Source organism: Gadus morhua, chromosome 2 (assembly GCF_902167405.1).
Source record: "Gadus morhua chromosome 2, gadMor3.0, whole genome shotgun sequence".
In the NCBI taxonomy this organism is placed as follows: Eukaryota; Metazoa; Chordata; class Actinopteri; order Gadiformes; family Gadidae; genus Gadus; species Gadus morhua.
Genome location: NC_044049.1, coordinates 10,594,341 through 10,658,602, shown reverse-complemented (window position 1 = coordinate 10,658,602; position 64,262 = coordinate 10,594,341). Strand labels below are relative to the sequence as shown.

Genomic DNA, 64,262 nt, shown 5'->3' with positions numbered 1-64,262 from the left:
TGAAGTCTGTCTGCTTCTGCACATTCTCTCTCTTTCTCTCTGTCTGTATCTGTCTCTCCCTGCAACAGTCTCTACTGCCCCTTTTCCACCGGCGGGTAAACTTCGGACCCAGCACTCCTCAGCCCAGTAGTGAGGGTGCGGTATAGCCCAGCTCAGTTACGGCTCGTGTGTCCACCGCCGACCAGTACCCTTATGGCAGGGCGGGGTTTAAAGGGGACATATTATGCCAGGTGTGAGTGTGATTAGCCTTACAAGCCGTTTCGAAAATCTGCCCCATATGACATCACTAGTGGGCGTGTCCACCTAGATCTGTGATGGATAGATCAGTCTACCAGCCTTCCCAGTGGACTGAAGTAAACGTTGCTCATCTATCCAGCACAGATCTAGGTGGACCCACCCACTAGTGATGTCATATGGGGCAGATTTTCAAAACGGCTTGTAAGGCTAATTACACTCACACCTGGTGGAATATGTCCCCTTTAAGCCGTATGGCGATAGCCGCGGCAGCTACGTAGAAATACCCAGAAATACCTTGCGGGTAATGTGTTTGTTTGTTATTATCCCCGTCGCACAGAAGTGCGATTCTGTCGACCAATCAACGGACGGTGTGTGTAGCTCAAACTTCGCCTGAGCCCATTCAGGCGTCTCAGTAACCCAACTGAGGAGTACTGCGAGACAAGTACGGCTCAATACGGCTCAGTCCGGATCACACCCACTTTTGGCGATGGAAACGCGACCCGTGCCGCACCTTTGCAGACTGAACCTACCCGCACCCTCCAGTGGAAATGCGCCCTAAGTCATCAGGGTAAGGCTCCTCATGCGGCAGACCATGGCTTTTCTCTAGCCTTCCTGCCTATTAAATCTGTATTCACCTAAGATTAACAGACCCATCAATATCTAAGATCGGTGTCCTTTGTGATAGAGACCTGGGCCAGCGGAGAGGGTCAAGGTACAGGCAGAGACAACATTAGACACGGCAAACACAGAACACATGAAGAAAATTCTTGAATCACGTTTAATAGGAAACTGACATAAAGACCAAAAATACATCTAAAAGTACTTTCAAAACCGACGTCACCGTCGTTTTTTTTAGGATTATATTGCCAGCAATGTTTGACCGCGACGTGATAGGGCAGCCGGACCATTGTTCCAGTCGACCTTGGGATAACAAGACCCAGGTGTCAAAGGAAAGATTACAGTGCCCCTGAAGCAGCCATGCTTACAGTCCTGACCACCACCACCTTCCCCTCTAGTCTTCGCAACAGTTTTTGACTCAAAGTCAAGAACAACAATGCAGCCAGGCAGTAAAAAAAATAAAGTGTGTCAGACATTTGAGGACCAGAAAGGCTTTGTGAGGACATTTTCATTACAGGTGGAGGGGGGGCTCTCATCGCAACAAGCTGGGCAGTACATTTTCAGGGGAGACTTATTGCCTCATCTACCACCATTAATATACTGGCTAATGAAAACAGCAGGTGCAATGGGTCCTCGGCGCCAGCACTCTTCGCTAATTCTGCTTTGTTCGCCGGGGCATAACTCGGTGGCGAAAAAAAAGTCCGCAAAAATAAGTTAAGAAAAAGGTAATAGACTTACAGTGCACTCAAACATTAGGCAATACCAAGAAGATGCATGGGAAACACGTCTTTTGGAACATTCAATATGTGGACAATTTCACGTGTCTAGCAGCAATATAGATTAGCATTTTGATCGGTCCACAGAACCAACCAATGCACAAACACACAGAAACCCATACTTAGCTTGAATTCAGCCTTCAACCTCTGCTGGGCCTGTAGCTATGCTTCCTAAAAGGGGGAAGATAAGATGATCCGTCCAAACCATGGTCACCAACCTGACGTTCCGAAAGCAGAATGAAACAAAACACTTGGGAGATAATTGTACTTGAGAAAAAATTCCCACAGAATTCCACGTTTCCATGCCTGTCTGGTCACCCCGCTTAGAGTATGTGAAAGAATGCAAGCAAGACACTGGGGGCCTTTTGGGGCCCCTATTTCTCATATTAATCCCCTTCATGGGCCCCTGGTGAATAGAAATACTGATGATTATGACATTACTACGATAAGAGTTGTCAACAAAAATAGAAAGTTGATCACATTGTATCACAACACATGCCAACAGAATTATCCCCCAGAGATAACAATCCTCAAACCATCCCAAGAGCCTCAGGATCAGCGGGAATGAGTTGTGCGTGTTTAAAGTGTGTGCCAAGTGATGTATGACACACCCATTTAGCAATGAGACCACACCGTTATAGGGATCATCTCAAAAATCCCCCCACGACCCGGCCAATTGTTCTGGACGCAAGAGCTCCGTGTGAGCCAGAAACCTCCTTCCAGAAGCTGTTGGAACGGGACCAGCAAACTTTTTTCCCACCAATGCGCTTCAATCTGCCAGGGTCGTCCAGCGCTGACCTCTGCTGGCCGGTTGTATATTAGAAGTGACCAAGTAATACTATCTCCCATTAGAGTAGGTACAGTGGTAGGCATGTGATTAGGGACCCATGCTAAAGTTGAATAAAAAGAGGAAAAACAATTAATCTTTTGGAAATTGATCTTAATGCCTAATTAAACAAATGAGGACAAATCCAACCTTTAAGGACACTGATTTGCTTTGTGAATGATTAATGTATCGGACATAAATAAATGTGCTCCATTTAAATACAGGGTGCATAGGTATAGACACCCCTAGGTATAGACACCCCTATGCCAGCCTCTTATAGAGGCTGGCATTTAACTTTTTTTAAAGGCCAGTTATTTCATGGGTCCAGGATACTATGCATCCTGATTAATTTCCCTTAGCCTTTAAATTAAATTAGGAATTAAAATAGCCCCACATCATCACATACCATTCATCATACCTAGAGATTGGCATGGTCCTTTTCAGTTAGCCTAATTGCTGTTAGTTAACCTAATGATTTCTCAATGCAAATCATCAATGCAAATGAGCTAATAGTTGATTTTTGATTCCTCTTTTTAGTCAACTTTAGCATGGGTGCCTAAACGTATCCCTACCACTGTATGAGAATAAAAGGCAGAATCCCCCACTCCTCTCTCTCTCTCTCTCTCTCTCTCTCTCTCTCTCTCTCTCTCTCTCTCTCTCTCTCTCTCTCTCTCTCTCTCTCTCTCTCTCTCTCTCTCTCTCTCTCTCTCTCGCTCTCTCTCTCTCTCTCTCTATATATATATATATATATATATTTTACTCTGATACAAGCTGACAGGTGGGGAGAGAGAGTGGCAGACAAAGAACAGACTTTTCCTGGTATTCATTGGAGGGTTGTTTTCATGTGTTTGTGTGCGTGTGTGCGTGCATGTGTGTGTGTGTGTGTGTGTGTGTGTGTGTGTGTGTGTGTGTGTGTGTGTGTGTGTGTGTGTGTGTGTGTGTGTGTGTGTGTGTGTGTGTGTGTGTGTGTGTGTGTGAGTTTGTACTGTACTGACCGATAAGAAACAATCCATTACCCTGATGAAGTGATGCATGCTAAGGAATTCAAAATAGTGTGCCTTAATTGCAGGTTCACTGCTTTGAATTATGAAATTATTGTTATTAAGAAAAATGTTGTTGGAATGGAATCACAACATTCTCATGGTTCAAACCTAAGGAATTTCAGGATTGCATTGAATATTCTTATAATCCAATTGATATGTTTCATAATTGGACATTTAATTTAGCTAATTACGAAATTATAGCAAAGAATGCATAATCATAAATCATCCAAGCACTAATTTCAGATGTGAAGAAAGATGCGGCAACTTTCTCAACAGCAATCCTGAGATTATAACGCAATGTCAGATTGTTCCATTGCTCTATCACACTCAAGGTCGTGCTTTGTTCCGGAGTATCAGTAGGGGTGTAATTCAGTTGAAGGTACAAAGACCGAAGATAACCATCAAGGTTGTATAATATTGCATTTTTACAACAGTTAAACAAGCGCCATTTATTAGTTAACAGACAACCAATGAGGATTTTCCCGGGCTGTTTTCCGGCAACTTTATTATCATGTACATGTATCTGTAGGATTCTAAGCAATGGGCATTCAGTGAAATAAAATATAGCAGTTGTATTTGGCAAGTAAAAAAGTAAAAAAATAAATAAACTTACTTTTTACAAAATGTTAGGTTTTCTCCTTTGTCTTTATATCATTATGTATTGGTGTGCTGGTTATAATTTTTTATGTATTCACTTATTACCTATTTTTTTGGCCCTTAATAACTTCTGCAGCTTCTTCCCCTCAAAACTCCTTTACATTTTTAATCTTCAGCTTGTATTGGAAACAACGGCTACTTCTTGTCAGATTCAAATATGATATACTCATATTTATTTCGAAAGGCTGAGCTTGAGGCTGTCGATTTGTTTGAAGTCGACAGCCAAGAGGCCAAACTGACAGAAAAACAGCGTCACCACGAGGCCCTCGCACGCAACCGCACCGGGGATGTGGTCCACACCGAAAAGCACCATCGCTGGTAAGGCAAACAGTCAAGGATATGATGGCCGTCACGATTGAGCATTTGTCTTTTATTTATTTACAAGGCCTTATGTGGAGAGCTCCCTATGTACTTATATTCACTGCTAAATTCCCCTAATACAACCTATCAAACTCATTCTCGGGTCACACTTTAGATTTGTCATTCCACGCACCAATAGCAACTCAGGAAAGATTGCTTTTATAACTTTTATGCTCCTGACAGATGGAATAGACTTCAGGAGTAACTAAAACTGGAGCGATTGGTCTCAATTGAGACGAACAAGGTGATGATTGAAGTTGCATTAAATAAGGCTCGCACTGGTTTTAGATAGCTTTCTTAATTGCCCCATTGTACTATTTATATGGAATTATATGTGGCTCTGGATGTTTGAACTACTGTTCATATTGTATTGTACATTAGAATTTATTTTATTGTGTGTTGTAATCAGGGCATTATTGAAAAAGAGAGCCTGCTCCCATGGCCTTCCCTAAATAAATAATACCTGACCTGATACAGTGGCAGATGCAATCCCTATAATGTGTTTGAATGCTAAATAAATAAATTGATCAATCTGCTGAAAATACGTTTTGCGTTACATTTTAAGGCTGCATGGTGACATAAGCCTATAGTCGACACAATGTTTTCACATGTGCCTCACCGGTTTCCTGTTACTGTGTGTTGATGTCATCTAAAGTCAAAGCAAACAAACGCATACACATTACTTCAAAAATTACTTAAAAATTACTCAAACTGTAGTTAAGTACAAAGAAAACACTACTCTACACTACATTAGTAAGTATGATACCGGTATACTTCTACTCTATAAATCTGTATTTCTATCAAACGGAATAGAATACTATTGCGCCACTCATTCTCTACTCAGAGGATTTCTACAAAACAGACTATATTATCCGTCCATCCTCATTACGTATGATAAAGCTCTATCAACCAGAGGCGGTAGGATACCAGTGAAGAGCAGGACGGTGCAGGCCGAGCAGCATGCCACCCGGAGCGGCCCCAGCCAGTGCTTGTGGTGGCAGGGAGCGCTGTGGTACATCTGCCACAGCTGGAGCGCGAAGTAGACCAGGCCTGGGATGAACGCCAGGAACATCCCGAAGAAGTGCAGCACCATCAAAGCCGAATGCTGATGGGACGGGGGCAAAACATGACTCGACACACCTTTTTTTTAATTGCTTTTTGGCAAACCGCCTTCCCCTCTCTGCGATATTTGATTTGTTAGCATTTAAATATTTGAATGGGACTTTTTCATTGTAAAGCGCTTCATGAATAAAATGTGTTACCTGGAAGTTGCCCATGAGGGAGATCCCTGACGAGGAGGTTAGCCCCAGAGCCAGGCAGGCCATGTTGGTTTTAGGATGGCAGTCCAAGTCCTGGATTTGCTGATAGCGGATCACCACAATCAACATGCCTAGGGTCCAGAGAGGGGAGGAGGGGGTCGATGCAGAAGATGGGTTGGAATCAGTCAAGACAGATTATAACCAGATATGGTCAGCAACCCCAGTTATACAAAAAAATGCATACAAATATCATTATATTATATATATTTAAGTAATAATGATATCATAATAATATCTGTAATTATTGCCAATAATATATATTTATTATTATTATTAGATCATATTAAATAGTATTAAGTCCTATTCTTTATTAGAATATATATCATTGTAATAATCTAAGAATTATTATATAAAAACATATACACAACAATATGAATTGCATAATAATATTTTGAGTTAACAACTAATAATTTATAAATGAGTAATTCCTTATTATATTCAACAGTTAAGAAGATTTTAATGCCGTAACCTAAAAGCGAGCAGATGTTGCATATCTGGGAGAAGATGCAACTCTCGGGCTGGTAGCTGCCGCAATAGCTTTAACAACGGGAGAAAAAATGTCATGTTAGGTGCAACACCATGTATTAAGCAATGCAACACAATGTAACAGCATGATATTCATAAGTAACAACGATACGGAACCGCTTAACACTACCCTAGTGTGTAACCTTTTTGCCTAATCCTAACCTCAACCTCAACCTCAACCTCAACCCCTAACCATAACCCGACTTTATTTGCTGTTCCACAATGTTATAACATTAAGTACATGCTGTTACATTTTTACATTGCTTATTGAATAGCTTGATGTAATTTTGTAGTTTGTTTGGTCTGTCCTTTCTGAAATCCCTGATATGTTAATATGTATGTAGTATGTATGTAATATAAGTGTATTATTTAATTTAAGTGCAGTCTTGTCCTACTTACCTGATGAGCGGAAAGCTCTCTGTTATGTTGACGGACCCATGGGAAACAGCCACAACACACCTAACAGATATTAATGACTTTATTACTAATTAATATTCATATAAAAGTTCTGGGTTTTCTGCATGTAATAGTCCACTGTGATCCGCTTTTCCATGTTGTCTGTGTGGTAACCACTCAGTTTTCTACTTCAGTGCATTAAGATCACTTGTTGGATTTATTCCTAATATTTGGCTGATCAATATGTGTTAGTAGTGCTTACACTGCCGCTATGCCGACCAGCCCAATGGCAGTGAAGCAGATTGGAAGCAACAGCCATAACAACATGATGTCATCCGACTGCTTCTCTTATCCAAACTCTGGCTCAGAACCTGCTACAGAAAGACACTCAATCACGTTAGAGAACCACTAAATACCCATGAAAAGGTTACAGATAAGAAGGCATATGTGGAACACACATAAAGAAAGTAGGTCCAAGTTGATCACATCATTGAGGAAATAAGTTAAAGGCGCATGTGTTTCAAGGTTCATACAAATATATGAATAATTATCAAACAAAAGCTTAGCTATGCAATATAGGCTATACTCACTCAGGCTTTGAACAGCTACTTACTGTAATAGCTAAGTGCAACTTCAATAAGATCCAAACTTCATACTTATTAACACCTCTTATCAAGCCCTAATAAAACCAGCTGTGGGTGTGCCAACACCTGACTTTAAGCATAGGATTGGTTTTGGTGGAAATATGACTATTAATAGGTCACAAGCTTTGATTGGGTCCTTAATGTATGAATACATATCCACACACATACATATGCACAAATAGGGCTGGGCAATCATTAATAAGGAAAGATCTATCAAAATATGAGGTTCAAAAATTCATAGAAAGGAAAACTAGTTTTAGTCCGATCCCATGCTTTATAGTTCCATATACTTCGATCTAATGAGCAGTGAGGCTTAATAAAATTTAGGTTTGAATCATTAGCCGTGATATACAATATTGTGCAACTGTTAATGTCACCGTTTGCAGTATGAAAGAACAGTCACTTATACACACACAATTGTATGGCCTGTATGTAAGATTTGTGAAGATAAATACACATAGAAAATTTAAGACAGAAAGACAAACATGCGGCCATACACAAACTAAATCTAATACACTTAAAGTGTATATTTGAAGTATGAGTGCACTTCAAGTACAATAATAATTGTCTCTTGAACTGAAATAAAGCCTATGATTATAAAGAGGCAGGGACACAACGGCCGCCGATAAAAGTATTTAGAACCCTGAACTCATATCTATATCAATATTCATAGCTTGCCCGAAAACAGAATAGGTTTCTTAAGGCAATCATCTACAACATTCTCTAAGCTCTTCCAGTAATAAATTAACTGGAGATTTCATCTGTGCCACACAGAAGCTGAATTGTAAATGCATTTATATACACTGTAACACTTGACCTTCATAGTATTAGTTTTGGTTGAGAATGTATCAGACAAATGTTTATGAATATATTAAATTCAACAACAGACTGCATGAAGTAAAACAAAAAATAAAAAAGGCACAAGACACCGTTTCAATATTCATTAAAAACACAGAAGGAAAGATGAAATACAACCAATTTTAGCTGAAATATATCTTATTTTATTCAGTGTAACAGTCACCAATGTCAACACAGCTTTCAATGTCTCAGAGCTCAAGTTCAATCTTGACATCCATTTTGGTTTTGTACGGCTCCAGCATTGGGCGAACCTCCTCAGAGAGGAATCTGGCAACCTAGAAAATAAGTCAATGGAGAAGAAGAAGAGTTCATACATTTAATGTTTATACATTTCTCTAAAATTCTTTCTACTACTGTTCTGCACGTTCTGCTGTGACACCCAGATTTCCCATCTGGCTTAATAACTTATAATAATTTTCAAGCACAAATATGTTTGGCCTGATGTTTTCCCTGGACTACCTCTAAAATGTTTTGCTTTTTTAGCCTTCAACACATGTCGCATAGTGTGTGGAATTGGCCACACCAGCATTTCACTGCCCACACATGTATGAAACTGCATCCTACACTATGTCCACTAACTGTCTGTGCAACTGTGTGACGCCAAGTAGCGTAGCTCGGCTTTGGGGGATGAAGAGGGAGAGGGGTTTTGAGAGTGTCGATATTAATACTAAAAAGGGTTAAATCGATTAGTTATAAGATGTTATTTATTTTGATAACATGGAAAACACAATTGAATCCACATTGAATACAGATATGTACAGCTATTTGAGCTACTAGCCAGTTGAAGTGTTGCGTGTTGCAACTTCAACCAGCATCTTTGGATTGTTTATTTTTTTTGATAAAGTTTGATGTAGTTCTTGTCGGTTTGGAGATGGCCAGGACAACGAGGAGCTACCTGCTGGGGCGCTCGGCCGATGAAGGTCTTGGGGTCCAAGATGGTGTCCAGGTGAGAGAGGATGGGGCTGAAGTAGGGGTCTGCCTGGACCCGGGTCAGCAGGTCATTGTCTCCGCCTTCCTGCTTCACCACCGCGGCAGCCTGCTGGGACAGCACGCGGATCTTCTCGTGGCAGTCCTTGCGCACGGCAGGAAGTAGTAATAGTTAGAAGGCAGTAGCAATTTACTTTTACATTGTGTATACTTCTTTGAATAATTAACATTTCAAACAAAGGCTTTTGAATAGATTCCGGAAACTGCAACACAGACGAAACAACAACAACAACAACAACAACAACAACAACAACAGAGCTGGAGGTTCAGCTGCAATCTCGACTCCCTCCGCCGCCCACCTGTCTGTTCCCTCCGGCCTTCACCATGGCCATGATGATGTTCTCCGTGGCCATGAAGGGCAGCTCGTGGCGGATGTGTCTCTCGATGACCTTGGGGTAGACCACCAGCCCCTCGGTCACATTCTGCAACGTGCTGAGGATGATGTCGGCCGTCAGGAACGACTCCGGCAGAGAGATCCTCCTGAGGCGACCGCAACGGAGGGACGAGTTCAGGAGGAGACCGCGACAAAGTAAAAAACACATGGGAGGCAACCGAGACCTTTAATATATTCAATTGTCTACGGCGTCCCGAAAAGATTGCTTTAGTGAGCTCCTCGTTGTGCTATTTATGTAGGACCCGAGATAGACACAGACAAAATGGCAGACATTCAGTGTTTTTTTTTGTGCTTGGGCTGGGCGACCTGTTTGCGCTGTCGTCCAGCGTCCTCTCCAGCCACTGGACGGAGGCCGTCTGCATGGGGTTGCTCAGCAGCGCCATCAGGTGGCGAGCCAGGCTGCAGCAGCGCTCCGCCCGCATGGGGTTCCTCTTGTAGGGCATGGCACTGGAACCTGGACGCACGACGCACACGTGTCAAACATATCGGATCAAAATGGAAAGTGGGTGTGTCCTTTGAGTTACCTTGGAAACAGAGTTATGACTAAGGGCGGAATATCGATATGGCAATATATCGCCGCCTTTTTATGTGCAATACGAGAATCGATACACTGGCACCGAATATCGATATTTTCATTGAATTATTTATTCATATATATATTTTTAAGACAAGTAACTGATTTCACAGAATCGCTGTATTGTGGTATTATCGTATGTAACATGGGCCATGTATTGCATATCGTATAATGAGGTACCCTGTGATTCCCAACCATAGTTATCACAATTTTTTTTGTTGAGCGATTCTCCGGAAAGCTGCAAACAGCAATACCGGAGGCAAAGAAGTCATCCTGTATATTATTTAGAAAACAATTTTTTACTGTTATAATATTAATATAATATAGATTTATGTTCTTGTTATCTATTCATTGATACTTATGTATTGATATTATTTATTCATTATTAAGTAATTTTTAGTAACATTTGATAATTTAGTAAATGCTTTCATCAGATTACCATCAATGAATTAAAAAAAAGTTTTTAAGGAGCCTATCAGCCACACACTCTCCTGCTAGTTTTGAGATACATTGACTTGTCGAATAAAATTTCAAAAGCAGATAAATACCTATCTGTTCTTTCTCAAAGGGCTCCTCAATCTCCTTCAGGTTAGCCAGCAAACGGATATCAGTACAGATCTGTGAGTGATAGAATTAAAAACCAGGTTAAAATAGAAAGAAATTGTTATGAAAGTACACAGGATAGTCAATATAAAAAATATATATTTTAATCACAATACGATTGTTGACATCTAAATGTATTTTCATTTTTGAATAATCTCTGCAGGCTTCGTTTATATGTGTAGTGTTGATAGTCAGGCACTAGGGGACGACATTCTTCATGCGATTCCCAGTCAGTTTTCTCTCACCTTATGAATGGTGGCTCCTAGACTGGCCAGGCTTGACAAAGAGTCGATGTCAACCTTGCGACTGTACGTCTGCCCTGTCACCAGGTAGGACCTGGGAAAGGAGGGAGGAGGAAGGAAGCAAGGAAGGGGAGGAAAGAGGAAGTCATCTTAAAAAATAGATTCCCATGGCAATAGTTTAAGCAATACTGGCCTCTGCCCCATTGAAATAAAGAATTTGTAAGTTTAATTTCTATTTCATCATTACATAGAACAGTTGAGCTCTTCCTTTGTCTATTGTCCAATCAAGGTCTAGTGAAGATTCAAAGGGATCACGGGGGATTGAGTTTTCATCCTAAATATGAGTGGGTATGGAACTCACTTTTTGAAGCCAGCCATCTCGGTCACCATTCTGTCCAGATCCTCCACCTGTCAGTAACCAAGCCGCAACGTAAGCATGGTGACATTATACACTTTTGAGGTGTTTAAGTGGGCATCGAGTGTCAAAAGGTCTAGAACCGCTGTCAAAATGACTGTAAATGCATCGACCACTGTGGATGTCTACGGGCGCGCACCTTGTCGTGGTCCCCCTGGAACAGCTGCAGGAAGCTGGCCTGTGTGCCCGTGGTGCCCTTCACCCCCCGGAAGCGCAGGTCGTCTCGGGCACGCTGGAGGTTCCTCATGTCCATGGCCAGGTCCTGCAGCCACAGGCAGGCCCGCTTCCCCACCGTGGTCAACTGGGCCGGTCTGGGGGTGGGGGAGACAGCCAGGTAGGACGGGAGGAAGGAGAGGGGGGTAGGAGGAAGGGATGGAGGTAGGAAGGAAAGGAGGATGGAGAGAAGGAAGGAGGAGACAATGAGAATAATAATGAGAGACACGGCCAGGGAAGAAGAATAGGACCATGCAAGGAAAGAAGGAGTTTGAGAGAGAAAGATAGGAAGGAAACATTGATAGAATGAAGGACAGGAGGATAAAAGCAAGGAATACATGAGGGAAAGAATGGATCAGATACATGTACAGGTCAGATAGCAGTGTCACACATACACACACACTAAATAATTTGAAATAAATAACAGCACAGCAAGAAAAATAGCAAATGCCTTAACAAAAACAACTGTGGCTATCTCCTGAGACAGCCTTGTGCGTCTTTAAGTGAAACTCACTGGTAGTGTGTGTAGCCCAGCGTGGGGAGGTCAGCGTATTTCTCTGCAAAGTTAGCCAGTCTATCCAGAACCCTAGCCAGCTGGGGGGAGGAGGAGGGGGGGGGGTCAGCATGATTTCATGTGCACACACTTTAACACATGACCAAAAATTAGATCAGTCACACACAGAACCACAAACGCTAGCCCCACGTAAAGATGGAAGATGAAATACCGACGAAGGCGACCGACCTCGGTTCTGCAAACCACTGTGTTCTAGTGTCCGAGACACATCGCCTTGCAAGCAGAATATGGCTAGAGTTCTCGAAAGGCTTGGATCTTCATGCTCCTATACTTGTATTACTAGTAATGGTTAAGGTCAATGTTGCAAAAATGATTACCCATTATATCCTTACCTAATCTTCTAAGGTAGCCTTAGCCTAACTATACATTAAAGTATAGGCCATTCCTTTTATAAACACTCATTATATACAGACATGAAAACATACCATTCGGTCTGGGGATTAATACTAGGGGTGTGCCAAAAAATTGATTCATAAGAGAATCGCGATTCTCATTTACTACGATTCAGAATCGATATAAAATGGCCCAAAATCGATTTTTTCTTTTTTATTATTTCATAACTTTTTTTTTTTATACAGAAGCACATTATTTTTTTTCCAACTTATTTTATAGCTAGCTTCTTAGAGCAGCAGTTGTGGTCCACAAAGTGGAAAAGGCACTTTCCTTAGAATTTAAAAGGAAGCATGTTTAACTTTTATGCAACAGTTGCAACAATTCCATCTAAGCATGGATTAATGTTTAAAACTTAATAAATGTGAAAAAGACACTTTAATGTCTCCATTTTTCGTTCTGTCGTGCAAAGCAGACTGGAGCAGATCATGAGGATCCTTTGCACACCTATAGATTGAAGCATAAATCATTATGAATCAAATCGTTTTGAATCAAAAATCGATTTTGAATCGAATCGTAGCCCCAAAAATCGGAATCGAATCGTGAGATGGTAAAAGATTCCCATCCCTAATTAATACCTACCAAAACTTGGTAGGCATTACAGGCGACATCTTGTGACTTATAGTTGTAATTGATACATAAATACATAGATACATCCTTAAATGCAAGGCAAAGCTTGAAAATGTAGCCATCATTCTAAAATTAGCCCTCCTTTCTCAAAACGATATAAATTTGCCACGGAAATAAAGAGCGATGTACATTTTTTATTTCAGCACACCCTTTTGCGAATAAAATAAAATAAAGAAATAAAGATAATATATCAGCACATCACACACTTGTACCATCGAGGCATTGGTAGTCACACTCTGGCACGTCTATAGCCTTCGCTTGAGTTGATGATAACGTTAGATACACATACACACATGCACACAAAAACAGATACACCTAACCCAACACACACAAAACAGCACGCATTTCAAACACAAACATAACACACTTACATAACACCCGCACAAACCCATCACAGATATGCATAACCCAACACGCACACATGAACTCTTCCAGGATTTCATCATCCATAACATCTGTTTATCTGATCATTATGTCCCTGTAGTAATAAAGTACTGCTGCTTGCTTCACCAAAGCCACTCTGACATGATCAAATTACATCCAGATTGTTGACACAAACAGCTGAGGATTCGACAGAAAACACACGCGCACACACACACACACACACACACACACACACACACACACACACACACACACACACACACACACACACACACACACACACACACACACACACACACACACACACACACACACACACACACACACCTGAGCCTCACCTTCGGCAGCAGGATGTCAAATCCGTCCCGGAGCATGATCAAGTCCTGGGGGAAAAAAAAATAAAAAAACGAGTTGGCAAAGAAGGGAAAGTGTTACTGTACTCTAGTTATCATTTGTGCACCTGCCAACATCTACAAAGGGTTAACGGTAACCATCTGTACTTTGCAAGGCAGATCTTTTCCGCATGGACCAAGGCTTTTCTTAGGCGAGAAAGGACAGCTGTGCTTGCCTGATATGAATCTATTTTAAAAAGGTCAGGACAGGTCTATGGTACACCTGGTCTGTGTACCATGGGACACGTTAACTTCTGGCTCCCACCGCTCTTCTCTGCACATAGTGTACTGTACAGAGAGAAAGACGGCTGAAAATGACCCAAATCAGCCTCAACTTTTTTTGCCAAAATGATATCAAGATCTGAATAAGCCCAATCCAATGGCCAAAGACGGTGTAACTGCATCGATAACTACTAGGGCAAATTATGATAATTTTTTAGCATTTCACTAGTCAAATCTGTCCTGAAATGAAGCGAATAAAAAATATATAAATAATTCCAAAGAAGTTAATAAGAGACACCATAGATTCCATATATGGTCCTTACGGTGTTGTCCCCCACGTAGCAGGAAGTAGCACCCAGGTGGATGATGGGCGCTGCGGCGGGGCAGCAGTGGGCGAAGGTGTGCACGTGAGCCATGACGTCGTGCCTCAGCTTGCGCTCCTCGTCCGCTGCCATGGCGAAGTCGATGTCCTCGGCGTGGCCCTCCATCTCCACCACCTGGGCCTCGCTGATGGGCAGACCCAGCGCCTGCAGGGGGAAGAGGGGGGTGGGGGAGGCGGTGAGGACGGGGGTAGTCATGGGTCGAGAGAATAAATCGGAATACAATAGAACGTGTGTGTGTGTGTGTGTGTGTGTGTGTGTGTGTGTGTGTGTGTGTGTGTGTGTGTGTGTGTGTGTGTGTGTGTGTGTGTGTGTGTTAGTGTTGTGTGTGTGTGTGTGTGTGGGGTCTTATATGCCCCAGTGGGAAGGAATGGAACCCCTTTACCCTGGCTTGTCGTCTCCATGAAAAGGGACATTCATCAGAAGGGTACGGACACTGATACTGTATCAAATATGTTCGGGTTTAAAGGGATAAACATTCCCTTAAATGCAACCCACAGTGGGAACCGAAATATGGATTGTTTGCTGCCTGGCTGCACAAAGGTAGAACGAGCTCCCCACTGACATCAGGACAGCTGAAACCCTACACATGTTCCGTCCTATAATATAAACCTTGAAGTGGTTTGCTTATTTGATGCATTTTGTGTACTGGCATTATATTTGCAATTTTTAGGTTGCATTCTCATGGTTGATAAGACGCTCTGGACAGCTAAGGAATGGAAGGGAAATAATCGAACACACTGGGTATGATGATAATATGTTTTGGGGAGTCATAAATGTAAATTCCATTCACATTAATGGACTCTTTTATCCAAAGGTTCTTACAATACTTACAGTGAATACATTGTTAGCAAGGGTAGGCCCAGTGGGAACCAAATCAACTAACCCTGGTAGTATTAATGCCAGGCTCTATCATTGAGCTAGACACAAAGTACAGATTTTGACTCAATAACTTCTAAAAATATGTTGTGAAATAGACTACAGCAGCTTAATCGATTGGTCAAATTACAGGTTGCGCCCTCCTTAAATAAGTTGAATAAAAGGTAAAAAAATGTATATATTATATTCCCAGAGTACTTTCTGGAAATGGGGCTTCTGCTCACAAGACACATCACATGCCAGGAGCAAGTGCCTCCAATTTGCACTGACTGGTCATGTGACCTTGCTAACAGTTAACACAACGAGACAGTTGATTGGCAAACAGAGTTTTTAAGCTCAATGAATGTTTGTTCTGTCCTCTTACTTTGATATTTAGCCAGGCCAGCTGATGGCCGTGTGTGTGTGTGTGTGTGTGTGTGTGTGTGTGTGTGTGTGTGTGTGTGTGTGTGTGTGTGTGTGTGTGTGTGTGTGTGTGTGTGTGTGTGTGTGCCTATGTGTATGTGTGTGTGTGTGTGCCTATGTGTATGTGTGTGTGTGTGTGTGTGGAGATGCTGCTTCCAATTAAACTACATTAACGGTGTATATGCATCATTCACACAGTATTAGGTCACTCAACGATTCAGTAACTGAAGATACTATATAGTTTCAACATTGACAGATCTGGTTTCTATTTACTCAATAGAGGGCCTGCAGGATGATATTTGTGTGCTATTTTACAGAATACGGTGGTTCCTTGGGTAGGAAAATTTGGTTTGTGTCTTGACTCTGTCGAGTTCCGTTGTATTGGCCTGAATAAGACTACAGTTGAGCCAACGACAGAGTATTCCAGTGTTGTTCATTACAGGGGTTGCCTGTAGAACTATATTTAGAACAGGGAACTTGATATGTCTGCCTAAAGGTCGCAACCTTTTCTTATAAAGTAGGTAATACAGGTTTCACGACCCGTTATGCCGGTCTACTACCTAGACTATAATGTAAAGATGCAGTGGCTGCTAACTAACTATCCTGTGTTAATGCATCAAACCTTTTCAGCCTTGGCCAGATAGATCCACAGTTTTCTCCAGGTTGTAAATTTCTTCCTGTCACTGAAGTTGTAGGCCATCTCCTTGCTGGCATATCTGGAAACCAGCGGGGAGCGATATTTCATAAACTCATCCGATCCTTCCATGACTGCAATCAAACTCTATTTGTTGACACACTTGAATGATTATTCCAGCCTATCTACTAGCAGTCTAAAGACAAGTCAGCTAGCACTGCCGCATGAACGAGCTCACATGGAAGCGTTTTCATCTTTTTACGACACTCATGGTCGACGTACGGCGTGAGGTAATCATTGTTCCGTACTGTCAATTTACGGTGAAAGGTCAATCGATATTTTGTAAAGATAAAAAAATAAACAGCGTTTACTGCTATATCCATTCTTTGCTCTTATTGAAAATATTTAGGTATTGCTAAATGCTTTTGCTTGACTTATCACGTCAACGCATTTTAATTTACAGCGCACGGTTTTTAATCCACATCATCTTCGTTGAACAGTCGTTGGATGGATCATTTAATTCAATGATGTTGGCACTTCACGTGGGTTTGAACATAGGGAATTATATTTTCATTATGGCGCCTTAGATCAATTTCTCATGCTAATGACAGCATTTGTTAATTGCAAATTATGCTTGTTATGCCTATGTTAGAGAGCGGGGGGCTTTACTCGCTCCTTCTTCATATTTCCATGTCCACGGGGTATTATAAAAATAGTAATGTGTTTTGGTGTGGGTGTGCATCAGCTGGGGAATGTTTCCAGCTGTAAACACGTCTCTCTCTGTCTCTCTTGCTCTCTCTCGTGCTCTCTCTCTCTCTGTTGCCGTGGATCTGTCTATCTGTCCCTTTACCGCAGCCTTCACGCTACAGTTGTGGGTGATGTGTACGTGTGGGAGGGTCGGCTACCTCCCAGTGTTTCTCATGAGCAAGACGAGAAGTCTACTCCTTCCCGTCTCCCGTGTTGCACAACCTCACCGCTGCTTGGACCTCCGAGTGACGACAAGAGGTAATTACACGGAAGTGGGTGGGTCGGGTGAAATACCAAAACTAAACGACAAATTAGATAAACAGCGGGTAAGAGCAGTGTGGTGTGTGTGTGTGTGTGTGTGTGTGTGTGTGTGTGTGTGTGTGTGTGTGTGTGTGTGTGTGTGTGTGTGTGTGTGTGTGTGTGTGTGTGTGTGTGTGTGTGTGTGTGTGTGTGTGGGGGGGTCCTTTAGATGGGCTATAAGGAGGAGAGGGAGGGGAGAACCGTAGGAAGGGAGGGGGTGAGTGGCACAGAGGTGGTACAGAGAGAGAGAAAGAGAGGGAGAGAGAGAGAGAGAGAGAGAGAGAGCTGGATACAAAGTAGAGAGAGAGAGAGAGAGCAGGAGAGGGAGTGAGAGCATGGATAGAGACCTGGAGAGTGTGTGTGTGTGTGTGTTATGTGCTGCAGTAGAATGAGAGTCCGCGAGCGAGGCAAGAGGAAACACTTGGACCGCCAGCACCACCGCCACTCTGCAGAACCCTGCCGACGCACCACGGCTCCGTGCCGCCTCCTCCTCCGTCGCTGATCGGCCGGGGAGAGGGGAGACGAGGAGAGACGGCAAAGTGGAGCCCAGAAGGAGAAGGCGGAGGGGGGGGGCGGCGGTCGAGGAAGACGCCAGGGGTTCTTCGCACAAGATGGCTGCTGTGCCGTCCGAGTCCGGTGAGTTCAAGACTTCCAGCATTTTTCTTCACCCTCTCATCCTCCTTCTGAACATCAACATCATCCTCGCCTGTCAGCCCTCACCCCTTCTCCCCCTCTTTCTGTCTTTCGCTGTCTCCCTCTCTCTCTCTCTCTCTCTCTCTCTCTCTCTCTCTCTCTCTCTCTCTCTCTCTCTCTCTCTCTCTCTCTCACCTCCTCATCCGTTGCCCTGGCGATCTTCTCATCAACCCATACACTCGTCCCATCATCATGGCAGCTGTGCAGAGAATGCCGTGGCATCTCTCCTTGGAGACAGGAAGCCGACACGGCGTCCACTTCCTGTGTCCCGCTGCTCACATGGACAGCCAGAACGCTAATGAGTCATTGAGAGTGATGAATCAATGAATATTTTGGCAGCTTCTCCCCCCCTCTCTCGCTCTCCCTCCTCTCTTGTTCTCTCCTGCGGCTCATTCTAAACGCAGGCTACTTGTAGACCTTGTCTCAATCTCAGGTTGCAGCATTGTGTCACTCATCATCACCACATTATGAGCACCTCACTCCCTGTGACATCACCTCTGTGGACAAAAGGGAGAGCTGGAACAAACGCAACAGAAGAAAGGCTGGAGGACAGTAAGGGGAGCCAGGGGTGGTAGAAACAGTGACGGCGTTGAAGGACAGCCGAGGGAGCAGGAGGTAAAGGAAGCCATCTAATGTTTCATGATGCGCTGGACAGTCAACCTGAACACAAATGTGATTCCATCCATTAACAACTTAGTCATATAGCTGACGCTTTAATCTAAAACGCGTGAAAGGAAATACTGAGCAGGTAGGGCGACCTGCTTCTGGGAGGTTAAAGCTGCGGATATCGTTGGATCAAATGCAGAGCCTCTTCGGTTGGCAGTGGAGCAGCTAAGCCACTACACTACCCTGCCTTCTCCCACATCTATTCCTCCATGCAGCCGTCCATCTATATCCAGCCATCCATCTTTCTGCGGTCAGTGGTTTAGATCCTGTATCCCAGCTGACTTTGGACTTAACGCAGTGGAACGATGCTAAACGGCATGCCAGTCAATGCTGGGATGGAGTTACTCACCTGCTATTCATGCTGAACGGACACACGCACACGCACACACACACACAGACACACAGACACACAGACACAGACACACACACACACACACACACACACACACACACACACACACACACACACACACACACACACACACACACACACACACACACACACACACACACACACACACAGACAAACACACACACACCAATGTTGGGTGTCCGCTTCAGCGTACCTGAAACTGGAGTATTTTGACTTAAACATACTCATATAGACATGACAAGGGTACCAATCCTGGCCTTTGGGGTTAAGCTTTTGTGTTTCCTCACACTTCAGATGTGTTGAAACCCCGGTGTTTACTGAGCACAAGACTATATTCTCTCTGCCGGGTTCCTCATGGAGAGTGTTACATGGATTGGTTACTAATAACAACAGTGCTGCTGACTGCAGTTTTTTTTTTTAGCTAGCTCATTTTAATCAATGTGGGTGTTCCTTTGGGACAGCGAGAGGACCCATCCATAAAATAGCGCAAAATCACTGACAACCGAGCATCAACAAACTAATAAAGCCAGCAGTGACATCACCGATCTCCAATGAATAAACGGAGAGCGGTTTTCAAAGGCTTCTTCTAGTCTGCACTTGACGATGTGCGACGACAAACTATGCAGTGAACAAGGTCACCGATTGAAAGGAATCACAGTGAAGGGGATCACGTTCAAGGCGGTCTTTTCTCCGTCAACGTCCTTACACAATCCAAAGACGACACTAATACATGCTCCCCTGTGTGTTTCACTGTCTCCCCCTCTCTTTGTGTTCTGCGGCGGTAGGGGACACCGGAGGCCGCCACCCCCCCGAACGACGGCTGCTGCTGCTGGGGGGCCGGCGCGCCGGAAAGACCTCCTGCGCCAACAGCGTCCTAGGGGACCAGGTGTTCCAGGCCGGCACCGAGACCACCCACAGCAACGTTGGCCAGACGGAGATCTATGGCCGCCGCGTCACGGTGGTGGACACTCCTCCCTGGGGGGTCCCGGGCCACGTGGCGGACGCCGGCGGCGGCGGTGACGACGACGACGACGACGACAGCGAGAGCGCCACCGATGGCGACTCGGGGGGCGGGCGCCATCCGAGGACGGCGCCCGCCAGCCTGGACAGCGAGGACCCGTGCATGGGGGCCGTTCTGTGCCCCCCTGGACCCCACGTGATCCTGCTGGTGGTGTCGGTCTCGCAGCCCTTCAAGGAGACCCAGCGAAGGGCCGCCGAGGACCAGCTCGGGGCCCTGGGCGGAGGGACCTGGAGGTATTCCATGGTGCTGTTCACTGGGGTGGATAAGCTGCCCAAGGGGACCTTCGTGGAGGAGCACATCGCCAACACGGGGGAGGCTTTGCAGTGGCTGGTGGAGAGGTGCGGGAGCAGGTAGGAGCTCGCCCTGATGTCTTTTACATTGCATTTCCGTTGGGTTATTTGGCGTTTATCCAAAGTGACATGGGATATGAGACTTTTAGGCCCAATCCCATTTCTACCCCTTACCCCTTCCCCTTACCCCTCCTCCTTGTTTTGAAGAAAGAAAGAAGAAATTGGATTGGGCCTTAAAAACAGTGCATGCAATCACCATTGTAGGGGCTACAAAATAGGTCAAAGTGCTGCCCAACTGTGGCTCCTTCTCTATATTGCTTCTTCTATCTCCTTGGTCTCTCTAATCTCTAAATCGGTCTCTCTCTATAACTATATCAGGCGCTCTCTTTCCATCACGCACATGTTTAATTCAGCGTGGATGGTATCGCCTGCTTCTCATCATCCGTGTTTAGTCCTAATGTACACTAGGAGGATGTTCTTCGTAGGTTGTGAAGCACAACCCGACACAAATGCTTCTTCTGGAAACCAAATCAATCAGTTAAACCATCAAACATGGATATGCAACCAGAGGGACACAGCCAAAGACATGTTAATCAATTAATCAATAGCATAATAGTAGCCTTTGATGGCCCCTTGAGACTGCAACTGTGATTAAGTGCTATACAAATACAGTTGACTTATGAAAAGCTCAATTTATTTGGATAGTGCTTGAAGGAGGGTCTGAAAACAGTAGTCAAATTCTTTGCCTGTGTCAGCCAATGAAGCTGATTCTGATTTCTGATTGGTTCTATTTACTTGTCTCCTGGCAACAACTGGAGCAAATCAGACACAGCCAATGCAGTAACAAGTGGTTAACTCAAGATGGGGCTGTTGCCGAGATTTTGGTGTTTTGGAGGAATGTCAAACATTTAAATAACCCCACATATTAATACTCCTATCCCCTAAAAACACACACAGCCTGTACAAATATATCCTGAGGCTGCAATTTATTTCACGGAGAGTAAGAGAAATGCCTGCCTTTTAGAATTAATAACCTGCACTCAGACCTTCTTTATTTTAACCTAAAAGTCGATAAAGGTCATTGTATGATAGCGACACAAGGGCCGGATAGTGTGATCATAGTGAATTTCAACCCCATTGTCCGCAGTCATTTTGTTGGTGCCCTTGAGAGAGATCGATGCATCACCCCTACCTGCTCCCTTATGACATGCATCCTTAATAAAATGCATAGTAAGTTGCTTTGGATGAAACGTCCGCTGAATAAATAAATAGAATAGTAAATAGTACAACAGCCTGCTGGCTTGGTGCCCTTACTGATCCCACCTTTTGAGCTTGAGTGATAGGTGATTACCGTTGTTCCACCGGTCTGCTCTCCAGGTACCATGCCTTTGACAACAGCAAGAAGGACGGAGACGAGAACACGCAGGTGCCTGAGCTGATGGAGAAGGTGGAGGAGATGATCACTGACAATCAAGGTCAGACCGCGATTCACTGTTTGTTTGTTGTTTTGTCATTCACATTATATTCAAATCCAATCGTTTTTTTTGTCCATTCCTATTTTTGTTTAAGTTTTGTTTGCATTCTTATAAGCTTTTTTTCTTTCTAGTTATGATAATGTAGTGTTTACTACAAAGTTACATAGCAGTAGACGTAAAGGAAAGGATTACAGGACAGGACATGCCTGTAGGATCCAAATAATTGTATGTTTGATTAACCTTTCTTTGTAAATTTGACAAACATTACCAACAGTATTACGACATTTTAGTTGGATCCATTATACATGATGGTGCTTGTCCACAGCATCTCACCCCATATTTAGTCACGGACATCACATTCATATCCCCCCCCGGCTCTGGAACCATTGCAGCTTGCTTCAGCAGTAATGAAGCCTATGCAACCGCGTTTTGCAGGCTGGTACTTTGAGGTGAACGAGCTGATTCTGCTAGAGGAGGAGCAGGCCAGGAGAGCCCTGGAGGAGGAGAGGATGAGGATGGAAGAACACGCCAGACAGAGAGACCAGATGATAGGGGGACCCCCCCGAGGTAGGGAAACACACTGGGGCTGGGGGGGGGAATATGCTGACTGCATACATTGTATAAGCTAAACAGTGAGTCTAACTCTTGTTAGACCAAATTAATTATGAGCATGTGATTATGGAAAGATGTCGTTACATTACCTTACTAATGGGACTAATTAGGACTAATGGAACACTACATGGGTATTTAAACACTTGGATGAAATGTGTAACTAACGTATGTAAAAAGGCTCAATTGGCCCAAATGACCAAGCTGGGATCAATGCAGTTCTATCTGATCTCCTTAGAATGAGCCAGCACTGCACTACCACATTTAACTCATCAAAAGTGTGCGGTTAGTCGGTTACATTTCATTCTGAACCGAATTTGTACATCTTTTCTTCCATCTTGCACGACGCTGTGTAATCCCCCCCCCCCCCCCCCCCCACCCCAGAGCTGCGACTTCTGCTGCTAGGGTGGAAGGGCGTGGGCAAGAGCTCGGTGGGGAACACCATCCTAGGCCGCCGGGACTTCGAGGTGGGCCAGGAGACGGAGATGTGCCTGCGTAGGCAAGCACTGGTCTCGGGCCGCCGGGTCACCGTGGTGGACACCCCCGGCTGGGACTGGTTTTCCGTCCGGCGCACGCCCAAGCGCATCCGCCAGGAGTCCCAGCGGGGCGCGGCCCTGCTGCGCCCGGGTCCCCACACCCTGCTGCTGGTGCTGCCCGTCGTCTCGTCCCTCACCACCCGCAAGCGCCGCACGTTGCTGGCGCACATCGAGGCACTGTTCGGCGAGCGGGCGTCCCTGCACACCATGGTGCTGTTTAGCTGCGGGGACTGGCTGGGACGCACGCCCATCGAGGACCACATCCAGCGGGGCGGGCGGGAGCTGCACCGCCTGCTGGAGTACTGCGGCAACTACTACCACGTGCTGGACAGCAAGACCCCCGGCAAGGACAGCCGCAGCGTGTCGGACCTGCTGGACAAGATCGAGGAGATGGTGCGGGAGAACGGCGATGAGGCCTTCCTCCCTGTGCAAAGCGAGTGGCGTAAGTCCGTAGAGTCTTTTTTTTTTTTATCTGTTCTAGTCTAGTCTAGTCTTTTTTATCTGTTTAACCCTTTAATGTCATTCATAGATTTGTCAGTTTTATAAACTATTGATTTTTCCGTGATACAAACATTCAAATATACCCCCCCCCCCCCCAGCTCTACAAATACACACTCCTAAGGAAAGGTAAAAGTAAAACATTTAGTTCAGTAAAATATCTCGAGTCTAGATTCTGTTGTATTTTTCGGATATTATCCACCACAAACACACATGTACACACAACTCTGACATTTTGTGTTATTTTTCAGTGAGCGAGGACAGTTCACAATCGTCAGACAACACAGAGCCCGAAGATGACTGTCGAGGGTGTCAGCTTCAGTGACGGCGTCCTTCGTAGCAAGAGTGGACTCCTGCTTTTTCAAACCCAGCTCTTAGCCTTCTACCAGGCCTAAACATAACCTCATTTATACGTAAGTAGACAAGAAAATAACCTCATCCAGTTGAACACGCCTCTTTTTCCATGCCCAAAGGCTTCAATCAAGAAGCGGACTCAAACACAACTCAAAGGGCCGTTTGACAGGAGACGAAGCAATCGCAGATGACCTACACCCTGGCTTGGTCTCATCCTCTGTAGCGCGTCACTGTGATGAGAAACCTCATCCGAGACTGAAAAATGTTTACTAACAAGCCGTGCAAACTTTCATAAATAACAAGGTCTAAGGGGGTTGTGGTACGAGGTGCCGGAGCACGATGGCGAAGATACAGGTGGAATGGGGTGCCCTGCCCCATATCAACTCTGAGCTAGAGGAGTGCAGCAGAGTGAAAACATCTGTACACCCAGGGTTTACAGTTGACATGCAGAAAAGGCTTCTGAGCGTTCTCTTTCACTTTCACTTTCACTTTCGCTTTCACTTTCGCTTTTGCTTTAAGTAAAAGACGTGAAGGAAAGTAATCATGCTGAAAGAAAGTAAAAGTTTGAAGTATTGCTGGTACCCAGAGAAGATCCTGTGGAGTTGGGGTCACTGCGTCATATTTAAATAATGTAGCTATTTAATGCTGTTTCCTGTTCTTTAGTTTTGGGGGTTTCCAATTGTAGGCAAGGAGGGAGAGCGACTGTATATTAACTCAGAAATATTTAACTAGCTAAGCATAACCATGAAGCAAAAATTATATTTTTATGTTACAGTAGAGATAATTAACAGTTTGCCTTTTGGGGAAAATATTTCTGACACCTTCTACAAAATCGCTGATTAGCACAAACTGCAGGTGTGAGCCAGAAGTTAACCAAAATGACAGTTGCTTTGAGACTTTGCTTAAGTTAGCATGATCCGCAGGATAGATGCAGCGTTTGCACATTCTGAGCCAAACTCCCCACCTCCAGGTCTCATTAGTCTATAGCAACACTACACTGCTATCACCTGCCAATCCGCCATCCTCCCCCACGAATTAAAGACACATCCTGTTTACGGCGCTTTCTAATGCCGTGTGACCCTCTAGAGATAACCTCATTCAGTCTCAGCAGGCGAACACAGCCTCACCCTACAACGCCATGCCCGCTTCTGACCCACAAGAGTGGTTTTCTTTGAATAAAGAAATAAACATACATACAAACATATATATATATGTATGTATGTATGTATGTATATGTACGACAAAAATAATTTCCCTGAAGCATGCTGAGATGATACGCATGCAATCCAAGATACACGACACAGTGCCTACGCAGTTGTTGGCCAGCTCACGGGGTGAATCTTGCAGCTGCAAGCCACGTCAATTTTTTTACAGTGACGCCATTTTCCTCACCTTTTATAACTCTATTGCTACGGGAGAAGAAAAAGAAGAAGAGGAAGCAGAATAACAAGGAGAAAAAAGCTCAAACACTTGAGCCCAGTACTGTTGAGATCAATGGTATGAACAACAAACAAAAAAAATGACCTAAATAATAAAGTGTGACCGATAGCACTGCCATGCATTTAATAAGAAGAGCAAAGCCAACAATTCTCATTCAGGAACCGTACAGCTCAAAGGGAAAAAATCCCTGAGCTAGCTTTCGTTCCAAATGCTATTTAACTCTGTGCCCCATCTCATCATGGTAGGCTGACGCAGCACTTAGTGTAAAAAAACAGCATGAATTTCCACGTGGAACGGTTCCTAAATGTTACTTTTGGGGTCTTGAGTCCACTACCTTAATAATGTTCCGCTCCACCTGTGAATACATTCTAGAAGCTGTGTATATTTACATTGTAGAAGATGTAACGTGGTAAATAAATATATATATATATATATATATATATATATATATATATATATATATATATATATATATATGTGTATATGTATGTGTATGCATATATAGAGAGATATAATTATGAAAAGAACAACATTTTGCACTGTGTTACACTATTGATTGTAGCTAAGGTTGAGTTAACTTACTGTGTGGGTGTGTGTGTGTTGTCCTTAAAAAATGTGATTTCATAATTGCTTATACAATTGTTGGATCCTTGGACAGCTACAATAAATATATAGATATATTGTTGTCTATTTTGTGGTGCTTTGGCTGTATTTATTATCATGGCAGTTTCAGATTGCTTTCATAATTCTGATTGAATATGTTGAGACCAGAAAGGCCAAATCAACAAAATTAAAGCAAGTAGATGCATCAATAATACAGAGTTGATATATATTGGGGGTACTAATAATGCAAAATAAGGAGAATAAAAAAAGACATGAATCATATAATTAATGCTACTTAATGTTAGCTGTTAGTTTCTTTAAAAGGTCCCAGATATCTTTTTTGTGTTTGCAAGATCATCACTAGAGGGCGGTTTGTCTTCTCTTTGAATGTGTTAACCTGTTTTCACACAAATGCAATTTGTCAGTAGCATACGCACAACTAGTCTTGGCAAGGTAGCGTCTAAACATTTTTAGTGCAACAAAAATGAGTGGTTTGGCCTTATGATAATATTCACCCACAAATAGTAGTTGTATTTGTAAAGTAATGATTCATTTTATTTAACTTCACTGACCTTTTTATGGCAGAGAAGTTTGGCAGCAAAGGTGTATTGGATTTGTGTACCAATTATTCACTTCTAATATAATGCATTAATGTTATTGTTTGGCCTATAGTTTTTTATATTCGCTGCCAAACCATTGGCAATCCCAGTCAAGTACTTTATATAAACAAGGAGTAGGATATACCATAAATCCTTTGTCTCCGTGTCTATAACAGGAGTAATGGCATTGATAGTTTGGAGAAAACTGAGGAGAAGACACAAGCATAGTGAACCATGATGACTCAGCACAAGACAACTGTGTGTGTGTATTTGTGTGTGTGTGTGTGTGTGTGTGTGTGTGTGTGTGTGTGTGTGTGTGTGTGTGTGTGTGTGTGTGTGTGTGTGTGTGTCTGTGCAAACTTCCACACAGAATATCTCCCTAGAGTTCTTTTCAAGGACCTTTCACTCCCAACACCATGACAACAAAGAGAGTTTGTCTGAACAATCCAGTTCTTCCTGGTCTAGTCCAGAATAGATCTACCATAACGCAATTTGAATATCAGGGGATTTTCCTGTGAAAAAGAAAGCCTCACTTTCACAACTTTGACTGCCCTGTGTGGTCAGTCAACAAGCTACTATATGATCTCATTGTATGGTGGATTTGCATTTTAATGGGTACAACTTTTATGGGTACAATATCGTCTGGATCGCCGAGACCGCTAAAGGTCATTCTTCTTCATTACCAGGGCGACAGAGGTTTCCTAGGCACAGTCCTGAGGTTGGTTCCGATCCATATGAGGATTCACTAGTGTACCTGGAGCTCCTGGGCCAGCCGCCAGGGAAAATAGTCTTGGTCTTTAGGGACCACTTTGGATGCTCACAGATTCTGTGTGCATTGTAATTAAATCAAGAAATGCCTTCCTCAGCAGTCAGCATCTCCCTCTCTCTCTCTCACTCTCTCTCTCTCTCTCTCTCTCTCTCTCTCTCTCTCTCTCTCTCTCTCTCTCTCTCTCTCTCTCTCTCTCTCTCTCTCTCTCTCTCTCTCTGTTATACACTCTTATATCTCTCTTATATATCCCTCTCTCTCATATACCCTATAGCTTGTGTGGGACATACTCACAATGTCAAAGAAATTTTGTCAGCATGAAAATAATTGCACACAGGGCTATAAAAACACCATCTTATTTATCTCTTTTTAAACTCAATAAGTTTTGAATAGGGTGTTGTTGTGCGTCCTTGCATAATGATCATTTGACTAAGCAGTTGCTTACATCACCAACCACGGGTCCAGCCGTTTCCCATAAACATTCAGACTGCAAACATGGTTTGCAGCCATGGTTTGAAGCCCATAAATACTGCTACAGTCCCCTTAACTAAACATGTACTCTGCATAGTTCTGGGAAAAGAGCTAATTCAAAATGTTTCATCGGAAAACATCATGTAGCTAGGCTTGCGTTTTCCTGTGCGGGTTTTTGACTTCCAGACGAAAGGTTTTTTGTTTAAACCCTGAGGTCCTCAGTCTTTCTGAGGGCATCCTTTAGCAAGATGCTGTAAGTTGCTTTGGATATAGTGTCTGTTCAGGGTGCTTTCTTCTTTCTATGTACTTTCTCATAACATTTTTGTTTGTTGTTTCCTGTTGTGATCACATGTCCTTCATCCTCCACTAACCAGGAGTGAGTCGTCTTTTCAACTTAACCCTTCCCTCAACCCTCAGCTTATCTTGTTTATTAGAACGTGTCTTCTTTGTTGCTCTTTGCTACCAAAAACAAATATAAAAGCTGCTCTTCAGAAGGCTGTTTCCTTTCCTCAATGTACATTTATGCACAGCAATCAATCATCCATTGATGGCATAACTTTTGCTGAACATTGGCTATTGACCATTCTCGTCCAAACATAAATAATATGTATACCATCTTGTTGGGTTGTGGACTGAAGAACTTTGAAAGCTATGGCAAAACGTTGAACAAAAAAGCATACCTAACCGTTCAAACGCACGTAGTAACTGCTTTGTCCTAATCATTTATCGTAGCATCTAGAATGCAATTCAACTGAACTCATGTCTCCCCTGGAAATGGTCATTCTATTCATTCTTCAAAGGTAGTTTCATGCCTTATCTTGTGTAACCATCGTTTCCGAAGCACCGGGTGTATTCAGACATAACTTGCATAACTTCAGCCTTTCCTCCGGCTCATGAGGCTATAAATCATTGGAATTGTAAACACAGTGAAGTGATTACATTCAACTGAAAATACATCAAATATGGTCTTCAAATAGGTTCAGCAAAAGGTGAGGGTGATAAATCCATGGTAACCATGACTCATGAAAAAGTTGCAATTTTCAGCGACTAATTTACTTAGTCGCTGAAGAACAGAATGTAACCCTCGCATGTTTATAGCCTGAAATTATGTTCGGTTAATTGTGCTCATTTATGATGGACATATGACACCAAACCAAATCAAAGTGGGTTATAATCTCTTTATTGAGACATTAGACATGTTTATTCTAATTTCAACTTAATATCATTACACATTAGTCAGGTCCAGAGAAACACACAATGAGCAACAAATGCATAAGATACTGGATAGGCAATACAGCGTCACTAACAACTACTCTTCATATTTAGGCAGAAGTTACTAAAACAAAGTTAAGAAATATAATTACACTGAAAACAAAAAGGAGACACATCAGGATAACAACTGGATAGTGGGTACCTCAGACATAGTAGGTGCGAGTTTTACAACTCAATAATAGCATTCGATTTAAAAAGTCTTGATTTCCAATACTTATATATACATACTTATGTATACAATACTATACTCAAAACTATGAAGAGAAATGGCAAGTATTCAGATCAGCTTTAGATGCATAGTTGCATTTGCTTGTCTTATGGGCCAAATATCAACATGTGTGAATTTAAAACGTAGATACGACAGAGAAAGTCATCTTGTTATAGAGTTTCGTTGTCGAGTTCAATACAGGCCCTGGTTCCGTGGAAATACTGAAACCTACAGCCCGAGACCCAGCACCCAGCGCTTAACACATACACCCGCCTTCCTCCAATCTCATCTTGCAGTCCTGTCACTTCCACTTTCCACCCACTAGAGGTCGCCACCGAGACCCTTCCGGAGCCTGGCCGTGCGGACCTCCTCCATCAGCTCTTTGAGGTACTGGATCTCGCGGGCCATGGAGTCAGCCTTCTCGTTCAGCTCGATGTTCTTCCTCTCTAGGTTTGAGTACACAGTGCTCAGTGACTCTTGCTCCACACGCTTCTTTTGGCGGTAGCGCGTGGCGGCTGTCTTGTTCTGCTCCATCTTCTTCAGTTTCTTGTCCTTGGGAGCCTTTGACGACCTACTGCTGCAACTACTACTACTACTACTACTACTACTACCACCACCACCACCACAACCCGCTTCCCCTGTCGATCCCCTGGTGGAGCGCACCTTGCCAGCTCCGCTGGTGCTGGGAGATTGGAGGCTGGGGTCGGGGTAGGGTCTGCTCCGGGAGGGCCGGGACGATGTGGGGGAGGCCCGCGGGGAGGACTGGTCCACCGCTGGCATGTTGGTCACGGTGGTGGTGACTTGGTCTTTTGGGGTCAAGAGGACGACGATGCGGGTGGGGGAGAGGGAGAGGATGATCCTGGGGACCGGGGGCACGACGGCGGTGGGCACCGCCACCAGTGCTGGCTTTGCCTCGCAGTCCACCACGTCCACCTCGGAACCCAGGTCCAGGGTGTAGGCGGGGGAGGGCGCGGGGGAGTCGGGCTCCGACTTGATCTCTAGCTCCTCCTGGGGTTCGGGGACGCATGGTAGCGGGGAGGCGGCTTCCCAAAGGTCAACTTCCAACCCGGGCTCTGAAGAAGGTGACAACACAAAGTCGGTGGGGGTAGACACGGCGATCACAGCGGGGGAAGGGGGGCTGAGGGGGGCAGGTGGAGGGGGCGGCTGGGGGAGGGCGTCGAGCACAGTCGGACTGTCGAGGGAGGCAAGGAGGCTTTCTGGTGAGCTAGGGACGTCGTCATCGGCGCTGCACGAGCCAATCAGAGAGTCCAGGTCGAACTCGCTCAGGTCCATCCTCTCCGTCATCCAGTCAAGGTCGCGGAACTCATCGCCTACAGGGGAACGTCGAAGTGTTAAAACATTAACTGGACAATTCAAGGCATCATTGGTACGACGTCTCAAATTCCGATAATCTCGATAATCAAATAAAGTGAGAGTCATTCAGTTTACAGCTGGTATGTCGTTAACGCCCAATTCAAATTGTGTAATAGATCATGAGACACTTTCAGCCCTTCTTGCGGTAGAAGATAAATTGGGGTTGTTCCCTGCTCAAGAGATGTGAGGGTCTTTACCTTTGCCACTGGCCACCTCCGTTCCAACGCGGCCCAGACTTGGGGACGGGGCAAACCAGGGGAGGGAGAGGACGTCCGGCCCAAGACCGGCCTTGTCCCCGTGGGGCAGCAGGTGGGGCGGCGAGGCGGGGGGGGAGTAGAAGGCAGGAGGGGAGGCAGAAGAGGAGGTGGAGGGGGAGGAAAATGAAGAGGGCAACGATGACGCAAAGAAGGACAGAGGGCCCTCTGGTCCGTTCGGCTCCTCTGCTGGGTCACACTGGGGGTTCAGGAACCCGGTTGGGTCAGCCGTGGGAAAGGAAGGCCCCCAGAGAAGGGCCTCCATGTCTCCCAGGCCAAACTGTGAGTCTGTCATCATCATGGTCATAATGGCTGTTGTTGGTGACGAACGGCGTACGAGGCGATTTGTATGGGCCGGAGTCTTTTTTGCTGTCGACTGCAGCAGATCGGAGGGATTCCACAAAGGACCTAAAAAAAGAAAAAAAAGATAAGCGAGACATGAGGTTAAGAATTTTAAAACATTTATTTATATTCATTTCAGTGTAAACACAAATAAAACTTATGTGAGATATTGTCATTACTTCATTTGCCACGGTGCCAAGGAACAAATGTAAGAAATCTTGGTATGCTTGAAACTCCACTGGGTGGGATTGAGGGCTCATGCTCGGAACAATTAGGTTAAACTCCGCCTCGACTCTTATGACTCTGACGTCAATCAGGGTGTCAGCTTCAACATGGCCGTTCAGCTGCACAATGGCAAGCCAAAAGAACAGCTCAAGCAGCCACACACCGTTTGGCTCAAGCCGCCATTTTGGCCAAAAAGGAGGAAACGACTTATTTTCTAAACGCCACTTTCGCAGCAAGCCCATCTCGTTGACTTATATAATATTAATAGAAATTCAATACAGTAGTTTATTTCTGGTGATTTATTCCGAGAAACGTGGATAACATTTAGAGTATAGAGAATGTATGGAAGGATGTAGGCCTCATATCGCAGCTCCAACATTGAACAATGAATATTGGGCAGGTTACTCCAAAATATTAAAATCGGACGGTTCAGTATTTTACAAACTGATTGTGGGTTACGAAATATTCATATTTCGTAGTTACAATGTATAAACTGGTAAGCGAGCGGCATTAGAAGGCCTGTAAGCAGATCATAGAAAAACGAAGAAAATTATACTCACGTCATGTTGATTAATTAAAATTGGCTCAGTGCACTGGTTGGATGCACTGTTTGTTGGCGGCTGCTTGATCGCTGCTCTACACGGCCATTTCGCCAAAAATGCGTTGGTTCTGGTGGCTAATATGTAATTTTGAGGACCGCAGCGGAGAAAATGGCGATACGCGGATGCGGCGACGGATATAGCAGCTGAAGGTATTCTTCCGCTGAACTAAGTTATATCAATGCGCCGTCCGGTCACTATGCATTCCAGGGATCAAATTTTTAGATACAAAGTAGAACTCCCAATTCATTGTGGATATAAACAAAATTATACAAAAACACTGGTATGACCATTTTAAGTCGAATCGGAAGGAGTTAAAATATATATGTAATCCGATATGAATGTTTATTGTATTATAAATTGTGGTATAAAACGAGTGTCAGAACAGACTTGGAATCGAGGCTAAATAATGAGTACCTTTACGTATGGTATTTTTTGATAAAGATTAAACAGATACACATTATTTCACAAATTTAAAGTGTAATTTAGTCCTGCTTACAGTGTGTGTGTGTGTGTGTGTGTGTGTGTGTGTGTGTGTGTGTGTGTGTGTGTGTGTGTGTGTGTGTGTGTGTGTGTGTGTGTGTGTGTGTGTGTGTGTGTGTTAGGGAAACCTCCCTAAAAAAAAGGCTTTCAAAACATACATTACTGGAATTAATTAGCCTACTTACATTGTCGCTCATATTACAATGTATGACATTTAAGTTTCTGCCATTTATTTCAAAATAATGTGGCAGTCACAATGCATGAAATAATACAGACATGGTCAGTTGTTGCTCCGATGGGTAGGATGTATGACTTAATAATTAAAAAAAGATGAACATGATAAATAAACATGATACACAAATAATGCAAATAATGTTACACAGAAAATGTGTCCATACACATAAGAGTAGTAGACAGATATAAATTAGTTTAACTGCTAGACGGTGTGCTTTTGGTATCTCAGCAGCATCTCTTAAGTTTTTCCCGAGAAACAAGCTGCTTATGCCATGATGTTACAAAGCACATGTCATCTCAAGCTGGTTCTGCGGACGTGACGATGGGTTCAGTTGATCCATTCAAGTGTAGTCCCATTTTTCTAGTCTAAAGTTGCTTCTTCGAAAGTATAAACTTTATAACATATAAATACATAGATTGATTCTAGTATGGATGATCGAATGGACGGAAGCCAGGCGTACTAACCACTAATCTTTTCCCACATTAGATACAGTTCATCAAGCACTTCCTGCAGATTCTCTGCCAAATGTCGAACTCTGCTTGCAAACTTCATCTCATTTGACTTTTTCAACTTCTGACCATTCTTCTCGGTGAAATACAAATCCAACTCTCCGGAAAAGGCCTGGAGCAGATTTACAGACGAAATCCGACCTTTGGACGCGGTGGACATCCCTGACGAACTCAACATGTCATTCTCAAGCATAAACTGAGATAGTTCGGCAATCCTCAGTGCCTCTGGCCGGACATCCGGTCCCCAGAGCACTTTGCAGTCATCCCTCCTCAGCTTGTCCATCCAGTCGCGGATGAACAGCGAGCAGCGTTCCATGTCAACAACGTCGTTTGTGTAGTCGTGCACGATGCCCTCGAACCTCGTTCTTCCTGCCGCTTTCTTCTTGTCGGCGACGGCGGCGCGGGCCCCGATCCCGCTGGCGGTCGCCACCATGCCCGCGCCAATCGCCGTGACAACCAGGGAAATGCCCATGGTGGCGGGAGCGAGGGCCACGCCCACCACGGCCGCCACCCCTCCCACGGCGCCAGTGGTGCTTCCGGCGATGCCCATGGCCTTGTTCTTCTTCTGCTTCTTGTCAAGGCGGTCGCAGAAGGCGGTGAGCTCTGAGACGCGTTGTTGGAGGGAGTCCAGGAGGGACTTGATGTGTTTGAGGGCCACTGCCATGGCCTTTTGGATGACAGCTCTGGTGAGGAGGAGGAGGAAAACGTCATGATATTCTGAATCGTTAATGAGTTCTGCTTATTCACCTACATTTCCTGCTGTATGCATTTGTAAGTCGTGCAGGCTTTACTCTCCCCCCTGAAAAGCAGGCAGAGTAAACCCTCTCTACTCTCTCCCTTTTGACAATGGGATCAAGTAGAGGGGTTACCTAAACTATGCTTATAAGTAGGACTTTTAAGCATGTTTGCCCATTTGCTTGTAGCTTGTGCTAGCGTGCTAATTCAGCAACATATTACGGAAAGGGGTCAACTGATCCAGCAGTTATGTTGTACAATAAACTAGGACATGGCTGCTTGCATGATGCCTTGTTAGCATGCTGAATACATTTTGTTGAGTGAAGTTACCTGGTTTGGTCACCTCTACCAACGCCATAGAGACCAAGAGACATGTTATCACAGACTGCAGAAATACAAACAGAAAAAACATTATTGAACATCATTCTGAGAGAAAAAAAAAGGCAAAGACAATTAGCCTTTTAATTCTTAAAAGGCAAATTCTGTTGATGAGAATGCATTTTTATACCTAAAACCATCGGAGGTAGTGTTATTTGTTTTTAGTGTTTTTAGTTTTTGGTTTGTCCTTATTGGCTATTTTCACTACAATATGCGTTTCAATTCTCACCATCGACATTCTTCCTGTCCTCTAAAAGATCGTCTAAGTACTGTTGGGGGAAACAAGTATAAAAATAGAAAATGAGATTAACAGACGGAACATCTCAATAGGTAGCTGGTGCTCTTTGTGCGCAACACAATGCAAGGTGTGGTGACAGTGGGGCAAGTAGCGTTTCTCTCACTGTGCAGCGCCTGTTCCTGTCGGGCAGGAGTTCAAGGTAAACGGGTTCCTCCACCTCCTCGTAGACAGGTTCCTCGCCGTAGCCTGAGGAGGAGTACAGGGAGGAGTAGGAGCAGGAGGACGGACAAAGAGATGAGGAGACGTAGGAGGAGTTTGGGGAGGAATTCAGTGATGGCCTCTTGACCGGGGGAGGAGGACGAGGAGGGGCAGGTCGTCGAGGACCTCCTGTTGTGATGTCTGGCCGTGGCAACTAGACAAACAACAATAACAAATGTTACCCTTTATTGTAACTGTAGCCAAAGCAGCTTATTGAGCAGGTAGGGATGGAGGGCATCTTGCTCCTAGGCTAGGCTATGGACAGGTAACTTAACACACTCTCTCTCTCTCACTCTCACTCTCACTCTCTCTCAGCAGCGCATTAACTGACTTAAACACCTCATGGTTAAGTTTTGATTTACCAATAAGCCCTTTCAATGATATTCTGTGTGGGATTCCCCTTATGGGTTTGCTACAAACCGAGGCCAGGTTGTAACAAGACAAAGTAAAAATCTGTATTACCTCATTGGCCAGAAGATACGCCTGGGGGCGAAATAAGGAAGAGCCAGCAGCAAGATCGGGCAAACTGGCGTACGTATAGGTCTTGGGAGGAGGAGGAGGAGGGACCTTCCTCTCTTCATACACAGGGGCAGGGTTCTGGAATAGAAGGAAGATGCAACAGACAGTTCAGGGGGGTTCAATCCAGGGGTTAAATAATATATATATCTGTTAAATCCTTACAGGGAAAGCATTACATTTTCTCCTTTGTATTGTTTGACAATAATTTGAACAACCTAGCAAGATCATTGAGAAACACATTTGAAGTTAGTCCATGGATAACTAATGAGTTTTCCTAAATCTAATATGAATTGAGAAAGAGAATTATGCTTTTGCGAATTCTGTTGCAATGGACGTTTTTCGACAATTTAAATGGAAAATACAAATGTTTCAAAACTTTGTTTCCACTTATTATCTACACACATCAAATCTAAACCTGCTCACCTCCTTGTTCCTGTAAGTACACAATGCCATGGAGGGGAAACCCTGCTTCCTCTGACGTACTTTACAGGACGGAGTGACGTATATTGTTACTAACAAAGCACAAGTATCTATGAAGTAATGCTACTATTTCTACTACTACTTGTATCCTGTAAGGACTACAGTAAAATTATTATCTGTATAATACAAGGTATTCTAATAACAGTAAAAATTATATAGCAATAATAAGACATGTTGTAATCATGTTAATGCAATAATAAAAGGAACTACTTATATTACTATCCTACTAAATAAAAGGGTCCTTAGCCAAAACAACATTTATTTAGAGGTAATTGATTTAGTCTTGAACCTACATTTCTTAACATGCACACAGAGCCCAGTCCATAAACAACATTGACTTAATTTTACATTTTCAAAGAGAAATGTCAAACCAAGTCTTATGCAATATGAGGATGAGCTATTTTCTTGTTGGTCAGGTGAGGGGAAAAAGGGGAGGTGTTACCTGGAGACCAGGTGCTGATGTCTGGTGAGGAAGTCTCCTCACATTTAGCGGCTTTGAAGGTGGAGGGGGCGGGAGCCTCGGTCGTGGCCTTGGGGAAGGAGGAGGGGGGAGAGGAGGAGGCACTCTGTCGACATTTTCTTCCTGGAAACCAATGATAATAAAGTAAAGGGTTCAAGAGATGACGCTAGTATGGTGACTATAGTCAATGAAAGTCAATCACACTAATGTTTAATTTATTAATTTACATAAATGTATGTTTTTAACCAAAGCAACATACAGGATATTTATGGTTTGGGCATCTTGCTTAAGGATGCCTACAGGTAGAAGTCAATCGATCAGATAGACACATAGTCTATCCCAGGGGTCAGCAACCTTTTCAACATGCAGTGCCAGTTTGACATTTTCTCGTTAATGAGTGTGCCTTAAGCAACAATATATTAAAAATTAAGCTGAATTATGACACAGCGACCAAAAACATTTCCAGAAGACCTGGAATTGTACTATTTCCACATAGTCCACAATCATGCATCAACATTTTTAATGTTTTTTGGTTGTTATATTTGCAACATTGGCTTACAAATTATAAATGCATATGTGCCATCTTAAAACACCATTTTCAGAAACTCATTCAAAAACATATTTGCACTGTGAGAAATGTAAAAAATGAAAAAATGTTGGAACCATCCACATCAATATCTTTAAGACATGTACAGCTTTCCAAAACCATGTGAAGGCGATGCATACAGGCCACTTCTCTATTACTCAACATAGGCTTAAAAACTATTAAATTAATTGATCATATTTCAGAACACTGCTTTCTGTAACTAATTTAATTTAATTTAAACATATTTTGCACTGGGAGGAAATGCCCAAAACAGAATAAAGTGCAAAAAAAAATCGGTAGTAATGATTATTATTATTATTTTTAAGTGTGCCAATGATTATGCTGCCCCATGCCAGTGGTGGCAAGTGTGCCTAGGGTTGCCGACCCCTGGTCTATCCGATCGATGACTATGTGTCTATCGATCAGAAGTGTCTTCCGGTCTGAAGTAAAACAGCCTAACCACTTCTACAAGTGTAATTCTCTCAAAACATCACTGTGGCAGCTCACAATTTGTTAGGATGAATGCAAAGAGCAGTGGGAGGATTAAAACATGACTGAGGTGAACTGCTCTTCCAACAACCCCAACATGCGTCTTTTGTCTGGAGGAGCCCGGTTAAAGTCACCTAGGTAGCTCGAGACAAAGGGGGATGAGGTTGGAAGACCGGTTTATTTTGAACATTTGCAGACAATGAAGAACTGGTGCTCCACGTTGCCATCCATGAGAGCTCCCGGAGTGTGTGCTGTGATGCGGCTCACCTGGGTTTAATTAATCAGATAAACATTAAGAAAACCACCACCAAGTTACTGATTGTGATAAAACTATACATACGAGACAATAAAAGCCCTCTTACGTGACGGGAGTATATGTCCTCGTAGACGTGTTCGGCGAGAGTGAAAGGCTGGTCATTCGGGTCGATGGTGATGGCTGGCTTGGCTTGCTGCTGAGTACACATTACACCCAAACACAATGACTATTTACTATTTGCTATTTTCATAATTTACTAGATGATTTAATCCAAAGCAGATAGCAGTTATTTGCTGTTATTGATCTAATTACAGAGCAGTGGTTGCGGCATGTTGCTGAATGATGCCTATTAAGACACTTCAGAAATGGGGGATCGAACCAAGAACCTTTCCGCTGGGAGTCAAACACCCTAACCACTGACAAAACTATCTTGCCCCATGTTTGATTCAGATATGTTGGGTTAATCTGAACTGAACTGGGCAATTTTTCCGAACCAATAAATGATGCACTACTCATTGAGCATACTGCGTATTTTTACCATGTTGTTGTCGGTGGTTGTTGATCACATCACTGGCTTCACCAATACATAATATCTATCTTTTGTTCTGGTGATGAGGTCGATTAGATCTCACACGCAACAAAAATTGCTAAGGTGAGATATCAGCTGATAATACCTGATTACCATACACATACAACCTGAAGGTACGCAAAGTAGGTTATTCAACGGGTTTGTTTGTAACTTTGTTTGATTGTAATAAAAAATACAAATAATTATTTAATGCTGTTTTCAGTTTGTTAATGATTTTTTTGTTCATTTGTAAGTATTGTTTGCCGTCTCTTACCATTGCAGGCCTGCACTGTCCGATTGTTGTTCTATTCCCCCAGTTTTCAACATTAAAACATATTTGAAAAAAAAATAATAAAAACAATAGGTTGTCTCGCAACATAGTTGCTTGACACCCAATGAATCGCCAATGATGTTCCTCTGTGGACGTCTTTCTAAAAATGGATTTGTCTCTCAGTTATTCTAGCCGCCTGTTGCTCAAAATTAAAAATGAAGCCAGGGTGGATTCCTGCTCTATCTTGATCCATGTGTGTTTCGATAATGGACAACAATACACATGGGAACACGCCCACATCAGTGGGGTGTTCCACAAAGCCGGTTTTATCACATAACCGGGTAAGTTAACCCAGGGTTTTCGGTAACCCTAGGTTTTCCGTTCCAAAAGGATCACGGTATGTTAGTTGCTATAGCAACATATGCTCTGAATCAAACCTGGTCGGACCAGGTTTTGCGCAGGTTAAGTTTGAAACATAACCCGGTTTTGGGTATTTCAACCAGCGTTCACCGCAGATTTCATGTGTTCACAATGGCATGCCCTTTTGATGAGAGAACTGCTGATATCAGAGCGCAAATTATACGTGCAATCCACCGGGAGCGATTGATAAGACCACGGCTCGACATCTTGGCATATTGGATGACTTTTTGCTGGAGTGGAGTGATATAGATTCTCGCGCAAATCTTTAATATATTTAAATAGCCTTACATAGCCAACACTACCAATCGAGGACCTGGCCTCAGTTCACTCCAGACTATTTGCGTAGCCCTCCGTTTTTTTCAAATTGTAGTTTTATCTAGGCTATAATGCTGGAGATGCTGAGCACATCACAGTCGTTTCAGATGACCCATCCAAGATTTGTATCGGCCTCCTATCATACAAAGAGCAATATTGTCTGAGTACTATGCCGAGAGGCATTTACAACATGAAGTATAAAATAGTCCTAACGGACTTGCATCCACTGGAGAATGTTCGATCGTAGCCGGCGGCTTCATTACAAGCACTGGTCCATCTTGATCTGTGAAGTTGATGAATTGTCACTTTTAGGTTTTCTACCCAGTTACCAAAAAAAGAAACATTTGGAATAGTATGCGCTGTGGCAAGCACACGGTTTGCATGTGTTCAGAGGCGCCGCATCCCATTAGGCATACCAGGCAACTGCCTGGGGCCCCGCAATTGTTTGGGGGCCCCGGGCCACGGGGGGGGCCCCCTAGAGGCAAAAATAAATAAATAAAAATAGCTCCCAACAATCGCCCGACACCCCCCCCCCCCGTCAACAATCGCTGGACAAACCCCCCCCCCCCCCCCCCCCCCCGTCAACAATCCTCTGCCTAGGGCCCCCACACTACCTAGAATCGCCCCTGCATGTGTTACTTCGAAGGCAAAAAAAATCTAAAATAGGCCTACAAGAAAACACAAAAACCTACATTCAACCAGTGTGGGGTATGGCCCATGATGACTCTCTGAGGTGGTAGGTACCTCCAGGTACCGGCCTTTTCACGATTGGCTTAAAAAAATGGCTTATTTAAATTTATACCAATACGATGGTGGGAAAAGCTTACCAGTTTGTATGTTTTTTATACTTGATCCTCTGACCGCTTGGAAGCAATCGGAGTAGGCTACATATTGTTTTAGAAGAAAGGGGTTATGTGGTAGGATCTTTAAGAATGCTTAACTGGGATATTTATATATTCATGGCTCAAATATTAAGGATCATGCTTTTGACGTGTAACTAACGCATTTACGCGGTCAGCGATCCGCTGCCAGGCTTTGGTTCTCCGGGTTCCAGAGGTTTTAGCGTTCCCTTTTCTTGCGATAATGTCCTTCTCCTCGTCATAGCTCTCCAGGAGAACCTGGAGTTCCATTTCATTGAAATAAGCGGCCCGTTTCGCCATATCGATCAGGGTTTCCATGATCCATACATCACGTCTTTTTAAGTTTGGCGTGGACGCGCACAACCCTGTGTTAACCAACCCCGAGTTGATTGAACTAATGCATAACCGCTGCTGTGGAACCGAAAACTCTGGGTTGGTCGGCACAGGGTCAATCAACCTAGAGTTCAGCGTTAACTCAGTGTTTGTTAAACCTCCGTTCGTGGAACACCCCTCAGGGCCCTCCCACACACACGACACATTTCTTGATTGTTCTATTTTCAGATTGACCTTTTCTGCTTAAAAGATAAACCATTGCTGTTGTACTAAAAACGAATAACACTACCTCTGATGGTTTTATGTATAAAAATGCATTCCCATCAACATCATCTTTATGTTGAATTCCTAAAGCAGCATATCATTCAAACCCATGAGAGACAAATGATGAATGACTGTTGTCAACATGTCTTTTGTTTAGTCTTTGCTGTTGGTTACATTGAGGTTATATGAATGGTTCAAGCTTGTTGAACAGGTCTCAACGGATCCTGCTGTAGACTGTGGTGCACTGAAACACGTATGTAGACACGTATGTATGCATAAGGTATCAAACACACACTATGTCCCTAAATTACTATAAAGAGAAACATCCAGTAGACCGCTGCATACCGCCCATCCATCATGAAACATCAAATCCATTAGAGTGCCTCAATGAAGGACTGTATATCTATTATTTCATCATTTGACAGACATTTCTGTCCACAGTGATTTGCAATCTATTTTAGATACTGTACATGCCATTAAGGAGCCGGTATGGATTTAGCCACATAAAACATTGTATTATTGTGTTTCTGGGTTGCAAAGATACATTTCAAAGTAGTTTCTAGGTCATTCTGTTTTGACTATAATCTACAATCATAATCTGAAATTCGAGAAAAGGGAATATGACCGAATATGGTTCGAGAAAAGGGAAGATGAGTATCATTCTTTCCACCCTAAAATGTGAGGCATAATTTGCATGAATTAATATCTTTCCTAAAATGTTGAATGATACAAATCTAAGCTCTTCTATGGTACTTCTAGTAACAAATTTAAGTAATGACATTCTCTATAGCTCTGCCAAATTAAAATTTCTGACCCTGGATAGATAATGACCCCTTATCCAATATCCCAGGAATAGTATAGTTTACGCAATGATACCTAAAAATAACTATGCTGAGGAACAGTTACGTCTGCGGGTACGTCTGTTGTGAAAAGACCTTGTAGGCTTATATATCACATGTAGCAGTGCGAGTGCGATGCCTGTTCAAACAGTGCCCATTCAGAATAGGCTGATTGTCGAGAAAAATTGAAGGACAATATTACAGACACTCGTCTACTTATTGGTTGATAGCATTTTAAATTTTAAACTAGAGTGAATTGATAAGATCTAGAGAACGATAGTAGCCAAAATTATTAGTCTCAATATTGGTAATCAGTTTTTCAATCATTGAAAGATTTGCTAATGGTTGTAGGATTTAATTCATTTAGATTTATTAATTTTCTTATTCATTAACTACCTAATCTAAGTTTATTTTTCTGGATTCATATTATTGTTAGGTTAAAGTGTGTTTTTGTGTATATTCTATATAGTCAACTCTAAATCTAATCTACTTGTTGTTTGTGAACACTGAATGTATGAATTACCAGGAATTGATAATAGGTGGCAGTGTTGTTACAGATTGTGTATCAACTGAGTAAACACATTTGTACAGATTCCCCCTGGGGTCACATGGTAAAAAAATACCTTCAAGTGTAAATCTGTGCGCACAGATTTGTAAACCGTTCCCTTGGATTCTGAAACCGTGCGCACCATTTACCCAATCCTTGCGCACGGATTTGGTTTGCCCTACGCAGCTTGGATTCCCCATGAGTATTGTTACGGCTGGTCCTACACAGGACTAGTGTGTATAAGATATATTCAAGATGAGGCCAACAGTGTTTCAGTCAGAGATTGGAATATCATCATGTGAAAAGACAAACCCTACATTCAGTCATTCATCCTGTATAGATGATAAACCATATATTCAGTCATGCATACTGTATAGATAAACCCTATATTCACCCATTCATACTGTATAGATGATAAAGCCTATATTCAGTCATTCATGCTGTATAGATAATCAAAACTATATTCAGTCATTCATACTGTATAGATGATAAACCCTACATTCAGTCAGTCATAGTATGACTGACTGAATGTAGGGTTTATCATCTATACAGTATGACTGTGTATTTGTATAGATGATAAACCCTATATTCAGTCATTCATACTGCATAGATGCCATTCTTGCCATTCTGAATCAGATAGGCGTTCACCATCACAATGCTCATGGGGAATCCGTGCGCACGGATTGGAAAAACAGTGCGCACGGTTTCGGATTCCGAGGGAATGGTTTACACATCAAGGTCTATTTTTCTACTATGTGAGCCCAGAGGGGCATTTGCCCGGTCGACAGGTTAGTTATTTCTTTGTGTACGTATGATTATCAATGTTAGTTATCTGTTTGTGCGCGTTTGTGTGTGTGTGCTCTCACGTGTCTTCAGACAGACACAAAGATGGAAGGAAGGAGGTCACCTCTCCCTTTCTGTTTACTATTGAAACCCTCGATGATTGAACATTTAAGAAATAAATCTAACATCCAAGTTGAATCCGACTTCCCCTCAGTCCATCTCCCTGCTGCCCCGATTATGAAGTCAGAAGCTGGAGGTTAAAACAACAGGAGCCATACAGAGGAGAAAAAGCTTTCATCAGTACAATCATGTGTTTTGTCCAAGGTTAACATTACAGTATGCGTCGAGGGAAGAAATCGAAAAACGCTTTAAACTCTTGGAGGTAGAGTTCCTGTGGGAGTCTTTGGTTATCGCGCCTTGCGGCCATTTTGATTACATAATCTGGAAACACAAGGGTCCCATGATAGCGTGCACTGGGAGACTAAGGATAGAAAAGAGAAGATAATAATCAACTGTGTTTTGTTGTTACCATGTAGCCATCCAGCAGACTGTATTATGCAAAGCGACTTACAGCGAAGATGTTAGGATACATGTTATGAGCAGCAGGTAGGGTTTAGCAACAGTATTCTATAGTGCTAAATTGGGGTTCAGACCTTTTTGCTGGCAGTTGAACACCCTAACCACTAGTACACTATTCTGTTCCATTCAATCATGGGACTGTCATATCCAGAAGGATAGAAGAGGATTGGAGGACAAATGGATATATGGCTATAGTGATGGATGAATAGAATAGAACAGAGCTAGATTTATCATTAGGTTAAGATTTGCTGTGAACAACAACAAATGTCAATACAAACAATACAAAGCATGTGAGCAAATCATTTATAGTTGGACATAAAGACAGACAGACAAAAGACAACCTTCAGAAGTTTGAAGAGAGCCTTTGCTTTGCCTGTAAATGAACCGAGTGCCCTCAGAACGGTCACAAATTGTCGAGATAATTCGAAAATCCATCACAAACCTAAACAGAGTGCCGCATAGTTTGCACAGGACTGTCTTTCACCGTTTATCCGGTCCGTCTGTATGAAAAGGGTTTCAAGTCAATAAAACACATTAGCGCTGCTCGGCACTTTCAAAGTTGTACTACTTATAAATAAAAGGCTCATAAGTTGTCTGTCCATCACTCCGTCAGTTTGTGTCTCTGTCTGTCGGTCTGTCTGCATCTCTGTTTGAGTTTATGTCTGACTATCTATGCTGGGTAAAATTGGAGTACTTCACTTACCAGATGATTTGACATTGTCTGGGGTGATTGCGTTTTAAGGGCGAATATTGATATTGATTTGATAAAACATTGTATGAATGTTTATCTGCTGGAGTTATTGATTCGGTTGATGTTTGTTGGTGTTCCAGTCGCATGTTTCCCTCGTGGGTGTGTCTAGATGTGGTCTTTATCCTGGTCGAATAAAGCTAAAAAAATAATATATTTCAGAATACACTTTCGCTCAACAGGTGTTGTGGCTGCTTTGGTATTGGTCACCAACCAATTTTTGATTTGAAACCAGAAGCAGAAGTACCTCTACTTCCTCTGCCTTGAGTGTAATGCTGAGTACATCTAGTGAACATATGCAGAACAATTGTTATCCTTTTTTTTTTTTTTGCTAAATGATCTGGCAATATTACAATTAATTCGCCAAAAGTTCATGGTCAGAAAGAAACTCTGTCCAGTATTCCAGCAAACCAATTTAAATTCTACAAACTTTGAGTGCAATTCTTTCTATTCTTCACATGAAACACCCACACATATTCAATGGCTCAGAACTTTATCCAAGGTAGGCTCTAAGTCACACACACACACACACACACACACACACACACACACACACACACACACACACACACACACACACACACACACACACACACACACACACACACACACACACACACACACACACACTCCTGGGAGGCTGGGAGTCCATCTAAATAAGCAATGGAAGCATATATCAAAGAAATAAATTAAAATAAAAAATCTCTTAAAATTACATTTGGATTGAGTTGGAAGAGGAATTTGTCAAGGTTGTCAGGGGGAGGTTTGGAGGACTTTAGTCACACATCGTAAGTCACACACAGACACACATTGAAATAAACAGACATACACTTTTATGCAAAAAACACACACACACACACACACACACACACACACACACACACACACACACACACACACACACACACACACACACACACACACACACACACACACACACACACACACACACACACACACACGTATCCAGACACCCAGATATGCAAACACATAAAAACAGAACTACACAAAACCATAGTTGGACAAACATAGATGTAGACTTTGAGATGAACACACATGCAGCATATTGATGCTCAAAGAAGTGCACAAGGACGCTCACACACATTTCCAAGGGGAACCTTTGGGAATACAGGAGAGAATACAATACTTTGAGAATAGTGCAGGCATGAGAAGTAGAAAAGAGATTCCCGTTAATAAATATAGTGGTGGACTGAGCCTGCGCCTGAATACTTATCAGCAAGGTGCACGTTTCAGTGTGAGGAGTACAGAGTTTCCCTGACACATAGCGGGTAGGAGGGGGGGCAACACCCACCCTACCGGTCTGTCAATTAAGATTAACGCTATCCTATGCCCGAGTTATAGTTCCCCTGAGATACATAGACTCTCACAACGAACCAAACCACTCCTCGTAAGAACCTTAACTCATGAGAATGTCATAAGTATCTCCGAAACTAAACTCAAAATAATCTAACAGTGACCCATAAGAGTCCCAACTCATAATATTGTAACTCATTAGATCTCTTAAGAAGATCTAATGAGTACAAAAAGGTCAGGTAAAGGAAAAATGAATCTCATACACACTCAGCACACATACCCAGTCAACGAACATATGCAAATGTCATGCAAATTAGCAGTGCCTCCATACGACCAGCACCCGTGGAGCCACCTCGGTCACAATAAGACACAGGCCCCACCAAGGACCTCCGCAGGGGGGAGAGCCTTCGCCTATCGAGCGTCCTACCTATGGAATAGTCTGCCACCTGGAAGCTGACTGTCGAGCTATTCAAAGCAAAGCTAAAAACGTACCTCTACAGCCTTTCGTTTTGACCATAGGGGTGCGAAAACGATGCTGAAGCGATGTGACGATCGATGCGTGTTCGTGCAGTTAGTGAATTAGCAGCAGTCTACATTTCCATAATGCACTTTTTCCCCTTCTAATTCATTATTCTGTCTGTTCTAGCGTGTTGTGATGACTGGATGCCTGGACTCTCCTTATGGTTAACCAGCCAGCCCCCCATCATCGATTGAATATGTTTTGCCTGTATGTATGTATACTTTATGTAACTGATGGCCCCCATTGCACTCCTTACCATCCCTGGAAGGAGATATCCCCCACTCTTTGTCCCTTCCTCAAGATTTCTTCCTGGCTGAGATTTATCTTGTCCTTTTGGGGGCTTGGCTCAGGGGGTGTCATAAATATTTGGCCTATTAAGTCCTTTGAGAATGTAGCGGTGATTAATGGTTATGCAAATAACATTTTATTAAATTGACCTAGGGCTGCAGTCCAGTATCACACACACACAGGTCTTTATTTATTAATGTAATTATGGCAAAGTTTCATATGTTAATGTTGTAATGTGAAGTCCTATATATCAATCTATGTCCTACTTGGCCAGGCCAAGTGGTTTAAATGAATTTGTTGAGGGTCATATAACTACTTTATAATAAAATGGTATATAATGACAAAAGATGACCTAGGCAGTACAGGTCCTACGTCAGTACAGTTGTTAAGATAAGTCATCACTTTTCTCCAAGGCGTCTTACAACCAGGACCTCTAGTAGAATTACAAGTAGTAGGACTAGTAGTAGTATTCTATCCTTTTGCTCCATGCAGTTTTCTCCATGATCCTGACACTGCCTACGCTCCAAATGATTCGATTCAAAATCTATTGACCCAAAATTAGTTGAATAAGACCAGAAGTCCATGAGTCTGTGTTATAAAGTGATAATCAGAAACGATTGTCAAGCACATAGTAATTAGTCGCGGAACAACAGAGAGAAGGTGACGCCTTTTAAGTACCCATGTCCTTAGGCCTACCTTATTTGACGGCAGTCTTATTTTAATTGAACAACAATTCTAAATAAGGTAAAATGTAGGTTAAGCTCAGGTATGAGGTTGCAGATGTGATGTTTACATGACGTTTGTTATCTGGCACCAGGATGTACTGTTCTCCTTGAGGTCACACATCATTGTAAACAGATCTGCCGCTGAAAGGCGGTTGCCGCGTGCGAGCAAACCCCTATCGTTGTACAAGCCTTGTGTTCCCAGCAACCCGAGCCTGCCACAGCAGGGATTAAGATAAAGAACTCGTGACCAGAGAACATATGCTGGTGCTCGCTCTCACGGCGGTTGGCCCAATCTTTGGCCCCCGGTTTTGTTTACACCCATCTCTGTTTTACAATGATTTCATTTACGGTCACATAACTTTTTTGTCATTTAGCAGACACCCTTAGCCAAAGCAACCTACAGTGTGAAGTGTGTTTCAATGTTCAAAAGACTTGTACTCTGTTTCCCATGCTAATTTAGCAACGACTGTCTCTGGAGATTCCCTTCAATAAGAACCTAGTCACACCACACACATAAAAACTGAGCCATCACTGAAGCAGTCCACAACCTCTTATATACTCTGGTCAAACAGCAATTACCTCTGTTGAATCCATGTGGTGAATGAATGAGAGGTCTTTAAGTGACCCGCTAAGTGCACTCGCAAAGACTGAATGACATCCAGCAGTATACCACCCATCGGTGTCCCTGGAGTTACTGGGACTGCTAAACCAACCGGGGTCGCAGCACACATGCAAAGGGGGAACTCAGTGAACATGCGATTGCAAAGGTGTTATGATGGAAAATAAGACCGCATGCAAAATCAAACCAATGGTGTGGACTTAGAGGATAGTGTTTCAGTCCTGCTCCTCCGGTTCGGGTCAGAAGGTCCGGCCCGGCCTCGGGTCAAATCTGCCTGCGTTTGTATCTTTCCAAGGTGATTCAATTTGTACGGCCCTTAAATCAGAGTAAGAGCCTCAAAGGGCTTCTTAGGCCCTTGTTATACAACACCCCCTCACTTGAGGTCAGGGAACACGCATACTTCTGACTTATGAAGAGGTTTTACATACAATGTCCACTAGCACCATGCATCCTGCCTGTGGTTCTCTCTCTGTACATTCTATTTCTCTCACCTCCATCCACCCTACCTGTATTACCTCCATGGCTGCTAGATCCAGAGCGCCAACAGGGGCTAAAAGGAGTGTCTTGTTCCAGAGTTGAGGGACATTAGGTTCTGGGAACAGAGTGTCACGATCACTTCATCATCTCAGCAAGACCTCAGACTCGTTGAGCCCATTCAAGCTGGTTTTCATTATTATTCTTTGATGTACTTATTATCATTTTATATTATGAGTCAACTCTATTTATAAAATGATGAATAGATCGTACCTCTAAAAGTCTCACACCCCTTTTATATTGGATTCTTTCAAAAGATGCAGGATGTTAGTTATCAAAGCACTGAATTCCATTTGTAAAAACGCTACAAAGCCCCAGCCTGTCCTCAGCAAGGATGTTGATAGTGCAAGAGGTAGGTTATCTTACGTGAGCTTAAAGTGATAAGGTAGGTAGATATCTTTGATACGACCATAACAGGCCAATCAAGGGATGCTGATGATCAGGAACTGGATGTAGACGAAAGAGGGGAAAAAAATTCACTAGATAAAGGAATGGCAGGACTAACGGGAAACTAGATGTTTTCAGCTGTATCATAGCAACAAGTAACAATCTCGAGTGAGACTGAATAACTAGCAGATTTCTCGTCTCGTTCGTGTGCTCAAACACACACACACACACACACACACACACACACACACACACACACACACACACACACACACACACACACACACACACACACACACACACACACACACACACACACACACACACACAAATTATTTGTTACCGAATTTTGATGCTTCATAAAAAAAAAAAGGATTTGAAATATATGCATTTTGCAAACATTTTCTGGAACATGAACAACGGAATCTCTTTGATCTGGTCCATGTAGACCGTTTGATCCATTTGATCAATTTTCATTTCCTATTATCCTATTTATTCATTTGATATTCATGCATACGCCTCTGCTAAATGACTGCTTAAGAACTGTAACGTATTTTGACTCCTTGAATAAAATGTCATCGTATCTTAACAATAAACAACCATCATATTTAGAAGTACATTCATTCATCAGTAACTACGACAAACGCAATCTTGCTTCCTCCTGGTCAACTCTGAAATGCACGTTTCCCTTAGCGCTAGGGGACATTTGAAGGAATGGCGAGCGTCAACATAAATAGTAGATGCTTTTAGAACCACCATCGCGTGGGAAGCCCCCTCCAAGGTCATCTCCTGACCGTGCAACAGGATTTGGTAGTTAATACTAGTAGAAAAAGTTTTGTGTCTTGAAAAAGGAATTCTATGAAATCTATCATTTCAAACGCACGGACACACGTGCTTTGGATAGCCCACTGGGCTTTAGTGCCTTGCTCAATTTCAGTTGACTTTAGATACGACACAATTCACGTGAAGGATTCATATTCTACATTCAGCGATATATTCAGCTATGAGCAAAATAGGCAATACATCAATAATTTATGCACATGCACCATTCCTGAAATTTATTAAAGAGCCCCCTGGGGTCAAATTGTAGAAAAAATATCTTCTTGTGTAAATCCGTGCGCACGGACTGATAAACCGTTCCCTCGGATTCTGAAACCATGCACACTGTTTTCCTAATCTGTGCGCATGGATTTGGTTTGTTCGACACAGCAGGGATTCCCATGAGCATTATGACGGCAAACGCCAATCTGATTCACACCGTCGTCTATACATTATGAATGACTGAAGATTTAAATGTTTGTTAAAAATAAACTAATCTCCGACTGAAAAACTACGTTTGCCTCATCTTGAATACATCTTATACTCATGCATGAGGCCTGTGTAGGACTAGCCGTCACAATGCTCATGTGGAATCTCTTCTGCGTAGAACGAACCAAATCTGTGGGCACTGTTTCGGAATCCGAGGGAACAGTTTACAGAACCGTGCGCACGGTGTAACCCCAGAGGGTCTTCGTTATTTATCCTTTGTCAATTGATATTGTAATTAACACAAGGGAAGCTGAGTGAGTCTCTGATTGTTTGAGAGACGAAATGGGGGCGGGCAGTATCTGCGAGAGAAAGGCTTCATAAATGGAGTGCACAGCCCCCACACTGACACACTCTCAGGCACACCTGCTGAAAAGATCGTTGATCAGTGCCGGTATTATACCCTCTCCCTCTCTCAGCGCCGGACCTCTCGTCACCATAGAACCACGATTCTCCTAAGCTGCTCCTCGTCTTCTAGACATGAGGAGGTGAGACTTGCACATCTCAGCAGATTTCCTTTTGTCTTCTTTGAATGTATTGTAACAGCTCAGGATCTGAAGAGCAAGTTGCAAGTTGTGGAGCATAAATAAAGAGACGGATTGAAGCAAGTGACGAGCAAGGCAAAGGGTGAGTAAAACACCGGAGGAGGGGGAGGAAACTTGAAGAGAGTAAAAAAGACAGAAGGCAGCGAGAGCAGAAGATCTCTGTGGAGCTGAAGGAAAAGACCTCCTTGGAAGAAAAGGAGAAGATGTCTGTGGAGGAAAAGGTGAAGATGTCTGTGGAGCCGAAGGAGAAACAATCTGTGGAGCTGAAGGAGAAAACATCGGTGGAGGTGACGGGGAAAACATCTGTGGAGCCGAAGGAGAAAACACTTGTGGAGGTGAAGGAGAAGATATCGGCGGGCGTGACGGAGAAAGTGTCTGTGGAGGCGAGGGAGAAGACGGAGGTGCGCCTGGTGTTCCTCGGCGCGGCCGGCGTGGGCAAGACGGCGCTCATCCAGCGCTACCTGCGGGACACCTTCGAGCCCAAGCACCGCCGCACCGTGGAGGAGATGCACTGCCGCCAGTACCAGGTGGGCGGAGCCACTGTCACCGTGGAGATCCTGGACACCAGCGGCAGCTACTCCTTCCCCGCCATGCGCCGGCTCTCCATCCAGCACAGCGACGCCTTCGCGCTGGTCTACGCCGTGGACGACCCCGAGTCCCTGGAGGTGGTGAAGCGGCTGCAGGCGGAGATCCTGGCCGTGAAGGAGGACAGGTTCACGCCCATCGTGGTGGTGGGCAACAAGATCGACCGGCGCGGCGAGCGCCGGGTGTCCAGCGAGGACGCGCTGGCCACCGTGGAGCTCAACTGGAACCACAGCATGCTGGAGGCGTCGGCCAAGGACGACGCCAACGTGGTGGAGGTGTTCCGGGAGCTGCTGCAGCACGCCCGCCTGCCCAGCCGGCTGAGCCCCGTGCACCACAGACGCCGCCGCGAGACCTTCCCCAAGGGCGTCGGCGATCGCCCCCCCAAGGGCACCGCCCACAACTGCAGCGTCTCCTAAAGGTTTCGGTGGCGCTGGGTCGGCCGTTGGTGGTGGTGGTGGTAGGCACCGACGAGCTGGGTGGGTGACGACACTTATATTAGAGGAAGGGGAACTTTGTTTTATGAACCTGGAAGTTCTTGACTTCTGGATTCATAAGAGAGGCAGACTGGTCGAGAGAAGGGAAGAAGGAAGACGGGGAATGAGGAGGGAGAAAGAGGGTGAAATAGGGAATGAAAATAATAAGGAAAATTAGAAGTAGAAAGAGACAAAGAAAGAATGGAACAAATAGCCAATGTTCCAGGCTTGCAACTGCGGGCTCCTGTGATGGACACGGTTCCAAGTTTTGAATGTACTACATGTACTACAATATGCCTCACTCCTCTGTCCCCCAACTCCTTACGCACCCCATTGTTACATCCCTCGAGAGAAGGTACTGAGCAAAGGGAGGAAGTCATACAGATGAGAACTGAGGCTGGGGAAGTCACAGGCAGCGATAACGGTACGTTACGCAACGGTAAAGCCATTTGAGAAGGCACGAAAGATTGAAACAAGCAGGTGTGGTGAACACGTTTTCTCTCTGTGTCCTTGCTGGAACAGGTCACTGATTCCTGTGTGGGCAGTGTTGTATTCTGTTAAGAGTTAAATATGTTGTTTTTGTACCATGTGAAAGATATCTTTGAAAGGGCTTTGCATGTATTGTGTACGTTTTGTTGAATATGCATTTTTATCCGTTTCTAAGTTAGAGCAGCCAGTGTATTTGTTTGTTATATTCTATCTATTCTATCTTCTGTCTTTTTTTAATGCATAAAAAAAGAAAGGTGCCACATAGAATGCATGATGGCCACACAGCAATCATGGTTTGAACCGTGTAATGCATCATGAAGTTATGCTACCGCACAGTGTTGTTTTTTATTGTAGTTTAACTTCCCATAAACATCCTATTTGGGTTGTGTTGTACAAGTGCAGATAGGTTCGATATTCATTCACATAGTTTTGATGGCCATTCCACCACTGCGTGTGTACTAGTATATCTCACATCTTCTACATTAATTAAAAAACTATTTAACACTAATTTACACAAAGAGGTGACCATCACAAATTCTGTCTGGGATTAATAAAGTACAATCTTATATCTTATTTGGTGTCCTGACTGCAATCATGTACAAACTCTGAATAAAAAAACATTAGGATATGCACAGTTTTAATTGTTCGTGCAAAATCTTGGCAGAGGTAAAAAATAATGAACACATCGATCTTTACATTGATGTTGATCCTTTCCCAGAAAATGTATCAATGACCAGATCAATTAAATGATTTAGTCAGTTATTAAATAAATATATTATAATTACATTTAAACAATAAAACTGCAATTTCACTTTGTGGATAATTTTACCGGTCAATTTCTCCATTTGGTTTTACCACCCCCTAATAGCAAAACACATAATCTGCCATTAAGTATTGTAATGAAGAAGCAACTTTAGAAAATTTGTTAAATTTAGATTTAAGCAGAGCAGATTGTCTCCAACTAGCTCACTCTATCCTCTAACACGAGTGATCTTCAGAAGGACATCCAACCCCCTACAGCTCCGGGCAAGGTGTGTAAATGTGTGTTCATTGGTGAATAAGGTATATTGATAAGACTATTGAGACTATTACCATTGGCGTATCGTCATGGTGATATGCCCGGGTGCAAATGTTTATTTTGTGCCCCTCGACAGGACTTCAGGGGGGGACGGTTGCACCGTCGATATTTACGCCACTGCTATTTACCATAACCAATGAAAACACCTCATAAAGTCATGCCTGCAGCAGGTAGAAACCTAACCAAACCTGGACCTATCTGAACGCATGCATGCGTGCGTGGGCATCCACCAGAGGAACAGAGAGAACAATTATCAACACATGGAGTGAGTATTAGCACTATCGTGACATGCAAGGTCTGTGGTGGCAAAAATAAAAAAAATAAAGCGATTGTGAATTAGCTTGAGTGCCTTTTTACCTCGGAATAAACATCGTTAACCCCTCAACCTCAACCCCTCCCCAATCTGATAAAGAGAGAGAGAGCAGTATAACAGAAAATATAAACAGCGGGAATATTAGTCAGAAAGGCACACTGACATACAGGCAAGGAGATGATAGTAGACGCCGGAGAGAAAGACAAATAGAGCCAAAGGTGTAGGGACATAATATGAACACAGATGGAGTAAAGGGCAGACAGACAGGCGAGGATTTGATGAACTAAACAGAGACTGAGGGACAGACAGACAAACAAAGAGAGACAGAACGAAAGACTAAATATTAACACAGAGACAAATGAAATCAGGGGGAGACAGACAGGCAGGCAGAAGAGAAAAAGTCAGATAAATCGAGATGGAGAGACGGACGGACTAACGAGAGGCAGACTGATTGACCTGCCAGGCCAGTTAGAAGCGGTTGACGAAGAGAGGCCGACACCCAGGCAAATGGAATTAAAGGCAGACAGACAGGCAGTAACGGTTCCTCTCTGTAGCCATGTATAGCAACAAGGTGCTTTGTTACCCTCACCTCCGAGAGGGAAGTGACCTGTGCTTGTCAGGTGCCTGCTTCCTCTTTCTGCAGAGGTTAACTCACAGCTGCCACGACCGTCCTAGCCACACTCCTGATTTCAAACACTCCTTTCTCTCCCCAGACACACGGCAGCATGTCACGCCACAAGCTCAGGTATTGGACAAGAGCCTTTTCTGCTTAACTTATAAGAACATGCTAGTCACTATTTGTTTATTTAGCAGACTTTCATATTTTGTATTGTTTGAAAGATGCTTTTATGCAAAGCGACTTGTCAATTTAGTCAATGACGGCACAGAAGGAAGGGGTAAGGCATCTTTCTATATGGCGCAGACATATCGACAACCTTACTACACAACCCTGCTGTAAGTAAAAAAAAATATGTTTTGATATCTGGACAACTTCTAAAATCTTTAATGCGTTTCCTCATGACTCCTAGGAGGAGAAAGGCCAAAACTATCATGTTTGACGTCGATATGTCTTTGTGTTTCTCTGCAGTTTAGGCCCCATAGTGTCTCTGCCCCTGGACTTGGTCGAAGCTCCTCAGGCTTACTTGAACCTCTGAGATGTTTGGAACAAGTACAGGGTCTGGGGCAATGTCGTGGTGGACTGGTGGTTATGGTGCTCAGATCTACTTCAACGATGCGTCACTAAACTGCAGCTGGAGTACCAACGGGCTAAACTGTTTGAAATTCACACGGCAACGAGTTGCATGTGGATGGATTAATCATATAATTAGAGGAATGCAGAAATATGAGAAATTGTAATTATATAAATAAATAATTATATTCCTCTATGCATGGAGTATACAAGCGTTATTTGTGAGAATAACAGCCTAGTAGATGGGAATTATATCGTCCGTTTGACAGAAAGTGTGCCTCATTTAAAACCAAGCTCACTTTACTTTACTGACTAGGAACACGATAATACAATAAAACAAGTATTTTTGGTAGGCCTACCGTGTGCTGCTTACTGTGTTTATATAATCAAAGCCAATATTTCATTTTCAAACTGTGTACAGTGGGGATTGTACAAGGAATCTCGATTGCCACCAGGCCTGAAAAGATACTTAGCGTTGCCCTTTACAAACAATACTTAATTGATATAACTTTCCAATATGTAGATGGGATCATTTCTTCCTCACTTAATTTCTTAACAATAAAGATTTAATTTGCTTTCACAAAGAGCTTTTAGAGCACCACACCAAAACGCTATTGACTCATCTTTCAGTAATTGATATAACAGACCGATACACATAATTGTAGAATCAATACATACATACAAGGCTATTCCACAAATGTGAATCAGGCTTCTTGAGACATACCGAACACAGCTAAAACCCTTTCTATGGAATAGACGCTGGTAGGGCAATACATTTAATTTCTAGACTACTATTCACTATTTATTAAACAAAGGTAAAACTGTACCTATCTTTTAGCAGGTAATCCCATTTATATTTTAGCAATCCTATCAAACAATAGTTGTAATAGTATTGCAAGTAATGATGCCAGTTGACGCATGTTGTCATTGTTGCTATTACTTGTTGCCTTACTAAATACTTCCATTGAGAACAACATTTGAAATAAAAATAATTTTGCTTTTATGTGTTATCCTCCAGCCCTTTGTATTGCTCATATCATGCAATTACAATCAAATTGAAAAACGGGTTGGCGGAGAAATAGTGATGAGCAGCCATGTATAAAAGCATTACAAATTTAACTCAATTTTGAAAGGAGCATGAATTCACTCTTGGCTTTGGCAGCCACTGTTTAATCAAGTATATTGACAAACACATCACTTCAGTACAAGGACAGCTCAGTACCGATATCAGCCAGGAGCCGGTAAAAACATCGAAATGTGTTTATTATTGACGCCATACATCATAAACATCCTCACAAATCATACGTGCCAAATGACGCAAATCCTAAAATAAGAAAGAGAATTTGGTGCATAAACAGCATTTGGTTTCAGTGGATATTAGAGGAGGGACCCTGCTTGTCGCGAAAGCAGTCTATTCTCCAAGTGAAGTCACAGTGATAGACACATCCCTGAACCACAAGGGCAAAAAACAAAAAAACGGAAAAAAAAAAAACATTTATCTGGCACACAGGAACTCCAGCCAAAAGTCCAGGTCTTCAAAACATCACACAAACTTTACTTTTTGTTGACCCTCGAAAGTTTATTACTCAGTAGCGAGTCATCATATTAGACAGCATGTTAATCTTCGTATATGCTGATATCATAGAGGGAAACCAAATATTAGAGTAAATTAATAAGACATTAAACGAAGCGTTCTACGAGTCTTGCTGCTGTTTCCGGGTTTTCAAAAGCTTGGCCGGCCAATCACAAACACTGAGACCTCTCTACTTTAGAGCAATTCAGTTGCTGGTTTTGACCATTGAAAGGAAGTGCATCATGGGTAACTTTAGCGTTAAGAGCTTAGATAAATTTTATCTTGAGGTGAAGTGAACACGCAACATGACAATAGTGTGCCTTGGCCATTTCCACAGACTTCCTCTCGCTGCCCTCTTTCATCTCCGTCTCTTTATGCTGTCAGTCTCTCCCCTCTCTCATTTCATTCCACTTTCTTCAACACTCTGCCTCTCTCCATATCCCTCTCTCTGTTGTCTACTCTCTCATCTCCCCCCTCTCTCTCTATATCCCTCTCTCCCAGCTCCCGCTGCATCTCTCAACCCGCTACCTCTGTCTCCGCTAGTCATCCACGGTGATGTTGCGGAACAGGTAGGCCATGGACTCTCCGTTGTTGATTCGTCGGATGGCCTCGGCCAGGATCATGCTGACGTCCACCGTCTTGATCTTGGGACACTGGAGCTTCTGCACCTCGTGGGGCACTGTGTTGGTAACCACCACCTGGAGGTTCATAGCGTTGTTGGATAATGTTAATGTGATGGACAACACAAAACCGGAGTATACCCGTCATTATGTTATGATGGGTCATCAAGGAGTGCATTAAGCATCGGAAAATGATGTTGCTTGAAATCCATTGCAATCTCGTGTTATTTCAGTCTATAGATTTGATTATATTCCTTCAAGCCAGTCTATTTTCCCAGCTGGCTGCGTGTCCAAATGGGTGACCAAATACCATACACTCAGCAAGCTAAGCCAGGCCCCTTACAGTACGGCAACGGTGCAGCTGAATGAGGCTACTGTTTCTTCAGAGTTTGAGGAAGTGAAAACTAAGCAAAACAGCGTTGGGGGATTCCGACCACATCCCTCCAATTCTAAATGTATTACTTTGAGATGTATATAAATAGGCAGTTGCTTATTTCAAGGTAGCGGTTATGACTAGGAAAAAGTTAGTCAAGTCAAACTTGACATGACTAGCTAATTGAAGTAATCACCATTACCTAAACAAGGACTATAAGATGGCGTCGACGGGTGAACTACTGATGGTATTTTGTGTATAAAATGTCCTTTTTAATAAACAATCTGTACACTTACAAAGTTATCAATGCCTCGTTTTATATCTCAAGACCCTTATTATACTACCAAAGAAGTGTCAGGCTACTTCTAGCCTTTTAAGGGGTTTTAAAATAGCGATTTCGTTTTTACCATAAGACATGCCCCTATCGTTTCAAGTTTATATAGTTTTGATAGAATCGGCTAAAAACAGCCAACTTTATGCGCCTTTTTGCTCCAAAACGAACATCCCAACTCGTTATCATACCAAACGTATCGCAAATCCATTTTACACCGGATTTCTCCTTAAACAAGAGGTTACTCTTGTCTACTATAACAGGGAAGACAAGCGCTCACCTCGTCGATGGCGGACTCCTCTATGAGGCGCGGGGCGTCTGCAGACAGCAGGCCGTGGGTGGCCATGATGTAGATCTTATACGCCCCACGCTCCTTCAGGATCTCTGCCGCCGCGACAAAGTCCTCCACGTCGTCAATGATGTCATCCTGCGGGGTAAAGGGGTTCAAAATGTTGTCCTGAGGGCCACAGCCCACCCCCTCATAGGTCCACTCTTTGCATTTGCGAGTGGGATTTTAGTATAACACCTCAAGAGGTCTTAAAAAAAATGCACCATAATAAACGCACACATGCAGTTCAAGGGTTGTGACACCTGCAGGATTTTGACAAATTTGAGAATTTAGTGACTTTGATCGTGCATGGTTAGATATACACTGAAATATCGTCTGTCATTGTACATCGTGTGACAGACCAAATAATACAAATAAACTGCATCGATGGTTGTGCGAAAAACCCATTTATTTATGCTAAACCTGCATGCATTATATGCATAAGCGAAAATAACAGCTTTGTAGAGGGTCATGACCGAACTCCTCCTCAATAACAGCCCGGTTGAGTGTATAAAGCTCAGATTCGAGTAGTTGTGCTGGCAGAAGAGGTGGAGTTGTGACTCTTACCACAATGATGGCGATGCGTCCTCCGACATCTCCGACCACAGTGATTGGAGGCTTCTCCTTGGCCATCATCACTAGGGATACGAAGACAGACATGGATTAGCAGCCGGACCGCCGAGCCGAGACACGAAGGATCCACTCCACGCTCATCCAACACTGGTCTCAGCCGGTAGATTAGGGTAAAATGGGTTGAAACCAAAAGTATTACAAATATCAAAAGTGAAAAAAATCTGTTGAAGATTAGCTCTGATTAGCGAGTGATTTCAGTTGGGTCTGTTTTATGGATTGCTAATCCCAGGAATGAAGAGGTGGTCTTTTCTCCTGCCTCCCCCCATTCTACCCCACCTACCACTCAGGATAGGCCACGCTCGGAGAGAGAGAGAAAAACGCTCACCTCATCACAACACATGCCATGCAAGGCCACATGATTAACACTAAGCACATTCAATCAGAGCACACTGCGACAGCTCCATCACACACCGTTGGGGCCAGGTGCCGTGGTGGGCAGGGTTAACAGCGATACGCTTCCTTTATGCACTGAGATGGCCTCCCCATTAAACAGAAGCTGTTGCACACTTCGCCAGGATTGGTTCAGTTAAAAGCTGGAAAATCGGTAAAGCATAGCATTGACACTACCGGGCTAAAGGGTATGATTCCCACTGGGGTCATCAAAGCCAAGAAATGTAAGTACTCATGGGATTGTTAGACAATGCAGATTAAAGCATCCACGTTAGGAATGGCATGATAGTATTATTAGTATTATTAAAAAAAACTGAAAAATTCCTACGCTCCCAAGAAAGACAAAACCGGAACACAGATACTAAAACTCTCAATACTTCAAAATTAGGGTGGGAAAGAAATTGAGGGAAGTCTTTCGACCCTTATGCATATGCTTGACAACATCGGAATTACTCTTGCCAATCAAAAAGTAGTTTGAGTTCCCTACATTGTCATTTGTTTAGAGGAAGCTAAGGAGATTGGATTCTTATTTATAACAAAGGTTGGTTAATTATAGGTTAAACAAATATTTAGTTAGCATGCTTCATGCATTGCATAAACACCAGATAATTTCCACTTCCTGTTACTCAAACCTGTCCCCTATGCTCACCTTGAGTTTAGGGCTAAAGAAGCGTTCGCATACGACAAGAGCGCACACTCCACCAGTGAGCGAAGCCAGCCCCAAGAAGTGCTCTACAGCCAGTCTTCCGTCCTACAGCCTTCCCCAGCCAGGCTGGCAGCGTTTATCTCAACCATACCAGCACATCAAACCATCCCCTCTGCCTCATTCTCATCCGTGCTCCCTCATTCTGATTCCAACGTTTCTCAATGCACACTATCCAAACAACAAACACATAAAGCATGCGTTTAGCATTATCACAACATGCGACAATGAAGGCCAGATGTTAATCAAGGGAGGGAAGGTGTCAAAGCAAGTACGGTAAGAGGTGCGTGATGGGAATGTTGGCGAGATGGGAAGGAAGAGGGAATTAACGATGGTTCCAGGTTCACATATGATTTGCCGATTCTGAAGAAAAAGATACATCAGAGGGTTCCGTGTCATCTTGTAGAATTATTGGTGTGGAGTCTCGGGAAAGTGTGGCGGCAACAAAGTGCTGCTTCTGTGCTTCGTCACTTGCAATCCGATCCCGAATGGTTATTAGGAAGAGATTGAGATCGTATTCAATTTGATGATGTTCAATTCAACTATATTAATGTTTGTGGTTATTGTTTGTGCTCAGGGTCTTAAAACACACATGCGCACAGACACAAATAGAAACACAAAAATGCACATAAACTCATCTCAAGTTTGTCTATAACTTCACACGCCCAACATTAATAAAGGCTGGGTATTGACAAAATAAAATTAAGTCTGTAATTTGATAAACTCAATAAATATTGTCATTCCATTACCCTGTTATTGTGGAATAACAAGTATGTACTTAACAAAACAAGGAGCAACAAAGTCCAGACTGAGCGTCGCCACCTCCCTTTCCGTGAGAGTCCACAAGGCCCGTTTTACAAGATGCAACCAAACCTTTTGATCCAGTACATGCACGTACCGAGGAACCAGTTCCAAGAGGAATCATTTCATTTCATAGACACAGTAGGAGGTATATTGAGTTTACAGTCATACTTGGGAGCTCTATGCCAGGGAACGGAGCCTGCTGTTTGCCTGCTATTTTCAACAAAATAAACACCACATTAAAACACAAGTACACAAAAAAAAAACACTTGACATGGCAAAGACAAAAAAACTAAACACCCAAGACTCTGAAAATCCTCTCACCCATCACAACTTAGAGGCATTTTAGTAAGCCACACATTAATTAGCCAGCACTTAGGTTGCACTTCGGCTTGCATATTTATCTAGCAGACAAACCCTTCTGCCCGAGGCATCTTTCTTGAATTTGAAATCATTAACAACGAAAGTTATGTTGCCCTTATTTCCCATCTGGGATTAACGAACAACTCATCTCATGTGTGAACAATTGCAAAGTAATAATTCATATTTCAATCAGATACTGATGAAATTTCATATTGGAGGTTCTGAATGGGAGGATTTTGGAGTTCTCGGTTGCAACTCTAGTTAAAATAGAAATGTTCTAAATAAGTCATAACAACAATAATGTAAAGAAAATGTATTTGCTTATAATAAAACACCTGGTCAAGTGATCATGGTTCTGATTGGACAGGATCCCTATCTGTCCTGGATTAGGTATATTAATCTGCAAGTCCCTCTTTCAACCAATTATTTGTTTGCATACATCTTATATCTGTATTAAGGGCAACAGTGTCACCTTTTTTCTCATGTTCCTCTCCTTTTGGTTGGGCTTAAAAAATAGGTGTACTTTGCGATATACAATAGATCTGCATGCCTACCTTAAGTACTTTAGTACACCTGTGGGCCGGGACTAGTAGAATAAGCATTAGTAGTATTAGGATGTCTCCAGAGTTAATAATACATGTTATTCTGTAGCTCTACGATGCGTCAGAACACGTATGTGTTAATTTTAGTGGAGGCGTACGGACAACAATTAATATAAAAAAAAAAATACTCATTGCAACAAAATAAATACCGGTTGGTTGAGTGCCACCATTTTAGCCTATGGTATGGAATAGTTTTAAAGTGAGGGCCTATGATAATAGAGAAGATGCAACGTCTGATGCTCAGTGGCTAACAGTGGTAGACCTGTCTATATGCAGGTATGAGTGTACATATTTATTATTTATCATCTCTAAGTTCTATATATATGTAATAAATGTATGATTTGTCGCTTTATTGCAAATAATCCATTATGATTTAAAACAAATTGAACGTAAATGATTTTTATTATTTCATTCTACAATGTTATGTTTTGTATATTTAGTAGTAAAGCACATTGCATGGCATCCCTGTTTTAAACTCACTTTATTGATGAGCTTGCATGCCTGTCTATGTGCTGGCAAAAATGTGAGCACTCAGGGGTGGAGGTGTACTCACAAGGAAGCTCCAGCCCCGGGTGTCCGGTGGGGTTGCGTACGCAGGGGGGCGAGTGCCGTCCATCGGCCATGTCCGACTCAGCGCACTGGGCCTCCCCGTGCATCACGGCCAGGCCCAGACGCAGCCTCTCAGCGTAGGACTGGGCTCTGGAACCAGTCAAACACAACTTTATCCAAAACTAAGGGATTTACGAAAAGTTTTGACATAACTAACACATGTTTTTTTTTAAAGACTAAGAGAATATCAAAACATAACCGGATTGAAATAATAAATTGTCCAAAATGGTCAATTGATATGTTTAATATGACTTCCTTGTGCAATTCTTCTTAAATCTTTGACTTTTCTGTATTGAAAAATTGACTACAGTATTTTCAGAATACGGTTAATGCCGATACCGTTTCAATATCAAGGAAGGGGCAAGGGGCCGAGGAATACCTTGAGAGTTAAGGGTGTGGACAGAAAGCCCCACCTTAGGAAAAGCTTTTTGACCCTGAGTCAACAACAATCCCCTACCTAGCTCACATTTGCATTGATACAGCCCAACCATTTTCAATGAGATTAGGACTTTTGTCCTTGTTTGCAGCAAATGTCAACTTTGTTTTTGCGGGTATGGTAAATAATTGACTCTTGGAGGTAAAGACTTGGACTATCAAACTACTGGCCACAAGACGTGTCTTGTGGCCCATGTGTAGTTATCTGTGCGATATGCTAAGCTAAACAGTGTAGCCAGAATACACAAGGGTAAAAGGGTGGGGCGGTGGTTACCGTTTGGCTGCAGATGGTGACTTGGCCACGATGATGGCGTTTCGATAATCAGGAATCTGAGAGGGAAAAGATATCAAGAGTGAGGAATAAAGATCATTCATGTGATTGACTTGATATTTATTATTAGGTTATTTATGGTTGTGGCCACTTGTATATTTGTATCCATGCTTTTTCGTTTAAACTTGACTTGGGCTTGTCGCAAGAATTTCATTGTCCGGAACTATTTGCTTGGCGACTCATGTATAAAAATGGAAGAAAGGCGGCTCACCTCTTCCTGGATGTACTGCAGCAGGAAGGGGGAGGCGCGCAGGTTGTCCACCGGGAAGCTGAAGAATCCCTGGACCTCTTTCTGGTGCAGGTCCATGGTGATGATGTGAGTTAAACCTCAAGACGGAACCAGAGAGAACATCAGACATGAAGCATACCCTTTCAATGTACAATATCATTCAGGCCTACACATGCTTGGGACAACTGCAGCTGCTATGGAAGCACAACCTTCCCTAGCATGGCTTTGATTCTAATAAACATTGAAATCTTGCTCTTATTTTGAAAGTGTTGCACTCCAATTCTATTCAAAACAAAGGAAGAGCGTTCACCAGTTAATGTATGGAAAGAAAGGGGCGACTTTTTATTTATCAATCTATTATCCAGTTATTGGGCACTTTGATTGTAAAGATGGCTGATAAATCACCCTCTAGTGTACATTTGATGTAATGACACCTTATTATGGATGTTTGGCCAACTGAAAACTGTTTGCATCACTGTTGCATTGCGTGTGTGAGAAGAAGGATTAAGAAAAACCATGCAGCAGCATGTTTAGGTGTGTTGCCTCTTTACTGTTACAATACTGTTTTCATGTAGCAGGGGCTACAATACCAAGTGACTTGCTAGTGAATTCAAATACAGGTGAGGCTTGAAGGTAAACCTAATCCCAATGGGGGAGCCGGCATGCCTGCCCTAGAATGAGAGGGGGTTTAGTTAGGTTGCATACAAGTTAAGGTTCAAAACTTGGGGATTGAACACAGGAGCCATTGGCTAGGAGCAGTACACCCTAGGCACCACAATACCTTGCCCCCATTTCACTAATTTCTTATGATTTATTACAAGTGGGACAAATTAAAAGTGTCAGTGTTTCCACTGGAATTTGAACACTGACAAAAAAAGAAGCATTTTGGCTCGATTGTTCTTGGAAAGGGGTGGGGGGAATGAGTGTGTCATCCCCATGGTTACGACCAATGGCATCTTTGAACTACATTTTTCATACCGTCGTTGTGTCTGAGCAATGTTGTAGATGAGTGTGCCGAGCAATGTGTCTGAAAAACACTCACTCGGACGCGACCATCAATATAAATTGCTGCTCAGAGAGCTTCACCATCCACACACACCATAGCGTAATACTATAGGGGTCCTGCGGATGCAAA

General features: G+C 43.1%; 7 protein-coding genes and 1 long non-coding RNA gene across 13 annotated transcripts in view; 3 read left to right on the top strand and 5 right to left on the bottom strand.

Moving 5' to 3' along the window:
* Positions 1-4,075: 4,075 nt before the first annotated feature.
* Positions 4,076-7,159, bottom strand: tmem150b (transmembrane protein 150B). The gene is made up of 6 exons (XM_030343179.1): positions 7,020-7,159; positions 6,761-6,820; positions 6,306-6,373; positions 5,780-5,907; positions 5,445-5,622; positions 4,076-4,472 (listed from the first exon to the last, which is right to left on the bottom strand). Exons 1-6 carry the CDS (start codon positions 7,082-7,084, stop codon positions 4,330-4,332), a joined length of 642 nt encoding a protein of 213 aa, XP_030199039.1. The 5' UTR covers positions 7,085-7,159; the 3' UTR covers positions 4,076-4,329.
* Positions 7,160-8,379: 1,220 nt separating this feature from the next.
* adsl (adenylosuccinate lyase) lies at positions 8,380-16,845 on the bottom strand. The gene is made up of 12 exons (XM_030346874.1): positions 16,563-16,845; positions 14,603-14,806; positions 14,004-14,048; positions 12,202-12,281; positions 11,614-11,785; positions 11,421-11,467; positions 11,063-11,153; positions 10,763-10,832; positions 9,947-10,094; positions 9,546-9,726; positions 9,155-9,331; positions 8,380-8,534 (listed from the first exon to the last, which is right to left on the bottom strand). The coding sequence occupies exons 1-12, from the start codon at positions 16,704-16,706 to the stop codon at positions 8,448-8,450; spliced, it is 1,446 nt and encodes a 481-aa protein (XP_030202734.1). The 5' UTR covers positions 16,707-16,845; the 3' UTR covers positions 8,380-8,447.
* A 76-nt stretch (positions 16,846-16,921) lies between these two features.
* si:dkey-110g7.8 (GTPase IMAP family member 8) lies at positions 16,922-26,266 on the top strand. Of its 2 annotated transcripts, XM_030347079.1 has the most exons (8): positions 16,922-17,116; positions 17,430-17,579; positions 18,006-18,257; positions 20,139-20,724; positions 22,042-22,139; positions 22,575-22,706; positions 23,133-23,726; positions 24,034-26,266. In XM_030347079.1, the coding sequence occupies exons 3-8, from the start codon at positions 18,233-18,235 to the stop codon at positions 24,105-24,107; spliced, it is 1,509 nt and encodes a 502-aa protein (XP_030202939.1). In that variant the 5' UTR covers positions 16,922-17,116; positions 17,430-17,579; positions 18,006-18,232; the 3' UTR covers positions 24,108-26,266. The 2 variants fall into 2 exon arrangements, with proteins under 2 accessions (XP_030202939.1, XP_030202948.1); XM_030347088.1 differs by lacking the exon at positions 16,922-17,116 and having other exon boundaries at positions 17,362-17,579.
* Positions 26,267-29,178: 2,912 nt separating this feature from the next.
* Positions 29,179-32,464, bottom strand: atf4b (activating transcription factor 4b). The gene is made up of 3 exons (XM_030343485.1): positions 32,251-32,464; positions 31,067-31,531; positions 29,179-30,826 (listed from the first exon to the last, which is right to left on the bottom strand). Exons 2-3 carry the CDS (start codon positions 31,428-31,430, stop codon positions 29,817-29,819), a joined length of 1,374 nt encoding a protein of 457 aa, XP_030199345.1. The 5' UTR covers positions 31,431-31,531; positions 32,251-32,464; the 3' UTR covers positions 29,179-29,816.
* Positions 32,465-32,985: 521 nt separating this feature from the next.
* On the bottom strand, positions 32,986-39,060 carry LOC115539031 (uncharacterized). Of its 2 annotated transcripts, XM_030350233.1 has the most exons (8): positions 38,758-39,060; positions 38,022-38,111; positions 36,567-36,707; positions 35,588-35,722; positions 35,031-35,279; positions 34,859-34,898; positions 34,582-34,636; positions 32,986-34,199 (listed from the first exon to the last, which is right to left on the bottom strand). In XM_030350233.1, exons 1-8 carry the CDS (start codon positions 38,860-38,862, stop codon positions 33,467-33,469), a joined length of 1,548 nt encoding a protein of 515 aa, XP_030206093.1. In that variant the 5' UTR covers positions 38,863-39,060; the 3' UTR covers positions 32,986-33,466. The 2 variants fall into 2 exon arrangements, with proteins under 2 accessions (XP_030206093.1, XP_030206100.1); XM_030350240.1 differs by lacking the exon at positions 38,758-39,060 and having other exon boundaries at positions 38,022-38,751.
* An 11,428-nt stretch (positions 39,061-50,488) lies between these two features.
* Positions 50,489-52,799, top strand: LOC115561727 (ras-related protein Rap-2a-like). Its single transcript, XM_030381945.1, has one exon. It carries the CDS (start codon positions 50,883-50,885, stop codon positions 51,678-51,680), a length of 798 nt encoding a protein of 265 aa, XP_030237805.1. The 5' UTR covers positions 50,489-50,882; the 3' UTR covers positions 51,681-52,799.
* Positions 52,800-54,331: 1,532 nt separating this feature from the next.
* Positions 54,332-55,162, top strand: LOC115561744 (uncharacterized). Its single transcript, XR_003979963.1, has 2 exons — positions 54,332-54,571; positions 54,705-55,162. It is a non-coding gene; the product is annotated as an uncharacterized LOC115561744 (long non-coding RNA).
* Positions 55,163-55,948: 786 nt separating this feature from the next.
* LOC115561705 (phosphoribosyl pyrophosphate synthase-associated protein 1) overlaps positions 55,949-64,262 on the bottom strand; it is an 11,870-nt gene continuing 3,556 nt past the window's right edge. For 3 of the 4 annotated variants that reach the window (XM_030381907.1, XM_030381914.1, XM_030381922.1), the window contains 7 exons: positions 63,110-63,225; positions 62,842-62,897; positions 62,077-62,222; positions 60,730-60,771; positions 58,599-58,669; positions 57,984-58,130; positions 55,949-57,077 (listed from right to left, as the gene is read on the bottom strand). In XM_030381907.1, the coding sequence (XP_030237767.1) occupies positions 56,919-57,077; positions 57,984-58,130; positions 58,599-58,669; positions 60,730-60,771; positions 62,077-62,222; positions 62,842-62,897; positions 63,110-63,225 (737 nt within the window). In that variant the 3' untranslated portion in view covers positions 55,949-56,918. The remainder of the gene's footprint in view (positions 57,078-57,983; positions 58,131-58,598; positions 58,670-60,729; positions 60,772-62,076; positions 62,223-62,841; positions 62,898-63,109; positions 63,226-64,262) is intronic. The other variant, XM_030381931.1, reaches the window with a different exon arrangement.

Excerpts from the sequence above, each read along its gene's own strand:
- LOC115539031 (XM_030350233.1), bottom strand. The coding sequence starts at position 38,862 with ATGTTGCGAGACAACCTATTGTTTTTATTATTTTTTTTTCAAATATGT. Across the intron at positions 38,112-38,757 it reads GACAGTGCAGGCCTGCAATG|CAGCAAGCCAAGCCAGCCAT; the intron begins GTAAGAGACGGC and ends ATGTGTACTCAG. Across the intron at positions 34,899-35,030 it reads ACAGGAACAGGCGCTGCACA|TACTTAGACGATCTTTTAGA; the intron begins GTGAGAGAAACG and ends TTCCCCCAACAG.
- LOC115561727 (XM_030381945.1), top strand. The coding sequence starts at position 50,883 with ATGTCTGTGGAGGAAAAGGTGAAGATGTCTGTGGAGCCGAAGGAGAAA.
- adsl (XM_030346874.1), bottom strand. The coding sequence starts at position 16,706 with ATGGAAGGATCGGATGAGTTTATGAAATATCGCTCCCCGCTGGTTTCC. Across the intron at positions 11,154-11,420 it reads GAGATGGCTGGCTTCAAAAA|GTCCTACCTGGTGACAGGGC; the intron begins GTGAGTTCCATA and ends CTCCTTTCCCAG. Across the intron at positions 9,332-9,545 it reads AGGCCGGAGGGAACAGACAG|GACTGCCACGAGAAGATCCG; the intron begins GTGGGCGGCGGA and ends GCCGTGCGCAAG.
- si:dkey-110g7.8 (XM_030347079.1), top strand. The coding sequence starts at position 18,233 with ATGGCTGCTGTGCCGTCCGAGTCCG. Across the intron at positions 18,258-20,138 it reads TGCTGTGCCGTCCGAGTCCG|GGGACACCGGAGGCCGCCAC; the intron begins GTGAGTTCAAGA and ends CTGCGGCGGTAG. Across the intron at positions 23,727-24,033 it reads CCCTGTGCAAAGCGAGTGGC|TGAGCGAGGACAGTTCACAA; the intron begins GTAAGTCCGTAG and ends GTTATTTTTCAG.
- atf4b (XM_030343485.1), bottom strand. The coding sequence starts at position 31,430 with ATGACCATGATGATGACAGACTCACAGTTTGGCCTGGGAGACATGGAG. Across the intron at positions 30,827-31,066 it reads GGAGGTGGCCAGTGGCAAAG|GCGATGAGTTCCGCGACCTT; the intron begins GTAAAGACCCTC and ends GTTCCCCTGTAG.
- tmem150b (XM_030343179.1), bottom strand. The coding sequence starts at position 7,084 with ATGTTGTTATGGCTGTTGCTTCCAATCTGCTTCACTGCCATTGGGCTG. Across the intron at positions 6,374-6,760 it reads GAGAGCTTTCCGCTCATCAG|CTATTGCGGCAGCTACCAGC; the intron begins GTAAGTAGGACA and ends CCGTTGTTAAAG. Across the intron at positions 5,908-6,305 it reads CAACATCTGCTCGCTTTTAG|GCATGTTGATTGTGGTGATC; the intron begins GTTACGGCATTA and ends TCTGGACCCTAG.